The sequence below is a fragment of the Amblyomma mixtum genome, chromosome 2 (genome assembly GCF_055824585.1).
Source record: "Amblyomma mixtum isolate Tamu chromosome 2, ASM5582458v1, whole genome shotgun sequence".
Classification (NCBI taxonomy): domain Eukaryota; kingdom Metazoa; phylum Arthropoda; class Arachnida; order Ixodida; family Ixodidae; genus Amblyomma; species Amblyomma mixtum.
The window spans coordinates 51,228,962-51,301,050 of record NC_143013.1 but is presented as its reverse complement, the minus strand read 5'-3'; positions in this window follow the sequence as shown (position 1 = coordinate 51,301,050).

Sequence of the window (72,089 nt, the reverse complement as noted above, 5' to 3'; positions counted from 1 at the left end):
TACGTAGCCGAGCTAAAACGCGCCCTTGAAAGAGATCAGACAGGCTCGCTGCAGCGCCGCCTTGCGCGCTTTCTCTTCAAGCAGCACACGACGGTTCAGAGCACAACAGGCGAGACCCCCTCGAAAATGATGTTCGAGCGTGAAATGCGAACCCAGCTCACAGCCATCCTCCCCGAGCCAAAGGCAGAGACGTTCCGGGAAGAAAAAGCAATTCCGCGCTGCGGCACGCTTAATGAGGGGCAGCGCGTCCTCGCCCGACAGTTTCTGAAAAAGCCACGCTGGGAGGAAGCTACAATTGTCAGACGCATAGGCCAGCGCTCTTGGCTCGTCAACATACATGACACAGTAGCACGCCGACATCTTAACCAGCTGCGTAGATTTACGACGCCGTCTGAGAGCTGTCCGCCAGCGGAGAGAACACGTGCACCATTTTCCCACATAGCCTGGCACCTCTTCCCGGAAGAAGAGACTTCGCCCAGGACAGACCTAGGAGACACAGCGAACAACAGCCAGCCTACAAGTGTTTCTCCCCCGAGCGCACAAAGCCAGCGCGCCTCCACGCGTGAGCGCCGACCCCCTGCACGATACCAGGCAACTTTCTAAGGGGGAAGGAAGTGTTGTGTCCCCGTATTGCTTTTGTGTGTGTGCGCCCCCTCCTAACGACCACTCGCATTCCCCTCCTAACGACAGTTCGCATCCTCCTCCTAACGACCACTCAATCCTCCTCCTAACGACCGCTTGCCCTTCGTCGCACGCTGTCGCCAGAGGCCCCCCCACGGTGCGCCCCCGCACCCTCCTCCTGTTCTGGGAAGCCACTCCCTTCCGTGAACGCTTCTCCACTCCCTCCTTTCTTCGGGCGGCCAGTTCGGCTCCTGCCTCGGTCGACGCTGGTCGCACCCTCATCGGCTTTAAATAAACGAAGTCTAAAAGTACCGTGTGCGTCTTTCGCTGCATTCAACACAGCGACCGGACACGACAGGATGGCACATAGCTGATTTCTTTGTCTGGGTCAATCAGACACTTGTTCCTTAGACTGTAGGGACACTTATTTTCAATAAGTTGTAAATGTGCCGCCCATTGTCACACTGCCGTCGGGACAGCACACTCAGCCATGGTTGCTCAGAATCGATGATCAGCCCAACCTGAAAGCAATAGAAACTAGATGTAGCATGCCATCATTAGGTTTGTACTGAAATTACTTCGTGAATTGTTGTCCCATGTGCCAGCTCCAACTCCTGTCCAGTTATTTTTTCCATCTTCGTTCCTGCATCATCATGTGGAAGTTTGAACAGAACTGCATCGCATCTTGCAAAGACACTACTACTGCAAATGTTATGAACCACTTGGGGAAATTTGTAAGCCAAGCTTCTCTATAAGGTTTGTTTTTCCGTGAAAGCTCTCTTTCCCGGATGACACTCTCGCAGTCTTGGCGGAAACGAAAAGCGCCGGCCAGGCGTCTTTTTACGGCGCATTCACATTTGCGAGTCGCTCTTCAAGGCTGAAGCCTGAAGAATAGCCCAAAACCAGTCATGAGGCACTGGAATATACCCTTCACCCTCTATTTTGCTGATAAATGGGTGGTGGTCAACCCATGTACCCTTTGGACACCACTCCCTGAGTCATCTTGCAGTCTACTGGAAGCATTCCTGAGTTAACATAGGAGGAACTTGCCTTTTTTCGTTTCCTCGAATAATACGAGAGTGTTTTCGGGGAACGAGACATTTCGGTTGGGAAAGAAGACTTGTAAAGAAGCTGACAGGAATTGCAACAAGTGGTCAGTTTAAACTGCTGTACAGCACATTTTCAGTGGCCAAATACATTAAGCAGGCGACGAAGCTTACCGTAAAAAGTTGCAGCACTACAGAACATCCTTGGTGACGAAGGACATGGCTATATACTGGAAGTCGGCAGTTCTTGTTTTTATGTGGTGTGCTGTCCAACTGCTCATGAACCACCTTCATGAACGATTCATAACTTCTGCTCAGGAACGTAAATGAAAGCGATCCAAACGAAAACAAACCGTTGAACTGCTGCCAGTCTTTTTGTAGTGAGGGCAATTTCGATTATCTCATCAAGATCTTTTTGTACAAGAACATCTCTCTTTTGTCCAATGTATGCTCCATTTCCCGCCCTCACGTCTTCAGCGGGGAAAGGTCTGCAATTTCGAACACTGCACAAATCCGCTTAAAAGCAGGTCTCCCGCCGAGGTGCCATTCTCGCAACGATCTCACTGCGCGTCTGCTGTGCGGACGGGTTGACGGAAACGCACTGGGCATCCAGTTAACGCGGGGAATGCCGCGGGGAAATGCTAAAATATTCGCTGTACTGTGATTTCAGAACATATTAAAGAAATTATAAAGCCCTCCACTGCTGTTCTCCTCAAAGCCCCAAATGTAGCGTTGCCCACTAATCTATTTAGCCCGCACAGACTCACTGGAAAGCAAAAGATGAGAGGTTTGCACTAATAGCAGAAAAACAATAAAGCGTCGTATTCACTCAGCGAAACATTTATTAGTATGAGAATGTACAGAATTTTGATGCTTCAGCCTGAGAGTCAGTTCTTAGCCTTGATGTCACACATGCTTCACCGAGAAGCTCTTCGTGGTGTCGGGCCTTGAAGCGCGGGTCCTGCTTACAGGGCAGCGTTGTTTCCAAAGGCATGAAGCGGTCGATGCCACTTCGCCGTCAGAATTTCAGAAGAGCTTGGAAAACAACTCCACTACTGCATGAGCTGCACTCTCAGCAAGAGCAGCAATTGGTGCGGCAATGTGGATAGCATCTCCGCCAACAGTAACAGTGCTGACATAGTCTGAAATGTCAGAATCATCCCGACGGCAGGTCTGGAAACTTGGTACTCCTCCACCGATGTCGCAGATAGCCATTTCGTCCTTAGGAATTCTGCAGCTCAAGTCATTAACGGACTCTGTTCTCGATGGCTCTCGAGGCTGCGGCGGCGCATGCGGTGGTGGAACTGCCGGCGCGATGGCTCTCCGCTGTCGAGGTCTGGACATCAGGAGGGCAGCTACGTTGCTTGACTCGTTGCTCTACGCGACTCCAAACTTCTGGCCGACGTCGTCGAGCTTCCATCCCATAGACCGCAGTTGAATCACCTCGTGGATCTTCATTCGCGTGGCGTTGCTAAGCCTATCTTCGCGGCGTGCAGGATTTCGATGAGCAAGTCCACCTGTTCTTTGAAGTTCTTTTCTATGCTGGCTACCTTTTCCTTCAACAGGTCACAGATGTCGTCGATCTCGGCCGGAATGCAGGCACCACGTTCATTGACAGAGCAGCTGGACTCCTCAGGTACAGTTGGAGGCCTGTCCGACAGCACGCCTGCGTTAGCTAGAATCGCAACACGTGACGGCCGAGAGTCTGAAATGCAGCTTGCACGCAGAGGTCGCGGATGCTCGAGCGTACTCATGGCTTGTGCGTTCCTTGCTGTCGTCCTCGGATACAGCGTAATCTTCGATTATCGAGGTTAACGGGCTCGGAACACTGTCGCACAATCTCCACGACTGCTGCACGAAATGGCACGAACACGCAAAACCTGCGACGGTGCGACCCGTACGCACGCTTTATATACCTTCTGCCATGAGGGCCGCAACGCAATGACGCACCCCATTGGCTAAGGCTGCTGCCCTTTCCCTTTCGACTAGTTGTCATGGCTCTCTTCGCTCATGCCCTCCCTCCTCCCCCCCTCAAGCGACGACCCATTGTCACCCCCAACTTCGGGTGACTCGTTCAGTGGGATTCTCGCGATCTCACTGTGAGGTATTGTTAACCACACAGAGGGGAACCCAGGCAGGTCACTTTACCTCGGGGGCAGTGGCTAGAAAAAGCCAGCGGGGTCTCTTGCTTCCACCTAGTATTGTCCTAATGGGTTATATGTAGTTAAGTTCGGCTGCTTGAAATTTTTCCTCGCTGCATTTTAGGCGGCATGCCGTTGTGGTGCTTTTTTACTTTTCTGGAGGGGCGAGGTACCTACAGGCTCACTGAACATCTGTATGAAAAAAAAAAAACATGTTTCAAGAATTGCGGCATTGTGCGGTTGACTGCTGATGCAGCTTTTTTCTTTTCCTTGCTTTACTTGTTTCCGCACAGCACATGACATGAATATTTCATTTCCGAACCAAAAACCTTCATTCCCAGAATGCGTTTTCACTGCCTGCTCTGCCCACAAAAGGTATTGGTAGGAGGGGGTATTAGTCAGACCCTTACCATTGTACCCTTTTCCGGGAAGCAGAGGGGAAGGAGAAGGCGTCCTTAATTTTCCTGAACCTGCTGAACCCGGCAGTTAGCACAAGTTTTCCAGGAAGGGGACAATGGTGTCTTCCCCCCAGCAGCACCTTGCTTGACTTGCTCCTCGCGTTCGCACCCCTGCTCTGCGCACAAAAGGGGAGAGCGTGAGGCGGAAGCGAAGAATGAACGTTCACTCTCTTCTTCATTGTGGATAAGCTAGAGTGCTGGTGAGAAGACCATACCATTGTGCCCTAGTATCAGCGGAAATTTCGGATTCACTGGAAATCCTTTGGAAAACTTTCCTAACATATTCCTTTTCGAAGAATGCGAGAACGCTGTCTCAGGCTGTGTGCGAGAGCTTTGGGTGGCAAAACATCTGAAGTGTCATTCCATGTCAAACGCACCCATGTTTTCGCTCGACCCTCTTCGATATTTCTGGCTCTTTACTGAACCGTCGATATCCCTGATATCTGATATCTAGCGGGAAAAAAATTTCCTGCCATGTGACAGCCTTTTAAATTCTAGAGACTCTTCGTAAAAATTCAATATAAAATTTTCATTTCCTTTTTGCCGTCGAAATTTTTTGTGGACAACGTATATGAGTAATATACTTGTATCCTGTGTCAAGACATTGCCTGCACAAGGTAATGTTTTTTGTAGTTCGTTTTTCTAGCCCAAAGCGCTCCATTTTGGAAATGTTTTAGATAAGTCCACGCGACATTCCTGAGCAGTATAAAACTTTTAAGAGGCTGGCCATAACATGTACTACATGGCGCAAATTAAGCTTTAGACGAAAATTAATGAGTTGCTTCGGGACGTTCAGCCCTAATAAACTAACTAAAAAAACAATACCAAAGTTGCAGTCAAGTGCAGTGTGCTGCATATTCGGATGAAAATTTACTGACGTGCTCACTGCAAAAATGCAAAATACCATTCCTCTAATAGCTCGTTTTGTTGTTATTTTTTTCAGCACTTTTTATCGAGGTATTTTTTTTTGTTTTAGTTTAGGAAAAGAATTTGTGGTTGAGCTCCGCAGCGCCGGCCAGTGTTGTCCTGTATTGTCACTTCACTGCAGAACACAACCTCGGCGCTGTCAGACTGCTCGCTTTCCGTGCACTTGTGCACGTGCTCAGGCGTTGCAAATCCGCTTTGAGTAAAGCCGGCAGCACGCTTCTCACGTGCTGTGTTTACGAATCAAGTGACTCAAGGGGGCATCCATAAAAGCAAATACGGTCGCCTCCTAGAAAGAAACGTCCCCGAAGAAAGGTCCCCGTGGAAGCACCGTCTAGGAAAAAATGTCCCCAAGTGAAGAAAAGAATTTTTTCCGGGAACCCACTTGACAGAAAATCGCCCTCTTTATTAGACTCTTCTTCGGATTTGAGAACAGACGAAGGCGTGAAGTATGATGTAATACCAGACCGCGTTGGCAAGCAGTACAGTTCATGCAAAGGAAAACACTTCTAAAGGTGAATTCGCAGAAGCGCCGAACGATCCAGAGACGCACTTGCTCTGGACCAGCTCCCTTTCACCACCATCACTGTTCTTCATGGACGCCCCGTATCTGTCCGTTGTTTAGTCGCTTCCGTGCCGACTTCGGTAATCGTTGTATACATAGCTTGCATTGTTACAGCTTGCTAAGAAGAAACGCAGTCCAAGCCTTGTTATCACGGTGAAGAAATGCAGCTGGAAGCAAAGAAATACACCAAAGACAAAGACGACTTGGCACTGCTCTATCTTCATGGCCACGGTGGCTTCTTGTGAACGCAAGGCGTCAACCTTTTTCCACGCGGTTGGGTGGCTGTGGCCCAGCATGCTTTCCAGCCTTCTATTTTGAGCTTCTGCATGGTTGTTCGTTCTGTGTCCTCCATCAAGAGTTGCTGCGTGGGCACTCCACATTGAAGGGGGATAGGTGGGAGATGTTCGCCGCAAGGTTACGATGTTGGTAGCTCAATTTATCCTCTTGTAACCGGGAACATATGTGGTATCAGAGTAGTCTACTATTTCTTGGGCAGATTCTGGCATTTAGCCTTTTAGTACTGGCATTCCGTCTTCTACGTCGTTAAGCAGCAAAAAAGCAAGAACGTCCAGCGTTCCCATGAATGCACGGAATTCTTTGTCTTGCCTAGAAAGGTTCGCCAAACAGAGCTCTTGAATTTTTCGCCAGGTGCTTTGGCACAAGTGGAAAAAGCACGCCTTTACGGTAACGCCTTCTCAAAACACTGCCTTGACAGCATTCATGGTCGCCCTTTCAAAGTCGCACATAACAAGTTCCGGGTACAGAACCAATCCAAGGAGTTCGCACCGGTCACGACGGAACCTGCAAAGCTCTTCGTAGGCTTCCTGATTTTTCCTTGTCATGAAGGCGTAAGCAACTGCTGCAACGCCCTCGCTGTGTGGTACAAGAATAAAAAATAGCTGCAGGAATCCCTTGCATGCGAGATCGAAGTTCCCATGTATGAACCATGTGCTGCTCTCGGCTAGCAACTTCAAGCAAATTGTACTGGCAAATACAAGTAGTCGGTTTTCACAATCTGTAGCAATGTCGTAGCATAGGAAGGGTTCTGGCTTGTACCGGAAGTCATAGTCGACGGTGGCTGAAGAAATTTGGCCCCTGAGGCTGCTAGGATTCGCAGGGTAGATTTTGCTCCACTGTTTGGGGACATTTTTTCCTACTTCGCAAATCTACTGTGTACTGTGTGCGAGCTGTTTTTTCAAGCAAAGCTGTTCATGGTAGTGTACAGCTACTCTTGTTTGTAACCTCGCACTAGCTAAATTTGCATGTCAACGCGTACAGGACAACAAGCTTTTCGGTGCTCATAGCCCATCTTCTGTACGTGGCACAAACTGGGAAGAATTGGTGTGTGGCTATGTGTGATCCATCTGATATGTCAACTGTGATCTGTCAGATTTACATGTAGTCGAGTCAGCTCTTTGTATGACACTTTTTTTTTGCCACGTCGATCTTTTGTTGCAACTTGACCACGTGTCCTAGTAGCTGAAGATTAATGCAGAGCTGACAGGGCATAGTTTTGCAGGTCACCAGAGTCAGTATGCGAGCGTCCACTAAAACGTGCCGTACATGGTTTTCCATTAGCAAGAAGAAGGAGATTAGAGGTAGCACCTTTTTTAGCTGCTGTTGTATGTATAATACTAGCTGCTTTGGTTAAGGCACCTGTTCCACGTGTCAAGTTTAGTTTCAGTGAGTTGTTTGCATTTTAACCATACGACTATATTTGTTGAGGCTATGATAAAATGGAAGCTAGACTGCCTCCCTGTTGTGAATATAATGGCTTCTAAAGAAAGGTTCCCACCTTCTTTCAAACTGCTGTTTAGAGGTACTAAGTTTTTTGTCAAAGTTCTGTCCTTCGAAAACAAAGCTGTGTGCATGCTTTCGAGTGATTTTTCAACAGTTGCCTAGGAGAAGGAAGGTTTTTTTTTGTTTGTTTGAAGCGATGTTCGTTGCCTCAGGCCATCAAAGTTTATGTAATCATGGATGACGAGCATGTTTAAATAAATGAAAATGGTTCGCTGATTTAATGAAGTCGAGGAGTGAAGATGATGTCGTCCCTTCTTCCAAGCCGTGTACGAGTCAGGTTTTAACATGCGCCGGATTTACTTTTGGTTTGGAGGCATTTTTTTCCAGCCATTTCGAATCATCAAGATGTGATTTTTAATGGCCAAAGTTATTGGGAGCTCCTTTTGTCAGTTTATTCATTTTGCTTTCTCTCGCATTTTTCGTTAGTCATAATTGCTGTATTTTTTTTTATGTTTGCGTTGCCCTTTTGCCCGCAGTTTTTGTTGCTGTTATTACTTGAATTGAACTGTTCTTGCTTCAACACAATTGTTCTTTTTTTTATGCACTCTTCTTTCGTGTCGGCATGTTGCTCTAAATGCAGTACTTCAGCCACTTCGTTATCATTGTTGGTTTTTTTCTTCGCATTTGGTTGAGTATCTGCTTGTTAGTTACTCTGTTGTCACTAAGCACTGGAAACCTAATGCTGCTATTTACTGTTATTTCTTCATGCCAGTCTGTCTTTCCATTGCATGCATCTACAAATTCCCTTGAATGATGTCCGTTTTGTTGAGTTCTGCGATGAAATCCAGTTGATCTGTCGAAAATTGGCTTGATGGCAACTATAATAGTTATGTCATCAGAAAAAGGTGACCTTTATTCAGAAAGCAGCAGTTGACTTCATGTACCCCAAACTTTATGGTCACCATTGTTGCAGGCATTTGTGTCGCTGTTTTCTATAAAAAGGGCTGAATAATTACTGGGTGTTGGAAGACATTGGATCGCTTTTGCAACCAAGCCGCACGTATGGTAGATGGTTTCTGCTGTACTACCTGTTCATGTTACTTACAACGGGCATGTTTGGTAGCGTCGCACAAGACTGTAGAACACATTGGCACTGCATTGTGTATGTGGACTCATCGATACACATTTATGTGTAGTAAATTGTTTTGGATACACTGAACATTCTTTTCATGTGGCTGGAAAAGGGTTTTATTACTTTGCTCTTCGGTGCCTTCCTTAACAACTTTAAACTTGGATTGGTGATCCCTGGTTCTGAATACATTCTCCCAAAGAATGCTCATGCAGAAAGCAAGGTGCCCACCAAAGGCAAGCTTGAGCAAAAAAGCGAGATGTGCACATGCTTCCTTGTCCGCTGCTGTGATTGTGTGGCGGCTGGCGCTGTGTGTTCAGAGGGGGTCGCTCTAGTCTTCATTCCTGTGAATTTAGCTGTGCGTGCTCGTGAACTGAACAGTCCGTTAAGTCTTGTATGTTACAGTAGTTATCAGTAATAAACCAACTTGTGTTATCCTGTTCTTCAGTTTCTCATTGATGTTTGTACTAGATCTGTCCTCCAGTGCTATTACTTGCTTAAGTGAATATTGAAATCTGTAATCTTTTTTATTCAAATGGCACAACGCTTGAATGTTTCTTGGTTGAGTGTCGTGCTCACAGAATCATTTAATGATTGTGAAAGCATTTGAAGATATGTTCATTTGCCATTTTTTGGATGTTGCTGCAACAAAGTGCGCGCGATTTGAAGCCAACATGTTCAGAAATTGTGTTTATGGAAGAAAAAGTTTAAAGAAAGAAAAATACATTTCTGGGCCTTGTAGTGCCCCCCACTGCCCCGTTTCAAAAAGGACTCTTACCATTCATCCATCTCACTTGGTCGATTAGATGGCGGGGCGATTCGTTCCCTGGCGAACTGCATTCGCATAGAGAGTTTGTTAGATAATTCTACCCATATTCTTTTATAAGCTTGGCGAACACAATGGTCACGACATAATAAGCTAACTTCAGTACAAAAGCTTTTCACCCGCTCACTAAGGTAGAAAAGAACGCTTCATAACCATGCACGCAAGCAGTTGTTTCTGTCACTGCTTTGGCAGGCAAATTCTTACGATATTGTCTTTGCAAGCTTGTTTCATCTTTAAAATGACACAGTTAAATATGTGTTCCATCTAGGACAGCGCTAGCGTAAAGGCAGTTGGTCGTGTGATGGCGACACACGGCAAAAAATTGGTGTGGTTTAGCTCTGGTTAAACCTGGTTGGTTGCGAAAGGAATAGAAGCAGTACAGCAACTAGATTCAGATATGCACTCTTCGTCGGTGACTTCCATGGCGAGTCTCCTCGAGGAGCGCGGCACGACCAGCTCCTCCTGGCTTCCGTGCGGAATGCAAGCTGATGTCACGCGTCGCCATAGCAACGGAGAGGCGGACGTCACTCCATCTGATAGGCGCGGCGGCGGCTCCTAGAGGAGCAGGGGGGTCCACGGACCACGCGACGAGCGGTTAGACCTGGCGTAGTATTGCTTTCGCAATAAAAGAAGCTAATGAAAATATTGTTCTAGAGAACGCTGGAAGGCTTGCGCAAGAGGGAGGAAGGTGGGATTGAAAGAGATGCCGTTGTGGAGGTCTCCGGAATAATTTCGACCACCTGAGGATCTTTAACGTGCGCTGACATCGCACAGCACACGGGCGCCTTTTGCGTTTCGCCTCCATCGAAACGCGGCCGCCGCGATCGGATTCGAACCAGGGTACTCCGGATCAGTAGACGAGCGTGAGCCACTTCGGCGGGTAAACTGCGGCGCCTACACCCTTTCTCGGCGCCGTCACCCTCTGCCAGGAATTTCGCTCTCGCGTCGACGGCTTGGTTAATGCGCTACCGCCATTGGCGTCGATCGCCTCTCCCCAATTCCTCCCAACCTGTCTGACTGTACTTATTATCGAAATTATGATGCCCACATCCCCGCTCCGCCGCTTGAAGGTCATTCTCCGGAGCGACATGACCTTGTGGTAGAGCTTCCGCTCTGAAAATATTTTGCTGTGTTTTACAATGAACTCAAGCCATTCCATTCAACACTGCTCTTAGGTGAAGATGCTCTTGTTGACGTCACGTGTTTTTAAATTTTTAAACGGAACAGAAGTTTTAAACAAACTCAAGGGCGTCCGCAAAACTTTTTGCAGAGGGGTGCATCCGATGGGCGGGCATGGGGGAGGCGGTAGGTTAGCACGAAAAAGGAACTATTTGTGGTCTAAACTGAGCGCACGAAACAAAAATTAGAGGCAGCAAAGTGCTAGGCTTGGAGAACAAACATTAGATTTAACTAATGAACAACCAACTCAATAAGCGAAATCTGACAACTTAATATCACCTTAGCGTGCTAATCAAGCTGGGTAGTTGTTTTCTCCTAGTGCATAATAATATCCATAATTCCAGGGTTGGGGGCGACCGCCCCCCTTGCCCCCCACCCCCCCCCCCCCCTTTCGGACGCCCATGCACAAACTGTAGATTATATAAAATGTAGTCAATTTATTATAACAAACAGAACCTCAGCCCCTTTCTCCTTCCTGGGAAGGAGGTTTATTGCTTGAGATCCAAGGATGGCCGCTGAGGTTATCCAACGTTCTTTACGCTTGTGTCATTTATAAAATGCTTGCCCTTTAGTGATCAAGATATTACGAAATGACTTTTAATTAAAGAGGCTCTGAAACACCTTCCGAGGAGACCACATCAACTCTCAATCACTACATTTTGTTGTCCTGAGCACCTGATTCAAATACTACCTTTCTACATGCAGCAGAGAACACACAATCACGCGCGAAAGTTGGCGAGCCCTTACCGGTGACTTTTTAAATGCTCGCTTCCACCGTGAGATGACTATTGGTTAGATTCTTTCAGACATCAGGCAGCTACCACGGCCGCGGCCAATGCACCGCGTAGCCTCGGCGGAGTCGGTAAGCTCCGCCCCCGGAGGTGGGGCCGGCTGAGGAGCGCCGACCTTCCAGCGTGCGAAAAGTGATGAGAAAAGAGGGAAAGGCATGAAGATGCAAACTTTATTAGAGCCTCTTTAAGCCCTTTATACCATCGTTGAGCTACACTTTTTTACAATATTTCCGAGAAAAAAACATTCTACTATTACCTTGAGCTTGTCGCATGATAGTCTTAAACTTGTGCGGCACTGAACCCAGCACAACACAACACACAATTTTAGGGCTTGCATGCGCTTGTCAACAGTGTCCCAATAGATCGTACCAGTTACTGAGTAGTTAATGCGCTGCATTCATTGTAGGGTGGCAGGCACATTCCTCCAAGAACGTGCATGATATTTCGTACGCTTCACAAAAGCCATTTCGAAGCTTGAACTCACCCAGATGGGGAGTGTTTAACAGCGCCTCGATCCTGCGAAAGCCCACCATGGGCTTGACATAGCACATTTTTCATGACCGATAGAGAGCACATCATCATCATCAGCCTGACTACACCCACTGCAGGACAAAGGCCTCAACTATATATCTCTCCAGTTAACCCTGTCATGTGCCAGATGAGGCTACCCTATCCCCGCAAACTTATTCACACATAAATTCGCTCCACAAATATTGTGTTCCCGTTAAAATGACCCTGAAATGATTTCGATGGGCATATTCTAGTGCAACATATCTGTATAGGTGGCCTTTGCGGGTATTCGAGTCAAGTTTGAAAGCTCTGCGTGGACTCTATAATTTAGAAATAATTTTTAAAAATTGCTGTCCGCAATAGCTCGCACCCCATTAGGGCGAGAACTCGCCGCGCCACGTCCCTGTGGAGGAAAAGAATACTAAGGAGAGAGCGCGACGCCAAGCGGCCAGCCTTCGCTCGCCAAGTGCACGTGAAGCCGCTCCCTCCCTAATTAGGCACTCTACCCTGATGTTTCGGCGTTGGTATGTTTTAGTGTGAGCGTCTGCACAGCCCGTGGTGCGGACGTCTACAGCAAAGAGGTTGATAGTTTGTTTGCCGCGCTGCTCTGCGCAGCGGGCATACATATCACCGTACGCTACCACGTGGCGTGATCCAACGCCACCTAGAATTTCCACTAGGTGGGGTTGCGTGATCCGGATGGACACTCTCCCCTTTTTACTTTTTATGAATAGGCTTCAAGGCTATCGCCGGACGATGTCTCGTGTTTTTTTTCCTCCGTGCGTGTCCCCCACTCCGATGACGTCAGTGGGCAGTCTGGGCGAGCCTTCAAACTGGCCGGATGCCTACTGACGTCATTGGGTTTTGGGACGCGGCTTGCTGAGGTGTCTCCCTAATCGGTTGTGAGCTATTGCGAGCAGAGATTTAAAAAAAAATTATAGGGTCGACGCAGAGCTTTCAAACTTGGCAAAGGCCACCTCTACAGATCTGTTGCACTAGAATGCCCCCATCGGAATAATTTCAGTGTCCCTTCAAAAATCCAAAGTATGCAGGTTTTTGCTGAATATTGCAATTTTTACCCGAAACTTAGCTCAAAATATCTCCCAATGGTCCCCCTCTCCATTTACAAAAAGAGTAAAACCCGAAAACAAAGGGCGATATGTATGAATCTGCACATAAGCTGCAGTTTGGGGAGAGCGCGCGGCGCCATCTGGTTAACAGAAGGGGCGAAAGGTGGATGCAACCACGGCCACCTGGATCGAGCGCGGCCGTGATGCAACTCTCGTTCAGTTTGCAGACAGCGATAGCGATAACATGAAAGGACAGGGGGAGCTTTGTACATTATTTACAAAATGCCGTTGGGCATTCATTTAATCAGCGCTTTCAGGAAATAGCTGAAATAAGAGTCCTCTAACTTTTGTATATACTCGGCAAGAAATGCTTCGTCCTGTTTGATTGTTAGAGCTATGCATCTCTGAGGACAATAAACATAAAGTAAAGCCGTGTCGATTCCCAGGGCATACAGCATTATCATGTTACCTGCGTGTAGTATGAATGGGTTTTACGCAACTGTAAGTGTCCATTCACATAATGGATGGCACATAGCTGATTTCTTTGTCTGGGTCAATCAGACACTTGTTCCTTAGACAGTAAGGACCCTTAATTTCAACAATTGAGATGTGCCGCCCGATGTCACACTGCCGTCGGGACTGCAACACAGCCATGGTTGCTCAGAATCGGTGATCAGCCCAACCTGAAACCAATAGAAACTAGATGTAGCATGCCATATCATTAGGTTTGTACTGAAGTTACTTTGTGAATTGTTGTCCCACGTGCCAGCTCCAACTCCTGTCCAGTTATTTTGTCCATCTTCGTTCCTGCATCATCATGTGGAAGTTTGAACAGAACTGCATCGCATCTTGCAAAGACACTACTACTGCAAATTTTATGAACCACTTGGGGAAATTTGTAAGCCACTTTCTTTGCAAGGTTTGTTTTCCCGTGAAAGATCTCCTTCCCGGATGACACTCTCGCAGTCTTGGCGGAAACGAAAAGCGCCAGGCGTCTCTTTACGGCGCATTCACATTTGCGAGTAGCTCTTCAAGGCTGAAGCCTGAAGAATGGCCCGAAACCAGTCATTCTGGAAAAGCAAGGCGCTGGACTATACCCTTCACCCTGTATTTTGCTGATAAATGGGTGGAGTCAACCCATGTACCCTTTGGACACCACTCCCTGAGTCATCTTGCAGTCTACTGGAAACATTCCTGAGTTAACATAGAAGGAGGAACTTGCCTTTTTTCGGTTCTTCGAATAATACGAGTGCTTTCGGGGAACGAGACCTTTTGGTTGGGAAAAAAGACTTGTAAAGAAGCTGACAGGGTTTAGTGATCAGTTTAAACCGCTGTACAGCACATTTTCAGTGGCCAAATACATTAAGCAGGCCACGAAGCTTACCGTAAAAAGTTGCAGCACTACAGAACATCCTTGGTGACGAAGGACATGCCTAAATACTAAGCAAACAAGGGAAGGGGATGAGGGGCTCGTTATAAATATGACAGAAGCCAACAGCCACAGAAACCAAGGGGCACAGGGGATTTTTTTTTTAAGTTATTTATTTTGTGGTGTTGATCAATTTAGAATATTACTGAATATGTTATCGTTTAAAGATAACTGATTAGAAAAGCAGAAGAAAAAACAACCACCTGCCGCCGGTGGGATCCGAACCCACGACCTCCGAATTACGCGTCCGGTGCTCTACCTCTGAGCTACGGCGACGGCTGTCAATTGTTCTGCTTTCGGGGGTGTTTATGTTTACAAGTAACCTAACCTTGAAAGTGTTCATCAGCGCCACCCACGTTCACAAGCGGCGGACGTAGAACGTCCTGAGTTACCGCAGGTGTGACGTAGAACGTCATCGAACGGAGAGGGTGGAAGCTGCGTGAGAACCCTCTTATGCTTCCTAAGGCGTCAAGGCTGCCAGAATCGAGGCCCTCGCTAAGCAATTAAGCAAACAAGGGAAGGGGCAGGGGCTCGTTATAAATATGACAGAAGCCAACAGCCACAGAAACCAAGGGGCACAGGGGATTTTTTTTTTTTTAAGTTAAAAAAAAAAAAACGTCCTGAGTTACCTGCGGTAACTCAGGACGTTCTACGTCCGCCGCTTGTGAACGTGGGTGGCGCTGATGAACACTTTCAAGGTTAGGTTACTTGTAAACATAAACACCCCCGAAAGCAGAAGAATTGACAGCCGTCGCCGTAGCTCAGAGGTAGAGCACCGGACGCGTAATTCGGAGGTCGTGGGTTCGGATCCCACCGGCGGCAGGTGGTTGTTTTTTCTTCTGCTTTTCTAATCAGTTATCTTTAAACGATAACATATTCAGTAATATTCTAAATTGATCAACACCACAAAATAAATAACTTAAAAAAAAATCCCCTGTGCCCCTTGGTTTCTGTGGCTGTTGGCTTCTGTCATGCCTAAATACTGGAAGATGGCAGTTCTTGTTTTTATGTGGTGGGCTGTCCAACTGCTCATGAACCACCTTCATGAACGATTCATAACTTCTGCTCAGGAACATAAATAAAAGCAATCCAAACGAAAACAAACCGTTGAACTGCTGCCAGTCTTTTTGTAGTGAGGGCAATTTCGATTATCTCATCAAGATCTTTTTGTACAAGAACATCTCTCTTGTGTCCAATGTATGCTCCATTTCCCGCCTTCACGTTTTCAGCGGGGAAAGGTCTGTAATTTCGAGCATTGCACACATCCGCTTAAAAGCAGGTCTCCCGCCGAGGTGCCATTCTCGCAATGATCTCACTGCGCGTCTGCTTTGCGGACCGGTTGACGGAAACGCACTGGCCTTCCAGTTAACGCGGGTTGTGCCGTGCGGGGGCGCTGGCGATGCGGTCGCTGCTGGCTCCACCATACCAGCGCACGTCTGCTAGAATTTCAGCCTTTGTACGAGCACATGGGCATTTTTGCATTTCGCTTCCATCGAAGCGCAGCCACCACGACTGGCTGATTAGTGCAGTTGCGTACCACCCGATAGCCATAGCCGTAAGCTTTGCTAGCCAGACTTCAAATGCTAGCTAATGAGTTGGATTGCCTTCGCAATTGTCCATTCTGTGCTCCAGCTAGCAATACAGGATTAGTAAACCTTTTCTTATTCACCTGCCATGATGGCTATGTGTCTGCAGCGTTTGGCTGCTGAGAACGAGTTTACAGGTTCAATAATGCCAGACACAGCAACCACTTTCTAACCAGTTTTTAGCCGTACTGTGAAGGCAAAATACAAAAATATTCGCAGTACTATGATCTCCGAACTCATGAAAAAAATTATAAAGCCCTTCACTGCGGTTCTCCTCAAAGCCCCAAATGTATAGCGTTGCCCACTAATCTATTTAGCCCGCACAGACTCACTGGAAAGCAAAAGATGAGAGGTTTGCACTAATAGCAGAAAAACAACAAAGCCTCGTATTCACACAGCGAAACATTTATTAGTATAAGAATGTACAGTACTTTCATGCTTCAGCTTGAGAGCCAGTTCTTAGCTTTGATGTCACACATGTTGCACCGACAAGCTCTTCGTGGTGTCGGGCCTTGAAGCGCGGGTCCTACTTACAGGGCAGCGTTGTTTCCAAAGGCATGGGGCGGTGGATGCCACTTCGCCGTCAGAATTTCAGAAGAGCTTGGAAAACAACTCCACTACTGCTTGAGCTGCACTCTCAGCAAGAGCAACAGTTGGTGCGGCAATGCGGATAGCATCTCCGCCAACAGTAACTTGACTGACATATTCTGAAATGTGAGAATCATTCCGACGGCAGGTCTGGAAACTTGGGACTCCTCCATCGAGGTCGCAGATAGCCATTTCGTCCTTAGGAATTCTGCAACTCACGTCATTAACGGACTCGGTTCTCGATGGCTCTCGAGGCTGAGGCGGCGCATGCGGTGGTGGAACTGCCGGCGCGATGGCTCTCCGCTGTCGAGGTCTGGACATCAGGAGGGCAGCTACGTTCCTTGACTCGTTTCTCTCCGGGCCTCCAAACTTCTGGCCGAAGTCTTCTGTGGCGTCTTCGTCAAGCTTCCACCCCATAGCCCGCAGTTCGATCACCTCGAGGATCTTCATTCGCGTGACGCTGCTAAGCCCATCGTCGCGGCATGCGTCGCGCAGGAGGCCGATGCACATGTCCACCTGTTCCTTGAAGTCCCTTTCCATGCTGGCTAATTTCTCCTTCAGCAGGTCACAGATGTCGTCGACCTCGGTCGGAATGCAGGCGCCACGCTCATCGACAGAGCAGCTGGACCCCTCAGGTAGAGTTTGAGGCCTGTCCGACAGCACGCCTGTGTCAGCTAGAATCGCAACAGGTGACGGCAGGCAGTCTGAACTGCAGCTTGCACGCAGAGGTCGCGGATGCTCGAGCGTACTCATGGCTTGTGCGTTCCTTGCAGTCGTCCTCGGATACAGCGTAATCTTCGATTATCGGGGTTAACGGGCTCGGAACGCTGTCGCACAATCTCCACGACTGCTGCACGAAATGGCACGAACACGCAAAACCTGCGACGGTGCGACCCGTACGCACGCTTTATATACCTTCTGCCATGAGGGCCGCAACGCAATGACGCACCCCATTGGCTAAGGCTGCTGCCCTTTCCCTTTCGACTGGTTGTCATGGCTCTCTTTGCCTATGCCCTGCTTCCTTCCGCCCTTGAGTGACGACGACCCATTGTCACCCCCAACTTCCGGTGACTCGTTCAGTGGGATTCCCGCGATCTCACTGTGACCTATTGTTAACCACACAGCGGGGAACCCAGGCAGGTCACTTTACCTCGGGGGCAGTGGCTAGAAAAAGCCAGCGGGTCTCTTGCTTCCACCTAGTATTGTCCGAATGGGTTATATGTAGTTAAGTTGGGCTGCTTGAAATTTTTCCTGGCTGCATTTTAGGCGGCATGCCGTTGTGGTGCTTTTTTATTTTTCTGGAGGGGCGAGGTACCTACAGGCTCACTGAACATCTGTATGAAAAAAAAAAACATGTTTCAAGAATGAAAAAAAAAACATGTTTCAAGAATTGCGGCATTGTGCGGTTGACTGCTGATGCAGCTTTTTTCTTTTCCTTGCTTTACTTGTTTCCACACAGCACATGACATGAATATTTCATTTCCGAACCAAAAATCTTCATTCCCAGAATGCGTTTTCACTTCCTGCTCTGTCCACAAAAGGTATTGGTCAGACCCTTACCATTGTACCCTTTTCCGGGAAGCAGAGGGGAAGGAGTAGGCACCCTTAACTTTCCTGAACCTGAACCGGGACCGTAAGCACTAGTTTTCCAGGAAAGCGTACAATGGTGTCTTCCGCCCAGCAGCACCTTGCCTGATTTGCTCCTCGCGTTCGCACCCCTGCTCTGCGCACAAAAGGGGAGAGCGTGAGGCGGAAGCGAAGAATGAATGTTCACTCTCTTCTTCATTGTGGATAAGCTAGAGTGCTGGTGAGAAGACGGTACCATTCTGCCCTAGCGTCAGCGGAAATTTCGGATTCACTGGAAATCCTTTGGAAAACTTTCCTCCCCTATTCCTTTTCGAAGTGCGAGAACGCTGTCTCAGGCTGTGTGCGAGAGCTTTTGGTGGCAAAACATCTTTGAACGGGTAAGTACTTGCGCGAAGAAGACGGGACAGAACAAAGGAACACACACGACAAATGCAGAGCGCAGAGTGTTCCTTTGTTCTGTGCCGTCTTCTTCGCGCCGTTCAAAGATGAACCAACTTGCCCAAACAAGAGTTTTACTTAAAACATCTTTGAAGGGTCATTCCATGTCAAACGCACCAATGTTTGCGCTCGATCCTCTCAGATATTCATAAAAAAAATTCAAGAAATTTGTGGTTCAATTTTCCCTGATATCTAGCGGAAAAAAATTTCCTGTCATGTGACACCCCTTCCAATTTTACAGACTTGTGCAAAACTATACGTCTTCGTAAAAAATTCAACATCAAATTTTTATTTCCCTTTTGCTGTCCAGATTTTTCGTGGATAACGTATATGAGTAGCATTTTTGAATCATGTGTCAAGACGTTGCCTGCGCAAGGTAATGTTTTTGTGGTTCATTTTTCTAGCCCAAACCGCTGCATTTTGGAAATGTTTTAAAGAAGTCCACGCAACAATCGGTAGTAATATAAAACTTAAGAGGCTGGATATAACATATACTACATGGCGCAAATCTTGACTAAAATTAAACAGCATAATGTCCAGAAAAAAAACAATACCAAAGTTGCAATAAAGTGTAGTGTGCTGCATATTCGGATGAAAATTTACTGACGTGCTCACTGCAAAAATGCAAAATACTATTTCTCTAATAGCTCGTTTTGTTGTTATTTTTTTCAGCACTTTTTATCGAGGTATTTTTTTGTTTTAGTTTAGGAAAAGAATTTGAGGTTGAGCTCCGCAGCGCCGGCCAGTGTTGTCCTGTATTGTCACTTCACTGCAGAACACAACCTCGGCGCTGTCAGACTGCTCGCTTTCCGTGCACTTGTGCACGTGCTCAGGCGTTGCAAATCCGCTTTGAGTAAAGCCGGCAGCACGCTTCTCACGTGCTGTGTTTACGAATCAAGTGACTGAAGGGGGCATCCATAAAAGCAAATATGGTCGCCTCCTAGAAAGAAACGTCCCCGAAAAAAGGTCCCCGAGGAAGCACCGTCTAGGAAAAAATGTCCCCAAGTGAAGAAAAGAATTTTTTCCGGGAACCCACTTGACAGAAAATCGCCCTCTTTATTAGACTCTTCTTCGGATTTGAGAACACACGAAGGCGTGAAGTATGATGTAATACCGGACCGCGTTGGCAAGCAGTGCAGTTCATGCAAAGGAAAACACTTCTAAAGGTGAATTCGCAGAAGCGTCGAACGATCAAGAGACGCACTTGCTCTGGACCACCTCCCTTTCACCACCATCGTTGTTCTTCATGGACGCCCCGTATCTGTCCGTTGTTTAGTCGCTTCCGTGCCGACTTCGGTAATCGTTGTATACATAGCTTGCATTGTTACAGCTTGCTAAGAAGAAACGCAGTCCAAGCCTTGTTATCACGGTGAAGAAATGCAGCTGGAAGCAAAGAAATACACCAAAGACAAAGACGACTTGGCACTGCTCTATCTTCATGGCCACGGTGGCTTCTTGTGAACGCAAGGCGTCAACCTTTTTCCACGCGGTTGGGTGGCTGTGGCCCAGCATGCTTTCCAGCCTTCTATTTTGAGCTTCTGCATGGTTGTTCGTTCTGTGTCCTCCATCAAGAGTTGCTGCGTGGGCACTCCACATTGAAGGTTGATAGGTGGGAGATGTTCGCCGCAAGGTTACGATGTTGGTAGCTCAATTTATCCTCTTGTAACCGGAAACATATGTGGTATCAGAGTAGTCTACTATTTCTTGGGCAGATTCTGGCATTTAGCCTTTTAGTACTGGCATTCCGTCTTCTATGTCGTTAAGCAGCAAGAAAGCAAGAACGTCCAGCGTTCCCATGAATGCACGGAATTCTTTGTCTTGCCTAGAAAGGTTCGCCAAACAGAGCTCTTGAATTTTTCGCCAGGTGCTTTGGCACAAGTGGAAAAAGAACGCCTTTATGGTAACGCCTTCTCAAAACACTGCCTTGACAGCATTCATGGTCGCCCTTTCAAAGTCGCACATAACAAGTTCCGGGTACAGAACCAATCCAAGGAGTTCGCACCGGTCACGACGGAACCTGCACAGCTCTTCGTAGGCTTCCTGATTTTTCCTTGTCAAGAGGCGTAAGCAACTGATGCAACGCCCTCGCTGTGTGGTACAAGAATAAAAAATAGCTGCAGGAATCCCTTGCATGCGAGATCGAAGTTCCCATTCATGAACCATGTGCTGCTCTCGGCTAGCAACCTCAAGCAAATTGTACTGGCAAATACAAGTAGTCCATTTTCACAATCTGTACCATTATATGAGCATAGGAATGGTTCTGGCTTGTACCGGAAGTCATAGTCGACGGTGGCTGAACAAAGGCCGCTGAGGCTGCTAGGATTCGCAGGGTAGATTTTGCTCCGCTGTTTGGGGACATTTTTTCCTACTTCGCAAATCTACTGTGTACTGTGTGCGAGCTGTTTTTTCAAGGAAAGCTGTTCATGGTAGTGTACAGCTACTCTTGTTTGTAACCTCGCATTAGCTAAATTTGCATGTCAACGCGTACCGGACAACAATTAAACTTTTCGTTGCTCATAGCCCATCTTCTGTGGCACAAACTGGGAAGAATTGGTGTGTGGCTATGTGTGATCCATCTGATATGTCAACTGTGATCTGTCAGATTTACATGTAGTCGAGTCAGCTCTTTGTATGACACTTTTTTTTTGCCACGTCGATCTTTTGTTGCAACTTGACCACGTGTCCTAGTAGCTGAAGATTAATGCAGAGCTGACAGGGCATAGTTTTGCAGGTCACCAGAGTCAGTATGCGAGCGTCCACTAAAATGTGCCGTACATGGTTTTCCATTAGCAAGAAGAAGGAGATTAGAGGTAGCACCTTTTTTAGCTGCTGTTGTATGTATAATACTAGCTGCTTTGGTTAAGGCACCTGTTCCACGTGTCAAGTTTAGTTTCAGTGAGTTGTTTGCATTTTAACCTTACGACTATCTTTGTTGAAGTTATGATAAAATGGAAGCTAGACTGCCTGCCTGTTGTGAATATAATGGCTTCTAAAGAAAGGTTCCCACCTTCTTTCAAAGTGCTGTTTAGAGGTACTAAGCTTTTTTTCAAAGTTCTGCCCTTCGAAAACAAAGCTGTGTGCATGCTTTCGAGTGATTTTTCAACAGTTGCCTAGGAGAAGGAAGGTTTTTTTTTGTTTGTTTGAAGCTATGTTCGTTGCCTCAGGCCATCAAAGTTTATATAATGATGGATGACGAGCATGCTTAAATAAATGAAAAAGGTTCGCTGATTTAATGAAGTCGAGGGGTGAAGATGATGTCGTCCCTTCTTCCAAGCGGTATACGGGTCAGGTTTTAACATGCGCCGGATTTACTTTTGGTTTGGAGGCATTTTTTCCCAGCCATTTCGAATCATACATCAAGATGTGATTTTTAATGGCCAATGTTATTGGGAGCTCCTTTTGTCAGTTTATTCATTTTGCTTTCTCTCGCATTTTTCGTTAGTCATAATTGCTGTATTTTTTTTTATGTCTGCGTTGCCCTTTTGCCCGCAGTTTTTGTTGCTGTTATTACTTGAATTGAACTGTTCTTGCTTCAACACAATTGTTCTCTTTTTTATGTACTCTTCTTTCGTGTCGGCATGTTGCTCTAAATGCAATACTTCAGCCACTTCGTTGTCATTGTTAGTTTTTTTTTCTTCCCATTTGGTTGAGTATCTGCTTCGTAGTGACTCTGTTGTTACTAAGCTCTGGAAATGCAATATTGCTGTTTACTGTTGTTTCTTCATGCCAGTCTGTCTTTCCATTCCATGTATCTACAAATGCCCTTGAATGATGTCCGTTTTGTTTAGTTCTGCGATGAAATCCAATTGATGTGTTGAAAATCGGCTTGATGGCAGCTATCATACTTATGTCATCAGAAAAAGGTGGCCTTGATTCAGAAAGCAGCAGTTCACTTAATGCACGTTGAACTTTATGGTCCCCATTGTTGCATGATAGCTTTGCAACCAGCCATAGGTATGTATAGATGGTATCTGCTGTACATGTTACTTACCATGAACATGTTTGGTAGCACCGCATAAGACTGCACAAGGCGTTGGCACTACGTTGTATACGTAGACTCATCTAATACACATTTATGCGAAGTAATTTCTTTTGGATACACTGAAAATTCTTTTCGTGTGGCTGGAAAAGGTTTTTGCTCTCCGGTGCTCTCAACAACTTTAAACTTGGATTGGTGACCCCTGGTTCTGAATACATTCTCCCAAAGAATGCTCGTGCAGAAAGCAAGGTGCCCACCAGAAGCAAGCGTGGCGGCTTACGCTGCGTGTTCAGAGGGGCCGCTCTAGTCTTCATTCCTGTGAATTTAGCTGTGCGTGCTCGTGAACTGAACAGTCCTTTAAGTCTTGTACGTTGCAGTAGTCGTCAATAATAAACTAACTTGTGTTATCCTGTTCTTCAGTTTCTCGTTTTTGTTTGTATAAGATCTGTCCTCCAGTGCTATTACTTGCTTAAGTGAATATTTAAATATTTATTTTTTTTTTTTCAAATTTCACAACGCTTGGATGTTTCTTGGTTGAATGTCATGCTCACAGAATCATTTAATAATTGTGAAAGCACTTGAAGATATGTTCATTTCTGTAGGTGTTGCTGCAACAAAGTGCACGTGATTTTAAGCGAACATGTTCGGAAACGGTGTTTATTGAAGAAAAAGTTTGAGGAAAGAAAAATAAATTTCTGGGACAACCTTGAAGCCTAGCCTTTACAAGTAAAGATATAGAAAAAAAAGAGAGTGTGTCCCCCCGTGATCGCACCACGTGATAGCGTGCGGTAAAGTCTAGCCCCGCTGCGCGCGCGCATGCGCCGATTAGCGCGGCAGACTATCTGTAGATCAACTTCCTTGCTGTAGACGCCCGCGCCGCGGGTCGCGCATACGCGCGCACTAAAACATACCAGAACCAAAACAGAGAGGACAGACTCGGAGAGCGAAAAACTGAGGGAGAAAACGACTTCAAAACACTCGGCTTGCGAACGCTGGCCGCGTGACGTCACGCTCCCTCCTTAGTTTTTTTTCCTCCATGGCCGCTCCCTCCCTAATTAGGCACTCTAATTTTTCGGGGTTGGTATGTTTTAGTGTGAGCGTCTGCGCAGCCCATGGTGCGGACGTCTACAGCAAGGAGGTTGATAGTTTATTTGCCGCGCTGCTCCGCGCAGCGGGCATACATATTACCGTACGCTACCACGTGGCGTGATCCAAGGCCACATAGACTTTCCTCTAGGTGGGGTTTTGTGATACGGATGGACACTCTCTCCTTTTTACTTTTTATGAATAGGCTTCAAGGCTATCGCCGGGCGATGTCTCTTGTGTTTTTTTTTTCCTCCGTGGGTGTCCCTCACCCCGATGACGTCAGTGGGCAGGCTGGGCATGGAGGAAGGAAAGAACTCAGGAGAGGCCCTGACGTCACTTTTTGTGAAGCCGTCCCGCAACCGGAAGTTGGCTCGGCTTTCCTCACTCCCACCCAGCGACCCAGCTATGGGGCAGGGATCGCGCGCGGCTCGCAAGCGCTTCGTAAAAGAAAGGTATAAAAAAAACCGCGCCGCTCGCCGCTACACTCCTACACCTCCCTCCCCGTAAACACGCACCTGGACACAGACCGGCGCACAGGTGCGGTGAACCTTTTCCGACGCCAGGCGAAGAAAGACGACATGGAGCGCCGCTTGACATTGCGCGCAGCTTATAGCTCACTCACCATCCTCCTCGGGCTACACCCGCCGTGTGGCCTTCGAAACGCAGCTCAGCATCGCCGAGAGCGGCTTCATGTTTCTGTGCTGCTTGGTGAGGTTCGAAAGTTCGCTGATCAAAACAATCAACGCTTTTTCGCGTGTCGAAGCGCGGTTCCGGAGTGCCGCCTTTTCGCGAGATTCATTTCAATGCATCGATCGCTCCGCGTAACGACACCAAGTTTGGCGAACAAAATATCAAATGAGCGGTTATTTGCTGCATTTAAAAGCAATCTTAGATGCGTGCGTAACGTCACGACGCCAGGCATATAGACTTTAACACGCAAGGCCGAACACACCGTGCCGAAAGCCCGTCCACCGCCACCGACAAACACTCGGGCCCCTAGCAACAACGACGCTAACGACGCCGTAAGCCGTTGCTAGTGGCCCGAGTTTTCTTAGCAACAACGACAACGTTGCTAGTGGCCCGACTTTTTAAGCCTAAATTTTGACGTCACTTCCGCCACATTCTTCTCAATGCGTTGGGAATACGAAGGGCCTCTCCTTAGTTTTCCTTCCTCCATGAGGCTGGGCGAGCCGCCATGTTGAGAACCATAGAGTTTCTTACTATTACCTAGAGGGAAAGCTGGCAGCCCGTCTATGGGAGTTTGCATGGCGACCCCTCGAGACCACTTCGACAACCATGGGCGCGCAAAGCATCATGGGGCGGTGAGCTACTTGTTGCGGAACTGCAACTTTTGGCCAAAAAATAATAGAAAAATAAAGCTCTTTGATAACTACAAACGCCCTAACATTCAATATCTTGTCTAACGATTGCAACAAACGAGCAGAAAAGCATTTAAGTGCAAAATTTGCCCAAAATAAGAGACGATTCGCTCGCCTATTGGCCAAGTATTGAACATTATAAAAACTAATATTTTGTGCTCAACAGGCGCACTTTTAAAAGGAAATATGATTTCAAAAAAAAATTAGTTGCCTAAATACTTCAAAAGGGTTTTTAATGGCATGTTAGAAAAGTGAAACCGTTTATTGGCGTTGCGGTTTCACTACTATGGTTTTTGCACACTGCGTTCGCGCGAAAGTCGTCTGCGCACACACAAACAGCGTTTTCGGAATGAAACGTCCAAGTAGTGTCACTATGTATTCCCGAAAAACTACGATTGTCCCGCAACAAGTAGCTCACCGCCCCATGATGCTTTGGGCGTCCATGGTGGCTGAAGTGCAGCGCCGCCAGCTTTTCCTCTAGGTAATAGTAAGAAACTCTATGTTGAGAACGCTATTTTTCCTGGCGTACGCAAGAGCACGCACGCCATGGAGGAAGGAAAACTAAGGAGAGGCCCTTCGTATTCCCAATGCGTTGCCGAGAATGTGGCGGAAGTGACGTCAAAATTTAGGCTTAAAAAGTCGGGCCACTAGCAACGGCGTACGGCGTCGTTAGCGTCGTTGTTGCTAGGGGCCCGAGTGTGTCTCGGTGGCGGTGGACGGGCTTTCGGCACGGTGTGTTCGGCCTTGCGTGTTAAAGTCTACATGCCTGGCGTCGCGACGTTACGCACGCATCTAAGATTGCTTTTAAATGCAGCAAATAACCGCTCATTTGATATTTTGTTCGTCAGACTTGGTGTCACGCGGAGCGATCGATGCATTGAAATGAATCTCGCGAAAAGGTGGCACTCCGGAACCGCGCTTCGACAAGCGAAAAAGCGTTGATTGTTTTGATCAGTGAACTTTCGCACCTCACCAAACAGCACAGAGACATGAAGCCGCTGTCGGCGATGCTGAGCTGCGTTTCGAAGGCCACACGGCGGGTGTACGGTAGCCCGAGGAGGATGGTGAGCTGAGCGTGTTTATCGTGAAGACTTTCAAAAATTTTCCCGCCTCAACCGCTAGCTCGTTTGCGGTGAAACTGCGCACAGAGCTTGCGCAATATGGTAACTTTTGTATCGTAGCAAGTTTTACAACGGTGCTTACTTAGTTGAGCCGTGCATGATGCGAAATCGTACTTGACTGCGTAGAGATCGTCGAACCAAAACCCGCAGACGCCGTTTTTTCGCTGAAGGGCGGCAGTGGCGCCATCTGTTTTCAGCAGTGAAAAGCGTCACGACAAGCCGCCCAGGTAGCCGAGGTGAGCGTTGAATGAAGCGCGTGCCTACACTGTACGCGTGCCCTTTGAATATGCCGCTTTTTCGGCTAACTGAGCGAAAAAAAAAATATCAGAACAACTGATTTAACGAGGCTTTACCTTTCAGGTGATATTTGCAAAATCGTCGCGGCACTTTGTCGTGACGCTTTTCACTGCTGAAAACAGATGGCGCCACTGCCGCCCTTCAGCGAAAAAACGGCGTCTGCGAGTTTTGGTTCGACGATCTCAACGCAGACAACTACGCTTTCGCATCATGCAGGGCTCAACTAAGTAAGTACCGTTGTAAAACTTGCTACGATACAAAAGTTACCGTATTGCGCAATCTCTGTGTGCAGTTTCACCGCAAACGATCGAGCGGTTGAGGCGGGAAAATTTTTGAAAATCTTTACGATAAAAACGCACAATACGGTATAAGCGGCCGACAATGTCGTCTTTCTTCGCCTGCGTCGGAAAAGGTTCACCGCACCTGTGCGCCGGTCTGTGTCTAGGTGCGTGTTTACGGGAAGGAGGTGTAGGAGTGTAGCGGCGAGCGGCGCGGTTTTTTTTTTATACCTTTCTTTTACGAAGCGCTTGCGAGCCGCGCGCGAGCCCCGCCCCGTAGCTAGATGGAGAAGGAAGATAGTGAGGAGAGCCGAGCCAACTTCCAGTTGCGGGTAGGCTTCACAAAAAGTGATGTCAGGGCCTCCCCAACGTTGGCCTGCCCTTAGTTCTTTCCTTCGTCCATGGGGCGAGCCTTCAAACTGGCCGGATGACCACTGACGTCATCGCGTTTTCGGCTTGGTGAGGTGTCGCCCTAATCGGTTGTGAGCTATTGCGAGCAGAGATTTTTAAAAAATTATAGGGTCCACGCAGAGCTTTCAGACTTGGCTTCAAAACCTGCAAAGGACAGATCTGTTGCACTAGAATACGCCCATCGAAATCATTTCAGGGTCACTTTAAAAACCCAAAGTATGGAACTTTTTGCTGAATATTGCCATTTTTACCCGAACTAAACTCAAAATATCTCCCAATGGTCCCCCTCTCCAGTTACAAAAAGAGTAAAACCCGAAAACGAAGGGCGATATGTATTAATCTGCACATAAGCTGCAGTTTGGGGAGAGCGCGTGGCGCCACCTGGTTAACAGAGGGGGCGAAAGGTGGATGCAACCATGACCACCTGAATCGAGCGCGGACGCCGCGCGCGTGATCGAGGCGGCCGTGATGCAACTATCGTTCAGTTTGCAGACAGCGATAGTCAGCGGTAGCGATAGCATGAAAGGACAGGGGGAGCTTTGTACATTATTTACAAAAATGCCGTTGGGCATTCATTTAATCAGTGCTCTCACAAAATAGCTGAAATAAGAGTCCTCTAACTTTGGCATATACTCGGCAAGAAATGCGTCGTCCTGTTTGATTGTTAGAGCTATGCTTCTCTGAGGAGGTAAAGCAGTGTCGATACTCAGGACATACAGCATTATCATTACCTGCGTGTAGCATGAATGGGTTTTACGCAACTGTAAGTGTTCGTTCACATAATGGATGACACATAGCTAATTTCTTTGTCTGGGTCACGGTGTAAGAATATATTTAGGTGTTGACACTGGCCGCCCGCCGCGGCGGAGAGCGCGCACAGATTGTGTTCGCCCTCTAGTACATGCGCCGACCGCAGCGGCGCGGGGGCGCTGCGGAGCAGAGGCCCTTCGCTTTCGGTGCGGCAAGCGGCGTGCCCAGAGCCGTATATTCCCTTCTCCGGCGTGCCCTGCTTTAGGTGCCCTTTTAGGCTGCGTTGGTCGATGTTTTGGGCTGAGAGAGTGCATCACAAGCTGTGAACACCACGATCTCAGCTTCCACGTCGTCAGCTTCCATCGTGGACGAGCAAATTTTGCTAGAACTAGCTTTTTGTGTCGCGGTTTGGCACAAGCCGGATTGACAGTTGTGGAAACGCACGTGGTGGCGCGGGCCGACGCCATGGACGGTCGTCGCGGCCTATGTGCATTGTTTCTGTGATCTGTTGTTTGTTGCTGTGACACACCTGTCAACTTCAGCCGGGTCCAGAAGTCTGCTAGACGCACTCTCACATATACCCGAGTAACTGTGAGAAGATGCGTGTGAATTAAGTTAGCCACCCAAGTCTTTAGCCGCTCCATGGCGGCGGGTATTCAGTTTTATCGGGAACAAGGTATCCGCAAACTCATAGGCAGCGAGAAAACTCAAGAATTCACGTTGTTTTTAAACAATTTGTTTGATGCACTGAACAGGAGATTTCCAGCAGAAGGGATCACAAGGAACAGCCGAGACCTCGCAATTCTCAAGCATGGAATTGACTGGCTGGACAGCTGGGAAAGAGAACTGGAAAGTGGCAACATTATAAAAGACATGTTCTTGACAAAGAGCACTTGCGAGGGACTTCGAGTCACATTGAAGTCCACTTTGGATCTTTGTGAGGTGCTGCTTGATTGCCACAACTTCAAATATGTCCTAACCAACAAAATGAACCAAGATCCTATCGAGCGGTTCTTTGGCAAAATACGGTTGGCGGGGAGCCAGAATGATCACCCTTCGATGCCCACCTTTATGCAGCTTTACCAGACGCTGTCGATCTACAGTATCCTTAAACCTCCGAAGTATGGCAATTGCAAAGTCGTCGAGGGTGAGGAACCATTGCTGGATGCGTCATATTTCAGGGCCCTCATTAGAACAGACGACAAAGTGGCATCATGCCCTGGATTCATCAATCAAATAAAAGAAAAGCGAGACGATCTAGTTTCAGTAGAAGACTGGGAATGTGAAGATATCGTTCGGAAACACAAATCAGACGGAGGGCAAATTACAGACTGCATACTTTATTATGTCACCGGTTTTTTGTGCAGAAAGATGCGAAGAGTTACCAGCTGCACTGCTTGCTTGTTGTCAGCCTTCAGCGTAAAAAATAATTCTTTTGCTGAAGCAGCTCTAACAAATGTGAAGACCAGAGGGGGTCTTACCCACCCTAACGTCAACATATTTGACCTTCTAAAGCATACGGAGCGGTTTTTGTTGACTATATGCAGACTGCCACACGGTGTACTGGGACACCATAGACGCAGTGATAGATACATACACGATGACATTCCCATGTGCTGATCACAAGGAAGAAGTACTCGCACAGCTCCTCCACTATTACGTCAGCATGCGTATGAGGCAGCATTGTAAGCACACCAATGCAGTCATGACAAAGCAGTGTCAAGAAAAAAAGAAACAGGCCAAGCTGTGCTCATCATAGATGATAGAGGATGATTCGCTCAGTGTATCGTCCAAATAAACGAATGCAGTGATCATCACAATTGCAGTCACGGTCTTGGCTCTTGATTACACGAAAGTAGCCCAGTAGGTTGTGATTCACTGTGTTTTGTGCGTAACCTAGTGACTACAGGAAATCACATCTCTCAGAGAGGCTACTTGTAGTAATAAATTTGTTTGTTCAACAGAATGGCTATTCAGGCCGCATTTGAGCAAAAAAAAAAAAGCAAATTGTGCTGTTAATGTCCCGCAGGGGCATATGGGCAATAATAGATGCCGCAATGGAGGGCTCCAAACTTAGACCACATGGGATTCTTCACATCACACAGCACACGGGCACCTTTTGCGTTGTTTCGCGGCCACCGCAGCCGGCATTACACCTACGTTCTCGGGCCTAGTGCTAGAGACAACCACTCAGCATCGTCGGTGCCGACCTGAGGGATAAGATTGGCAGAAACAACGCCAGTGGCATTTCCAGTAACTATTTGCGTTTCGCGTACCTAATTGTGGACTGCACTTGCTATTAAAAAGCCGCAAATGCACACTTGGATTTTTGTTTTGGTCCCGGCGTTCGCGTGTATAGCGGCAGTGGCGTTCTGCAATACAGCACAAGAGCGCGGGTTCTATTCGTGGCTGCGGAGTAAGTATTTCTGATGCAGGCGAAATGCGGAAACGTCCTTGAGGTTTCTGTGCAAATTAAAGAACTCCAGGTGGCCGAAGTTAACCATGCATGTTCTCAACACGGCGGTCATCTCGCAGCATTGGCGCAATACACTGCTCAAGCAATGTTTGAATGTACGCGTAGGCTCTTCAGGCCAAATGTGGGCGCGTTGAGTCCGACCTTTTATATTTAAGAGGCAGTGTAGTTAACTATGCTCACAGCAGTCGTGCGGATGAACGAAAAAAAAATTTGCTATGAACGCATTTCGATAACGAGCTCGGAAGCAGCACAGGGCTGCGTCCTCGCTGCTGTTCCGCCCATTCATGCAGTCTCAGCAAGAAAAACACGAAGTAGCCCAAAATTATTTGGTGTCGACAGCAGTTTCAATCCTTCGTTGTCTTGCCGCACTTCACAAAGCACGCGTACACGCAGCGGCACCGAAAGATCCCGTGGCATCTGCATTACGGCTGCCGAAGCTCGGCGACTAGGGGCCCCGGGTGCGTAGCGCCATCTGTCAGCGTTCGAGAGAAGCGCAGGGAGCGGCGAACAAGTCCTGGTCGCGCCGCCGAGCGCAGTGTCAACACCTAAATATATTCTTACACCGTGGTCTGGGTCAATCAGACACTTGTTCCTTAGACTGTAGGGACACTTATTTTCATTAAGTTGTAAATATGCCGCCCATTGTCACACTGCCGTCGGGACTGCGCAACTCGGCCATGGTTGCTCAGAATCGATGATCAGCCCAACCTGAAAGCAATAGAAACTAGATGTAGCATGCCATCATTAGGTTTGTACTGAAATTACTTCGTGAATTGTTGTCCCATGTGCCAGCTCCAACTCCTGTCCAGTTATTTTGTCCATCTTCGTTCCTGCATCATCATGTGGAAGTTTGAACAGAACTGCATCGCATCTTGCAAAGACACTACTACTGCAAATTTTATGAACCACTTGGGGAAATTTGTAAGCCACTTTCTTTGCAAGGTTTGTTTTCCCGTGAAAGATCTCCTTCCCGGATGACACTCTCGCAGTCTTGGCGGAAACGAAAAGCGCCAGGCGTCTCTTTACGGCGCATTCACATTTGCGAGTAGCTCTTCAAGGCTGAAGCCTGAAGAATGGCCCGAAACCAGTCATTCTGGAAAAGCAAGGCGCTGGACTATACCCTTCACCCTGTATTTTGCTGATAAATGGGTGGAGTCAACCCATGTACCCTTTGGACACCACTCCCTGAGTCATCTTGCAGTCTACTGGAAACATTCCTGAGTTAACATAGAAGGAGGAACTTGCCTTTTTTCGGTTCTTCGAATAATACGAGTGCTTTCGGGGAACGAGACCTTTTGGTTGGGAAAAAAGACTTGTAAAGAAGCTGACAGGGTTTAGTGATCAGTTTAAACCGCTGTACAGCACATTTTCAGTGGCCAAATACATTAAGCAGGCCACGAAGCTTACCGTAAAAAGTTGCAGCACTACAGAACATCCTTGGTGACGAAGGACATGCCTAAATACTAAGCAAACAAGGGAAGGGGATGAGGGGCTCGTTATAAATATGACAGAAGCCAACAGCCACAGAAACCAAGGGGCACAGGGGATTTTTTTTTAAGTTATTTATTTTGTGGTGTTGATCAATTTAGAATATTACTGAATATGTTATCGTTTAAAGATAACTGATTAGAAAAGCAGAAGAAAAAACAACCACCTGCCGCCGGTGGGATCCGAACCCACGACCTCCGAATTACGCGTCCGGTGCTCTACCTCTGAGCTACGGCGACGGCTGTCAATTCTTCTGCTTTCGGGGGTGTTTATGTTTACAAGTAACCTAACCTTGAAAGTGTTCATCAGCGCCACCCACGTTCACAAGCGGCGGACGTAGAACGTCCTGAGTTACCGCAGGTGTGACGTAGAACGTCATCGAACGGAGAGGGTGGAAGCTGCGTGAGAACCCTCTTATGCTTCCTATGGCGTCAAGGCTGCCAGAATCGAGGCTCTCGCTAAGCAATTAAGCAAACAAGGGAAGGGGATGAGGGGCTCGTTATAAATATGACAGAAGCCAACAGCCACAGAAACCAAGGGGCACAGGGGATTTTTTTTTTAAGTTATTTATTTTGTGGTGTTGATCAATTTAGAATATTACTGAATATGTTATCGTTTAAAGATAACTGATTAGAAAAGCAGAAGAAAAAACAACCACCTGCCGCCGGTGGGATCCGAACCCACGACCTCCGAATTACGCGTCCGGTGCTCTACCTCTGAGCTACGGCGACGGCTGTCAATTGTTCTGCTTTCGGGGGTGTTTATGTTTACAAGTAACCTAACCTTGAAAGTGTTCATCAGCGCCACCCACGTTCACAAGCGGCGGACGTAGAACGTCCTGAGTTACCGCAGGTGTGACGTAGAACGTCATCGAACGGAGAGGGTGGAAGCTGCGTGAGAACCCTCTTATGCTTCCTAAGGCGTCAAGGCTGCCAGAATCGAGGCCCTCGCTAAGCAATTAAGCAAACAAGGGAAGGGGCAGGGGCTCGTTATAAATATGACAGAAGCCAACAGCCACAGAAACCAAGGGGCACAGGGGATTTTTTTTTTTTTAAGTTAAAAAAAAAAAAAACGTCCTGAGTTACCTGCGGTAACTCAGGACGTTCTACGTCCGCCGCTTGTGAACGTGGGTGGCGCTGATGAACACTTTCAAGGTTAGGTTACTTGTAAACATAAACACCCCCGAAAGCAGAAGAATTGACAGCCGTCGCCGTAGCTCAGAGGTAGAGCACCGGACGCGTAATTCGGAGGTCGTGGGTTCGGATCCCACCGGCGGCAGGTGGTTGTTTTTTCTTCTGCTTTTCTAATCAGTTATCTTTAAACGATAACATATTCAGTAATATTCTAAATTGATCAACACCACAAAATAAAAAACTTAAAAAAAAATCCCCTGTGCCCCTTGGTTTCTGTGGCTGTTGGCTTCTGTCATGCCTAAATACTGGAAGATGGCAGTTCTTGTTTTTATGTGGTGGGCTGTCCAACTGCTCATGAACCACCTTCATGAACGATTCATAACTTCTGCTCAGGAACATAAATAAAAGCAATCCAAACGAAAACAAACCGTTGAACTGCTGCCAGTCTTTTTGTAGTGAGGGCAATTTCGATTATCTCATCAAGATCTTTTTGTACAAGAACATCTCTCTTGTGTCCAATGTATGCTCCATTTCCCGCCTTCACGTTTTCAGCGGGGAAAGGTCTGTAATTTCGAGCATTGCACACATCCGCTTAAAAGCAGGTCTCCCGCCGAGGTGCCATTCTCGCAATGATCTCACTGCGCGTCTGCTTTGCGGACCGGTTGACGGAAACGCACTGGCCTTCCAGTTAACGCGGGTTGTGCCGTGCGGGGGCGCTGGCGATGCGGTCGCTGCTGGCTCCACCATACCAGCGCACGTCTGCTAGAATTTCAGCCTTTGTACGAGCACATGGGCATTTTTGCATTTCGCTTCCATCGAAGCGCAGCCACCACGACTGGCTGATTAGTGCAGTTGCGTACCACCCGATAGCCATAGCCGTAAGCTTTGCTAGCCAGACTTCAAATGCTAGCTAATGAGTTGGATTGCCTTCGCAATTGTCCATTCTGTGCTCCAGCTAGCAATACAGGATTAGTAAACCTTTTCTTATTCACCTGCCATGATGGCTATGTGTCTGCAGCGTTTGGCTGCTGAGAACGAGTTTACAGGTTCAATAATGCCAGACACAGCAACCACTTTCTAACCAGTTTTTAGCCGTACTGTGAAGGCAAAATACAAAAATATTCGCAGTACTATGATCTCCGAACTCATGAAAAAAATTATAAAGCCCTTCACTGCGGTTCTCCTCAAAGCCCCAAATGTATAGCGTTGCCCACTAATCTATTTAGCCCGCACAGACTCACTGGAAAGCAAAAGATGAGAGGTTTGCACTAATAGCAGAAAAACAACAAAGCCTCGTATTCACACAGCGAAACATTTATTAGTATAAGAATGTACAGTACTTTCATGCTTCAGCTTGAGAGCCAGTTCTTAGCTTTGATGTCACACATGTTGCACCGACAAGCTCTTCGTGGTGTCGGGCCTTGAAGCGCGGGTCCTACTTACAGGGCAGCGTTGTTTCCAAAGGCATGGGGCGGTGGATGCCACTTCGCCGTCAGAATTTCAGAAGAGCTTGGAAAACAACTCCACTACTGCTTGAGCTGCACTCTCAGCAAGAGCAACAGTTGGTGCGGCAATGCGGATAGCATCTCCGCCAACAGTAACTTGACTGACATATTCTGAAATGTGAGAATCATTCCGACGGCAGGTCTGGAAACTTGGGACTCCTCCATCGAGGTCGCAGATAGCCATTTCGTCCTTAGGAATTCTGCAACTCACGTCATTAACGGACTCGGTTCTCGATGGCTCTCGAGGCTGAGGCGGCGCATGCGGTGGTGGAACTGCCGGCGCGATGGCTCTCCGCTGTCGAGGTCTGGACATCAGGAGGGCAGCTACGTTCCTTGACTCGTTTCTCTCCGGGCCTCCAAACTTCTGGCCGAAGTCTTCTGTGGCGTCTTCGTCAAGCTTCCACCCCATAGCCCGTAGTTCGATCACCTCGAGGATCTTCATTCGCGTGACGCTGCTAAGCCCATCGTCGCGGCATGCGTCGCGCAGGAGGCCGATGCACATGTCCACCTGTTCCTTGAAGTCCCTTTCCATGCTGGCTCCTTTCTCCTTCAGCAGGTCACAGATGTCGTCGACCTCGGCCGGAATGCAGGCGCCACGCTCATCGACAGAGCAGCTGGACCCCTCAGGTAGAGTTGGAGGCCTGTCCGACAGCACGCCTGCGTCAGCTAGAATCGCAACAGGTGACGGCAGGCAGTCTGAACTGCAGCTTGCACGCAGAGGTCGCGGATGCTCGAGCGTACTCATGGCTTGTGCGTTCCTTGCAGTCGTCCTCGGATACAGCGTAATCTTCGATTATCGGGGTTAACGAGCTCGGAACGCTGTCGCACAATCTCCACGACTGCTGCACGAAATGGCACGAACACGCAAAACCTGCGACGGTGCGACCCGTACGCACGCTTTATATACCTTCTGCCATGAGGGCCGCAACGCAATGACGCACCCCATTGGCTAAGGCTGCTGCCCTTTCCCTTTCGACTGGTTGTCATGGCTCTCTTTGCCTATGCCCTGCTTCCTTCCGCCCTTGAGTGACGACGACCCATTGTCACCCCCAACTTCCGGTGACTCGTTCAGTGGGATTCCCGCGATCTCACTGTGACCTATTGTTAACCACACAGCGGGGAACCCAGGCAGGTCACTTTACCTCGGGGGCAGTGGCTAGAAGAAGCCAGCGGGTCTCTTGCTTCCACCTAGTATTGTCCGAATGGGTTATATGTAGTTAAGTTGGGCTGCTTGAAATTTTTCCTGGCTGCATTTTAGGCGGCATGCCGTTGTGGTGCTTTTTTATTTTTCTGGAGGGGCGAGGTACCTACAGGCTCACTGAACATCTGTATGAAAAAAAAAACATGTTTCAAGAATGAAAAAAAAACATGTTTCAAGAATTGCGGCGTTGTGCGGTTGACTTCTGATGCAGCTTTTTTCTTTTCCTTGCTTTACTTGTTTCCACACAGCACATGACATGAATATTTCATTTCCGAACCAAAAATCTTCATTCCCAGAATGCGTTTTCACTTCCTGCTCTGTCCACAAAAGGTATTGGTCAGACCCTTACCATTGTACCCTTTTCCGGGAAGCAGAGGGGAAGGAGTAGGCACCCTTAACTTTCCTGAACCTGAACCGGGACCGTAAGCACTAGTTTTCCAGGAAAGCATACAATGGTGTCTTCTGCCCAGCAGCACCTTGCCTGACTTGCTCCTCGCGTTCGCACCCCTGCTCTGCGCACAAAAGGGGAGAGCGTGAGGCGGAAGCGAAGAATGAACGTTCACTCTCTTCTTCATTGTGGATAAGCTAGAGTGCTGGTGAGAAGACGGTACCATTCTGCCCTAGCGTCAGCGGAAATTTCGGATTAACTGGAAATCCTTTGGAAAACTTTCCTCCCCTATTCCTTTTCGAAGTGCGAGAACGCTGTCTCAGGCTGTGTGCGAGAGCTTTGGGTGGCAAAACATCTTTGAACGGGTAAGTACTTGCGCGAAGAAGACGGGACAGAACAAAGGAACACACACGACAAATGCAGAGCGCAGAGTGTTCCTTTGTTCTGTGCCGTCTTCTTCGCGCCGTTCAAAGATGAACCAACTCGCCCAAACAAGAGTTTTACTTAAAACATCTTTGAAGGGTCATTCCATGTCAAACGCACCAATGTTTGCGCTCGATCCTCTCAGATATTCATAAAAAAAATTCAGATTCAACAGTTCAAGAAATTTGTGGTTCAATTTTCCCTGATATCTAGCGGAAAAAAATTTCCTGTCATGTGACACCCCTTCCAATTTTACAGACTTGTGCAAAACTATACGTCTTCGTAAAAAATTCAACATCAAATTTTTATTTCCCTTTTGCTGTCCAGATTTTTCGTGGATAACGTATATGAGTAGCATTTTTGAATCATGTGTCAAGACGTTGCCAGCGCAAGGTAATGTTTTTGTGGTTCATTTTTCTAGCCCAAACCGCTGCATTTTGGAAATGTTTTAAAGAAGTCCACGCAACAATCGGTAGTAATATAAAACTTAAGAGGCTGGATATAACATACACTACATGGCGCAAATCTTTACACTAAAATTAATCAGCATAATGTCCAGAAAAAAAAAAACAATACCAAAGTTGCAATAAAGTGTAGTGTGCTGCATATTCGGATGAAAATTTACTGACGTGCTCACTGCAAAAATGCAAAATACTATTCCTCTAATAGCTCGTTTTGTTGTTATTTTTTTCAGCACTTTTTATCGAGGTATTTTTTTTTGTTTTAGTTTAGGAAAAGAATTTGAGGTTGAGCTCCGCAGCGCCGGCCAGTGTTGTCCTGTGTTGTCACTTCACTGCAGAACACAACCTCGGCGCTGTCAGACTGCTCGCTTTCCGTGCACTTGTGCACGTGCTCAGGCGTTGCAAATCCGCTTTGAGTAAAGCCGGCAGCACGCTTCTCACGTGCTGTGTTTACGAATCAAGTGACTCAAGGGGGCATCCATAAAAGCAAATATGGTCGCCTCCTAGAAAGAAACGTCCCCGAAAAAAGGTCCCCGAGGAAGCACCGTCTAGGAAAAAATGTCCCCAAGTGAAGAAAAAATTTTTTCCGGGAACCCACTTGACAGAAAATCGCCCTCTTTATTAGACTCTTCTTCGGATTTGAGAACAGACGAAGGCGTGAAGTATGATGTAATACCGGACCGCGTTGGCAAGCAGTACAGTTCATGCAAAGGGAAACACTTCTAAAGGTGAATTCGCAGAAGCGCCGAACGATCGAGAGACGCACTTGCTCTGGACCACCTCCCTTTCACCACCATCATTGTTCTTCATGGACGCCCCGTATCTGTCCGTTGTTTAGTTGCTCAGTGCCGACTTCGGTAATCGTTGTATATTTAGCTTGCATTGTTACAGCCTGCTAAGAAGAAATGCAGTCCAAGCCTTGTTATCACGGTGAAGAAATGCAGCTGGAAGCAAAGAAATACACCAAAGACAAAGACGACTTGGCACTGCTCTATCTTCATGGCCACGGTGGCTTCTTGTGAACGCAAGGCGTCAACCTTTTTCCACGCGGTTGGGTGGCTGTGGCCCAGCATGCTTTCCAGCCTTCTATTTTGAGCTTCTGCATGGTTGTTCGTTCTGTGTCCTCCATCAAGAGTTGCTGCGTGGGCACTCCACATTGAAGGGGTATAGGTGGGAGATGTTCGCCTCAAGGTTACGATGTTGGTAGCTCAATTTATCCTCTTGTAACCGGGAACATATGTGGTATCAGAGTAGTCTACTATTTCTTGGGCAGATTCTGGCATTTAGCCTTTTAGTACTGGCATTCCGTCTTCTATGTCGTTAAGCAGCAAGAAAGCAAGAACGTCCAGCGTTCCCATGAATGCACGGAATTCTTTGTCTTGCCTAGAAAGGTTCGCCAAACAGAGCTCTTGAATTTTTCGCCAGGTGCTTTGGCACAAGTGGAGAAAGCACGCCTTTATGGTAACGCCTTCTCAAAACACTGCCTTGACAGCATTCATGGTCGCCCTTTCAAAGTCGCACATAACAAGTTCCGGGTACAGAACCAATCCAAGGAGTTCGCACCGGTCACGACGGAACCTGCACAGCTCTTCGTAGGCTTCCTGATTTTTCCTTGTCATGAAGGCGTAAGCAACTGATGCAACGCCCTCGCTGTGTGGTACAAGAATAAAAAATAGCTGCAGGAATCCCTTGCATGCGAGATCGAAGTTCCCATGCATGAACCATGTGCTGCTCTCGGCTAGCAACTTCAAGCAAGTTGTACTGGCAAATACAAGTAGTCGGTTTTCACAATCTGTACCATTAACGTAGCATAGGAAGGGTTCTGGCTTGTACCGGAAGTCATAGTCGACGGTGGCTGAACAAAGGCCCCTGAGGCTGCTAGGATTCGCAGGGTAGATTTTGCTCCGCTGTTTGGGGACATTTTTTCCTACTTCGCAAATCTTCTGTGTACTGTGTGCCAGCTGTTTTTTCAAGGAAAGCTGTTCATGGTAGTGTACAGCTACTCTTGTTTGTAACCTCGCATTAGCTAAATTTGCATGTCAACGCGTACAGGACAACAAGCTTTTCGGTGCTCATAGCCCATCTTCTGTGGCGCAAACTGGGAAGAATTGGTGTGTGGCTATGTGTGATCCATCTGATATGTCAACTGTGATCTGTCAGATTTACATGTAGTCGAGTCAGCTCTTTGTATGACACTTTTTTTTTGCCACGTCGATCTTTTGTTGCAACTTGACCACGTGTCCTAGTAGCTGAAGATTAATGCAGAGCTGACAGGGCATAGTTTTGCAGGTCACCAGAGTCAGTATGCGAGCGTCCACTAAAATGTGCCGTTCATGGTTTTCCATTAGCAAGAAGGAGATTAGAGGTAGCACCTTTTTTAGCTGCTGTTGTATGTATTATACTAGCTGCTTTGGTTAAGGCACCTGTTCCACGTGTCAAGTTTAGTTTCAGTGAGTTGTTTGCATTTTAACCTTACGACTATCTTTGTTGAGGTTATGATAAAATGGAAGCTAGACTGCCTCCCTGTTGTGAATATAATGGCTTCTAAAGAAAGGTTCCCATCTTCTTTCAAACTGCTGTTTAGAGGTACTAAGCTTTTTGTCAAAGTTCTGCCCTTCGAAAACAAAGCTGTGTGCATGCTTTCGAGTGATTTTTCAACAGTTGCCTAGGAGAAGGAAAGTTTTTTTTTTGTTTGTTTGAAGCGATGTTCGTTGCCTCAGGCCATCAAAGCTTATGTAATGATGGATGACGAGCATGCTTAAATAAATGAAAAAGGTTCGCTGATTTAATGAAGTCGAGGAGTGAAGATGATGTCGTCCCTTCTTCCAAGCGGTATACGAGTCAGGTTTTAACATGCGCCGGATTTACTTTTGGTTTGGAGGCATTTTTTTCCAGCCATTTCGAATCATCAAGATGTGATTTTTAATGGCCAATGTTATTGGGAGCTCCTTTTGTCAGTTTATTCATTTTGCTTTCTCTCGCATTTTTCGTTAGTCATAATTGCTGTTGTAGTGTGCCAACTGTGACAGGTTCCGCTACCGCCATGCGCCGACACTGCGCTGCGCCTGACGACGACGAAGTTATGCGCCGACACTACGCTGCGCCTGACGACGACGAAGTTCCCCCGCTCTCTTGGTGCTGGCTACGCCCGTCTACGCTGCCAGACCCTGCACAGCGGTTCGGTCTCTTGAGGACCCCTAATAAACGCACCCCTACCCGTAGAGGCCTATGCTAACGCGGTCAAACGGGCGGGCAGGGCAGAGTAACGGCTGCAGTGGAGCAGGCGAGGTGTGAGGCGGACATTTACGCCGTTGACAGGATGGGCAAGATCGCACAAAGTGGCGAACAAAGCGGTACATGCCACGCCAGTAGAATCGAAGACGCAGACGCGTGTAGGTTTTCAACACGCCGCCGTGGGCACACTGTGGGTCCGCATGAAAAGCGGCGCAAATGTCGGTGCGTAGATGGCGGGGGATCACTAGGAGCCATTTGCGTCCGTCGAACAGGTAATTGCGACGATATAGGAGACCGTCCCAAATAGAAAAGTGACGGGCTTGACGTAAGAGAGAACGGGACGAATTATCAGTCGAAGGACTCGAAAGGAAGTTAATAAGAGTGGCGATCCAAGGGCCTTTCTGCTGCTCGGTTGACATGTGGGCAGTGGCAAGCGAGGACAAGTCGTAAGCAGACACAGGAGTAGGTGATGAAGCACTAGGTAGCAGCGAGCGGGAAAGAGCGTCCGCGTCATTATGCTTGAGGCCGGAGCGGTAAATGACATGAATGTCGTACTCCTGCAATCGCAGAGCCCAGCGAGCTAGGCGGCCTGACGGGTCTTTGAGAGAGGCCAGCCAGCACAGGGCATGGTGGTCGGTTACTATACAGAACGGGCGACCGTAGACATATGGACGAAATTTTCCAATGGCCCAAATGATGGCCAAACATTCTCGTTCGGTAACAGAATAGTTGGCCTCCGCTTTGCTCAAGGTCCGACTGGCGTAGGCGACCACATATTCACGGAAGCCAGGTTTGCGTTGGGTGAGAACGGCACCCAGTCCAATACCGCTGGCGTCAGTGTGGATCTCAGTAGGCGCAGTCGGGTCAAAGTGGCGCAGGATAGGAGGCGAAACCAAAAGGCGGCGCAAGGTGTCGAAGGCGTCATCGCAAGCAGGCGTCCAAGCGGAGAGGTTGGAGCTGCCTGCTAGTAGCTGGGTCAGAGGAGCGATGATCGAGGCGAAATTTAAGATGAAGCGACGGAAGTACGAGCAAAGGCCAACGAAGCTACGGAGCTGCTTCAGTGAGGTGGGCTTCGGAAATTCGACAACTGCACGAAGTTTGGCGGGGTCCGGAAGAATGCCGTCTTCAGAGACTACTTGTCCTAAAATGGTGAGTTGTCGGGCAGCAAAGCGACACTTTTTCAAATTCATCTGGAGCCCAGCGTCAGTAAGACAAGTCAGAACGCGCTCCAGGCGGATGAGATGAGAAGAAAAGTCCGCAGAAAAGACGACGATGTCATCGAGATAGCAAAGACAACTCTCCCACTTGAGTCCACTAAGGATGGTGTCCATCAGGCGTTCGAAAGTTGCCGGGGCGTTGCAAAGGCCAAACGGCATGACGTTGAACTCATATAAGCCGTCAGGTGTTATGAAGGCAGTTTTTGAGCGATCAGTGTCAGCCATGGGCACCTGCCAGTAACCTGACCTCAAATCCAGCGAGGAGAAATACTCAGCTCCCTGCAAGCAGTCCAGGGCGTCATCGATTCGTGGCAGGGGATAGACGTCCTTGCGTGTGATGTTGTTGAGCCGGCGGTAATCAACACAGAACCTGATGGAACCATCTTTCTTTTTTACCAACACAACAGGAGACGCCCAGGGACTGTGAGAAGGCTGTATGACACCCCGACGGAGCATGTCCACGTGATCAGAAATGACGCGGCGCTCAGAAGCCGAGACACGATAGGGGCGCTGGCGAAGAGGGGCGTGTGTACCGGTGTCGATGGTGTGCGCAACGACAGACGTACGGCCCAAGGCAGTCTGAGGAAGATCAAAAGACGACCTGAAGCGCTGGAGGAGGGCGACGAGTTGATCACGTAGCGCGGGTGGAAGGTCAGCGTCAATGGCACGGTGGAAGACGTCGGAGGGCGGTGGATCATTCTTAACATCACAGGAGCTGAGCACATCGACATCGAAGGAAGCGGTGGTATCAAGAATAGGGTAGGGAAGGCAGGAATCAAGTTCTTCAATACGCCCGAGGCATTCACCTCGGAGCACTGCTGACGGGCACGAAGATGGGTTCGAGACGTAAATTGCACTTTGTCCATGGTCGATCGTCAGAACAGCAAAGGGAAGCAGGAGGCAGGGATGGCGGGAAGCGGTTTCGGAAGGCGTGAAGAAAACAGTTGAATGAGTGACGCCGGCACAGGAGAGGGGTACGAGGACAGCAGAAAACGGAGGAATGTCGGTATCAGTCGCGACCACAAGTTTGGCAGACTGCGTAGGTACGTCGCAAAAGGGAGCGTCACACAGCGGAGAAAAGGCGATTTCACCTCGAGCGCAGTCAATAACGGCACGATGGGTCGAAAGGAAGTCACATCCCAGGATAATGTCGTGTGAGCAGTGAGACAGCACAATAAACTCGATGGTGTACAAAACATCTTGAATGAGGACACGGGCCGTACATGCGGCTGAGGGATGAATGCGCTGTGATGAGGCGGGGCGAAGCGAAAAGTCAGAAAGTGGGGTAGTCACTTTGCGGAGTCGGCGGCAGAGAGCTTCACTTATAACAGATACTGCAGCGCCCGTGTCGACGAGGGCGAGAACCTTGGCACCTTCCACGAACACTACGATTACATTAGCGGGACGACACGGAGGACTTGAGGAGTTCGAAACAAGCGCAGTTCTTGCCCCCGGAACTGCGGCTGTTAGTTTCCCTCAAGTGCGGAGCTAGAACGTCGCAGCATCGGAGAAGGGGAACGGCGTCGAGGGGAAGGCGATCGGCGAGTGGTGTAAATTTGGCGATCAGGGGAAACAAAGGGGGGACCAGGTGGACTTCTCGGCGAGGATAGTTCGGCATCGTACGGGTAGGAGCGCAGATCAGGTCGAGAAGGCGGAAGGCGCTGGCGGCAAAGCCGCGCGACATGGCCGGACCGACCACAGGCGTAACAGATGGGTCGGTTGTCCGCAGTACGCCAGGGATTCGTAGGATGTGGGCGAACTCTTGAGAACGGAGCTTGAGACGGGGGCTCAGACGGCGGCGGCGGACGGAAAGAAGGGGCGGCCTGGTAGGAATCGGGTGCCGGCGTATGTCGTGGCCTGGCCACTGCTTGGGCGTACGTCAGGGGTGCTGTCACAGGCGGGAGCACAGGGCTTGACGGTAGCAGGTCAGCGACTTGGTCTTGCACGACACGGCGAATGGTAGGAGCCAAAGACGGAGTCGAGTCAGGAACTTGGCGGGCGGGGTCTTGAAAATGTGATATGAGGGACAGCTGGCGAGCGACCTCTTCGCGAACGAAGGCTTTGATTTGGTTGAGAAGAGGGGAGTCCTCAAGAGAAGTACCCCCCAGGGCCAGTGTAGAGAGGGCCTCGTCGCAGACACCGGCACGCCGTGTGGAAGCGCGCTGCTTGCGGAGCTCGTCGTAGCTCTGGCAAAGCTTAATAACCTCACTGACGGTGGTAGGATTTTTCGCGAGGAGCATCTGAAATGCGTCGTCAGCGATGCCTTTGAGGATGTGGTGGATCTTGTCCGCTTCTGGCATGGCGGCGTTGACACGTTTACAGAGGTCAACGATGTCCTCAATGTAACTTGTGAAGGTCTCGTCGGTGTGTTGAGCACGGTCCCGTAAGCGCTGTTCGGCACGGAGCTTGCGCACCGCAGGGCGGCCGAATACTTCCGCAAAACTCTTCTTAAATACGGGCCAAGTGGGTAGGTCCGCCTCATGGTTTCGAAACCAGAGGTTCGCCACGTCCGTGAGATAAAAGATGACGTTACTCAGCTTGATAGTGTCATCCCATTTGTTGTAGCTGCTCACTCGCTCATACGATGACAACCAGTCGTCAACATCTTGGTCGGCAGTGCCACTAAAGAGGGCAGGATCACGCTGCCGGATGGCGCCAGAACAAATGACGGTGGTTGAACTGGCCGCTGGTGTTGGGGCAGTCTCATTTGGCATGGTTGACACAGGCGGCAGCGTACGGCTCCGGAGTTCCAGGTTGGTAGGGGACGAACCCAGCACCTGCACCAATTGTAGGGGTGCGTTTATTAGGCGTCCTCAAGAGACCGAACCGCTGTGCAGGGTCTGGCAGCGTAGACGGGCGTAGCCAGCACCAAGAGAGAGGGGGAACTTCGTCGTCGTCAGGCGCAGCGTAGTGTCGGCGCATAACTTCGTCGTCGTCAGGCGCAGCGCAGTGTCGGCGCATGGCGGTAGCGGAACCTGTCACAGTTGGCACACTACACTGTATTTTTTTTTATGTTTGCGTTGCCCTTTTGCCCGCAGTTTTTGTTGCTGTTATTACTTGAATTGAACTGTTCTTGCTTCAACACAATTGTTCTTTTTTTTATGTACTCTTCTTTCGTGTCGGCATGTTGCTCTAAATGCAGTACTTCAGCCACTTCATTGTCATTGTTAGTTTTTTTTTCTTCCCATTTGGTTGAGTATCTGCTTCGTAGTGACTCTGTTGTCACTAAGCTCTGGAAACGCAATATTGCTGTTTACTGTTGTTTCTTCATGCCAGTCTGTCTTTCCATTCCATCTATCTACAAATGCCCTTGAATGATGTCCGTTTTGTTTAGTTCTGCGATGAAATCCAATTGATGTGCTGAAAATCGGCTTGATGGCAGCTATCATACTTATGTCATATGAAAAAGGTGGCCTTGATTCAGAAAGCAGCAGTTCACTTAATGCACGTTGAACTTTATGGTCCCCATTGTTGCATGATAGCTTTGCAACCAGCCACAGGTATGTATAGATGGTATCTGCTGTACATGTTACTTACCATGAACATGTTTGGTAGCACCGCATAAGACTGCACAAGGCGTTGGCACTACGTTGTATACGTAGACTCATCGAATACACATTTATGCGAAGTAATTTCTTTTGGATACACTGAAAATTCTTTTCGTGTGGCTGGAAAAGGTTTTTGCTCTCCGGTGCCCTCGGTAACAACTTTAAACTTGGATATTTGATCCCTGGTTCTGAATACATTCTCGCAAAGAATGCTCGTGCAGAAAGCAAGGTGCCCACCAGAAGCAAGCGTGGCGGCTTACGCTGCGTGTTCAGAGGGGCCGCTCAAGTCTTCATTCCTGTGAATTTAGCTGTGCGTGCTCGTGAACTGAACAGTCCTTTAAGTCTTGTACGTTGCAGTAGTCGTCAATAATAAACTAACTTGTGTTATCCTGTTCTTCAGTTTCTCGTTTTTGTTTGTATAAGATCTGTCCTCCAGTGCTATTACTTGCTTAAGTGAATATTTAAATATTTTTTTTTTCAAATTTCACAACGCTTGGATGTTTCTTGGTTGAATGTCATGCTCACAGAATCATTTAATAATTGTGAAAGCACTTGAAGATATGTTCATTTTTTTAGGTGTTGCTGCAACAAGGTGCACGTGATTTTAAGCCAACATGTTCGGAAACGGTGTTTATTGAAGAAAAAGTTTGAGGAAAGAAAAATAAATTTCTGGGCCTTGTAGCGCCCCCCCCCCCCTCCGCCCTCAAACGTGACTCTTACCATTCATCGATCTTTCTTGGAGGATTGGATGGCGGGATGATTCGTTCACAGGTGAACTGCATTCGCATAGAGAGTTTGTTAGAGCGATCTACCCATATTCTTTTGAGCTTGGCAAACACAGTGGTCGTGGCATAATAAGCTAACTTTAGTACAAAAGCTTTTCGCCCATTCACTAAACAATGCTTCATAACCATGTACAGGGTCGTCCACTCTTAGTTACAATGCGCTAGCGCATGGTCGCCCTCTTTGGAGGGTCACTGCGTCCGAAACGGCTGCGCGTCGAAGCGAAGTGGCAGATGACGCGAAGCATGTCCAGTCAATTTATTAAACAAACAGAACCTCAGCGACTTTCTCCTTCCTGGGAAGAAGGTTAATTGCCTAAGATCCTTGGCCAGCCAAGGATGGCCGCTGAGGTTACCCAACGTCCTTTAAGCTTGTGCCATTTATAAAATGTTTGTCCTTTGTGATCACTAGGTAGTACGAAATAACTTTTAATTAAAGAGGCTCCGAAACACCTTCCGAGGAGAGCACATCAACTCTCAATCACTACATTTTGTTGTCCTGAGCACCTGATTCAAATACTACCTTTCTACACGTAGCAGAGAATCCACAATCACGCAAGAAAGTTGGCGAGCCCTTACCGGTGACTTTTTAAATGCTCGCTCCCTCCACCGTAGCTCGCACCTGCGTATACAAGTTGAGAGATGAGTATTGGTTAGATTCTTTCAGACGTCAGACAGCTACCACGGCCACGGCCAATACACCGCGTAGCCCCGGCGGAGTCGGTAAGCTCCGCCCCCGGAGGTGGGGCCGGCTGAGGAGCGCCGACCTTCCAGCGTGCGAAAAGTGACGAGAGAAGAGGGAAAGGCGCGAAGATGCTGAAATTCAGTTTGACTGCAGATAACTCAGCCTCTACAAAGGGCATTACAAAAATCTTGCGGGACAATATTCGTGAAGCGACGTTCTTTAACATACTGAAACTTTATTAGAGCCTCTTTAAGCCCTTTATACCATCGTTGAGCTACACTCTTTTTTACAAAATTTCCGAGAAAAAAACATTCTATTACCTTGAGCTTGTCGCATGATAGTCTTAAACTTGTGCGGCACTGAACCTAGCACAACACAACACACCATTTGAGGGCTTGCATGCGCTTGTCAACAGTGCCCCAATAGATCGTACCAGTTACTGAGTAGTTAATGCGCTGCATTCATTTTAAGGTGGCAGGCACATTCCTCCAACAACGTGCATGACATTTCGTACGCTTCACAAAAGCCATTTCGAAGCTTGAACTCACCCAGATGGGGAGTGTTTAACAGCGCCTCGATCCTGCGAAAGCCCACCATGGGCTTGACATAGCATATTTTTGATGACCGACATAGAACACATCCTCATCATCAGCCTGACTACACCCACTGCAGGACAAAGGCCTCAACTATGTATCTCTCCAGTTAACCCTGTCATGTGCCAGACGAGGCTACCCTATCCCCGCAAACTTATTCACACACAAATTCGGTGCACAAATATTCCGTTCCCGTTTAAAGAACCCTGAAATAATTTCGATGGGCATATTCTAGTGCAACATATCTGTAGAGGTGGCCTTTGCGGGTATTCGAGTGAAGTTTGGAAGGTCTGCGTGGACCCTACAATTTAGAAATAATTTTAAAAAATTGCTGCTCGCACTAGCTCGCAACCGATTAGGGCGACAAATCGCCGCGACGCGTTTCTATGGAGGAAAAAAAAAACCATGGAGGAAGGAAAGAAGTTTTCCTTCCTCCATGAAAAAAAAAACTAAGGGGAGAGCGCGACGCCAAGCGGCCAGCCTTCGCTCGCCAAGTGCACGTGAAGCCGCTCCGCCGCTCCCTCCCTAATTAGACACTGTACCCTAATTTTTCGGGGTTGGTATGTTTTAGTGTGAGCGTCTGCGCAGCCCAAGTTGCGGACGTCTACAGCAAGGAGGTTGATAGTTTATTTGCCGCGCTGCTCCGCGCAGCGGGCATACATATTACCGTACGCTACCACGTGGCGTGATCCAAGGCCACATAGACTTTCCTCTAGGTGGGGTTTCGTGATATGGATGGACACTCTCTCCTTTTTACTTTTTATGAATAGGCTTCAAGGCTATCGCCGGACGATGTCTCTTGTGTTTTTTTTCCTCCGTGGGTGTCCCTCACCCCGATGACGTCAGTGGGCAGGCTGGGCGAGCCGCCATGTTGAGAACCATAGAGTTTCTTACTATTACCTAGAGGGAAAGCTGGCAGCCCGTCTATGGGAGTTTGCATGGCGACCCCTCGAGACCACTTCGGCCACCATGGGCGCTCAAAGCATCATGGGGCGGTGAGCTACTTGTTGCGGAACTGCAACTTTTGGCCAAAAAATAATAGAAAAAATAAAGCTCTTTGATAACTACAAACGCCCTAACATTCAATATCTTGTCTAACGATTGCAACAAACGAGCAGAAAAGCATTTAAGTGCAAAATTTGCCCAAAATAAGAGACGATTCGCTCGCCTATTGGCCAAGTATTGAACATTATAAAAACTAATATTTTGTGCTCAACAGGCTCACTTTTAAAAGGAAATATGTTTTCAAAAAAAATTAGTTGCCTAAATACTTCAAAATGTTTTTTAATGGCATTTTAGAAAAGTGAAACCGTTTATTGGCGTTGTGTGTCGTTGCGGTTTCACTACTATGGTTTTTGCACACTGCGTTCGCGCGAAAGTCGTCTGCGCACACACAAACAGCGTTTTCGGAATGAAACGTCTAAGTAGTGTCACTATGTATTCCCGAAAAACTACGATTGTCCCGCAACAAGTAGCTCACCGCCCCATGATGCTTTGGGCGTCCATGGTGGCTGAAGTGCAGCGCCGCCAGCTTTTCCTCTAGGTAATAGTAAGAAACTCTATGTTGAGAACGCTATTTTTCCTGGCGTAGGCAAGAGCACGCACGCCATGGAGGAAGGAAAACTAAGGAGAGGCCCTTCGTATTCCCAATACGTTGCCGAGAATGTGGCTGAAGTGACGTCAAAATTTAGGCTTAAAAAGTCGGGCCACTAGCAACGGCGTACGGCGTCGTTTGCGTCGTTTTGCTAGGGGCCCGAGTGTGTCTCGGTGGCGGTGGACGGGCTTTCGGCACGGTGTGTTCGGACTTGCGTGTTAAAGTCTACATGCCTGGCGTCGCGACGTTACGCACGCATCTAAGATTGCTTTTAAATGCAGCAAAAAACCGCTCATTTAATATTGTGTTCGTCAGACTTGGTGTCGTTACGCGGAGCGATCGATGCATTGAAATGAATCTCGCGAAAAGGTGGCACTCCGGAACCGCGCTTCGACAAGCGAAAAAGCGTTGATTGTTTTGATCAGTGAACTTTCGCACCTCACCAAACAGCACAGAGACATGAAGCCGCTCTCGGCGATGCTGAGCTGCGTTTCGAAGGCCACACGGCGGGTGTACGGTAGCCCGAGGAGGATGGTGAGCTGAGCTATATAAGCGGCCGGCAATGTCGTCTTTCTTCGCCTGGCGTCGGAAAAGGTTCACCGCACCTGTGCGCCGGTCTGTGTCTAGGTGCGTGTTTACGGGAAGGAGGTGTGGGAGTGTAGCGGCGAGCGGCGCGGTTTTTTTTTATACCTTTCTTTTACGAAGCGCTTGCGAGCCGCGCGCGAGCCCCGCCCCATAGCTCGGTGGAGAAGGAAGATAGTGAGGAGAGCCGAGCCAACTTCCGGTTGCGGGGCGGCTTCACAAAAAGTGATGTCAGGGCCTCCCCAACGTTGGCCTCCCCTTAGTTCTTTCCTTCCTCCATGGGGCGAGCCTTCAAACTGGCCGGATGACCACTGACGTCATCGGGTTTTCGGCTTGGTGAGATGTCGCCCTAATCGGTTGTGAGCTATTGCGAGCAGAGATTTTTAAAAAATTATAGGGTCCACGCAGAGCTTTCAGACTTGACTTCAATACCTGCAAAGGACAGATCTGTTGCACTAGAATACGCCCATCGAAATCATTTCAGGGTCACTTTAAAAACCCAAAGTATGGAACTTTTTGCTGAATATCGCCATTTTTACCCGAACTAAACTCAAAATATCTCCCAATGGTTCCCCCTCTCCAGTTACAAAAAGAGTAAAACCCGAAAACGAAGGGCGATATGTATTAATCTGCACATAAGCTGTAGTTTGGGGAGAGCGCGTGGCGCCATCTGGTTAACAGAGGGGGCGAAAGGTAGATGCAACCACGGCCACCTGAATCGAGCGCGGACGCCGCGCGCGTGATCGAGGCGGCCGTGATGCAACTATCGTTCAGTTTGCAGACAGCGATAGTCAGCGGTAGCGATAGCATGAAAAGACAGGGGGAGCTTTGTACATTATTTACAAAAATGCCGTTGGGCATTCATTTAATCAGTGCTCTCACAAAATAGCTGAAATAAGAGTCCTCTAACTTTGGCATATACTCGGCAAGAAATGCGTCGTCCTGTTTGATTGTTAGAGCTATGCTTCTCTGAGGAGGTAAAGCAGTGTCGATACTCAGGACATACTGCATTATCATTACCTGCGTGTAGCATGAATGGGTTTTACGCAACTGTAAGTGTCCGTTCACATAATGGATGGCACATAGCCGATTTCTTTGTCTGGGTCAATCAGACACTTGTTCCTTAGACTGTAGGGATACTTATTTTCAATAAGTTGTAAATGTGCCGCCCATTGTCACACTGCCGTCGGGACTGCGCAACTCAGCCATGGTTGCTCAGAATCGATGATCAGCCCAACCTGAAAGCAATAGAAACTAGATGTAGCATGACATCATTAGGTTTGTACTGAAATTACTTCGTGAATTGTTGTCCCATGTGCCAGCTCCAACTCCTGTCCAGTTATTTTTTCCATCTTCGTTCCTGCATCATCATGTGGAAGTTTGAACAGAACTGCATCGCATCTTGCAACTACTGCAAATGTTATGAACCACTTGGGGCAATTTGTAAGCCAAGCTTCTCTGCAAGGTTTGTTTTTCCGTGAAAGCTCTCTTTCCCGGATGACACTCTCGCAGTCTTGGCGGAAACGAAAAGCGCCGGGCAGGCGTCTTTTTACGGCGCATTCACATTTGCGAGTCGCTCTTCAAGGCTGAAGCCTGAAGAATAGCCCAAAACCAGTCATGAGGCGCTGGAATATACCCTTCACCCTCTATTTTGCTGACAAATGGGTGGTGGTCAACCCATGTACCCTTTGGACACCACTCCCTGAGTCATCTTGCAGTCTACTGGAAGCATTCCTGAGTTAACATAGGAGTAACTTGCCTTTTTTCGTTTCCTCGAATAATACGAGAGTGTTTTCGGGAAACGAGACATTTCGGTTGGGAAAGAATTCTTGTAAAGAAGCTGACAGGAATTGCAACAAGTGGTCAGTTTAAACCGCTGTACAGCACATTTTCAGTGGCCAAATACATTAAGCAGGCGACGAAGCTTACCGTAAAAAGTTGCAGCACTACAGAACATCCTTGGTGACGAAGGACATGGCTATATACTGGAAGTCGGCAGTTCTTGTTTTTATGTGGTGTGCTGTCCAACTGCTCATGAACCACCTTCATGAACGATTCATAACTTCTGCTCAGGAACATAAATAAAAGCGATCCAAACGAAAACAAACCGTTGAACTGCTGCCAGTCTTTTTGTAGTGAGGGCAATTTCGGTTATCTCATCAAGATCTTTTTGTACAAGAACACTTCTCTTTTGTCCAATGTATGCTCCATTTCCCGCCCTCACGTCTTCAGCGGGGAAAGGTCTGTAATTTCGAACATTGCACAAATCCGCTTAAAAGCAGGTCTCCCGCCGAGGTGCCATTCTCGCAACGATCTCACTGCGCGTCTGCTATGCGGACGGGTTGACGGAAACGCACTGGGCATCCAGTTAACGCAGGGAATGCCGCGGGGAAATGCTAAAATATTCGCTGTAATGTGATTTCAGAACATATTAAAGAAATTATAAAGCCCTCCACTGCTGTTCTCCTCAAACCCCAAATGTAGCGTTGCCCACTTATCTATTTAGCCCGCACAGACTCACTGGAAAGCAAAAGATGAGAGGTTTGCACTAATAGCAGAAAAACAACAAAGCGTCGCATTCACACAGCGAAACATTTATTAGTATGAGAATGTACAGAATTTTGATGCTTCAGCCTGAGAGGCAGTTCTTAGCATTGATGTCACACATGTTGCACCGACAAGCTCTTCGAGGTGTCGGGCCTTGAAGCGCGGGTCCTGCTTACAGGGCAGCGTTGTTTCCAAAGGCATGGGGCGGTCGATGCCACTTCGCCGTCAGAATTTCACAAGAGCTTGGAAAACAACTCCACTACTGCTTGAGCTGCACTATCAGCAAGAGCAGCAGTTGCTGCGGCAATGCGGCTAGCATCTCCGCCAACAGTAACAGTGCTGACATATTCTGAAATGTCAGAATCATCCCGACAGCAGGTCTGGAAACTTGGTACTCATCCACCGATGTCGCAGATAGCCATTTCGTCCTTAGGAATTCTGCAGCTCAAGTCATTAACGGACTCTGTTCTCCATGGCTCTCGAGGCTGCGGCGGCGCATGCGGTGGTGGAACTGCCGGCGCGATGGCTCTCCGCTGTCGAGGTCTGGACATCAGGAGGGCAGCTACGTTCCTTGACTCGTTGCTCTCCGGGCCTCCAAACTTCTGGCCGACGTCGTCGAGCTTCCATCCCATAGACCGCAGTTGAATCACCTCGTGCGTCTTCATTCGCGTGGCGTTGCTAAGCCTATCTTCGCGGCGTGCAGGATTCCGATGAGCAAGTCCACCTGTTCTTTGAAGTTCTTTTCTATGCTGGCTACCTTTTCCTTCAACAGGTCACAGATGTCGTCGATCTCGGCCGGAATGCAGGCACCACGTTCATTGACAGAGCAGCTGGACTCGTCAGGTACAGTTGGAGGCCTGTCCGACAGCACGCCTGCGTTAGCTAGAATCGCAACACGTGACGGCCGAGAGTCTGAAATGCAGCTTCCACGCAGATATCGCGGATGCTTAACCCTATGCATGTCTTGCGCGTTTCTTGCAGTCGTCCTCAAAAACAGCGTAATCTTCGAATATCGGAGTTAACGGGCTCGGAACACTGTCGTCCAATCTCCACGACTGCTGCACGAAATGGCACGAACCCGCAAAACCTGCGGCGGTGGGACCCAGACGCACGCTTTATATACTTTCCGCCATGAGGGCCGCAACGCAATGACGCACCCCATTGGCTAAGGCTGCTGCCGTTTCTCTTTCGACTAGTTGTCATGGCTCCCTTCGCCCATGCCCTCCCTCCTCCCCCCCTCGAGCGACGACCCATTGTCAGCCCCAACTCCTGGCGGTATTGTGGGGTTAACTGCTGGTGCAACTTTTTTTATTTTGCTTGCCTTACTTGTTTCCACACAGCACATGACATGAAAATTTGATTTCCGAACCAAAAACCTTCACTCCGAGAGTGCGTTTTCACTTCCTGCTCTGCCCAAGAAAGGGTGGGGAGGGAGATAGGTCACTGGTTCACCATTGTACTCTTTTTCCGGGAAGCAGAGACGGGAAGGAGGGGGCCCTTAATTTACCTGAACCGGGGCCATAAGCACTAGTTTTCCAGGAAAGCGAACAATGGTGTCTTCTGCCCAGCAGCACCTTGCTTGACTTGCTCCTCGCGTTCGCACCCCTGCTCTGCGCACAAAAGGGGAAAGCGTGAGGCGGAAGCCAAGAATAAACGTTCACTCTCTTCTTCATTGTGGATAAGCTAGAGTGCTGGTGAGGAGACGGCACCAGTGTGCCCTAGAGTCAGCGGAAATTTCAGATTCACTGGAAATCCTTTGGGCAACTTTCTTCCCCTATTCCTTATGGGGTCACTCGCGTGCAGCCGGCCGGGAAGGCGCGCTTCCGTGCCAGCTATGCGCGGGCGTTCTCGTGTCCCCAACCCGTGGCGCAAAGTCACAGCCACGGCGGGTTCGGACGAAGTAGGAAACGAACAGAGTACGCTAGGAAACCTTTTATTTACCTAACGCAAAGCAAAGCACACTGCGGAAGAATGTTCTATCCGATAATAGATGGTTCAGCAGCTTACCAAGTCGTCGTCGACCGGCGATGGATAGTCCGGAGAGGCGCGGGCAGGAGACGGGGTCGGCGGGGCTGTGGGGCAGTCACGCCGCGGCGAGAGAGAGACTTCCAGAGCCTTTGTTCCCGCGCGAGCTTCCTTAAAACCCTACGACATTGCCCCCCCTTGAGCAACCGGTTGCAATCAAGAGTCGTTCACCCCGTCCCTAAGGCGCCAGCGGCGCCAGGGCGTAGGCGTGATGTCACGTCCGAGCTGGGGTGAGGAGAGTGGCCGCGTGCCCCCCCTCTCCCCACGACCGGCGGCGGGCGCTTCGTCGCGTGACTCGGCGCGGGGCGGCGAGGGATATCTGTATATCCCACATCCTTTTCGAAGAATACGAGAACGCCGTCTCAGGCTGTGTGCGAGAGCTTTTGGTGGCAAAACATCTGAAATGTCATTCCATGTCAAACGCACCCATGTTTTCGCTCGACCCTCTTCGATTTTTCTGGCTCTTTATTGAACCGTCGATATCCCTGATATCTGATATCTAGCGGGAAAAAAATTTCCTGCCATGTGACAGCCTTTTAAATTCTAGAGACTCTTCGTAAAATTTCAAAATAAAATTTTCATTTCCTTTTTGCCGTCGAAATTTTTCGTGGACAACGTATATGAGTAGTATACTTGTATCATGTGTCAAGGCATTGCCTGCACAAGGTAATATTTTTTGTAGTTCGTTTTTCTAGCCCAAAGCGCTCCATTTTGGAAATGTTTTAGATAAGTCCACGCGACATTCGTGAGCAGTATAAAACTTTTAAGAGGCTGGCCATAACATGTACTACATGGCGCAAATTAAGCTTTAGACGAAAATTAATGAGTTGCTTCGGGACGTTCGGCCCTAATAAACTAACTAAAAAACAATAATAAGTTGCAGTCAAGTGCAGTGTGCTGCATATTCGGATGAAAATTTACTGACGTGCTCACTGCAAAAATGCAAAATACTTTTCCTCTAATAGCTCGTTTTGTTGTTATTTTTTCAGCACTTTTTATCGAGGTATTTTCTTTGTTTTAGTTTAGGAAAAGAATTTGAGGTTGAGCTCCGCAGCGCCGGCCAGTGTTGTCCTGTATTGTCACTTCACTGCAGAACACAACCTCGGCGCTGTCAGACTGCTCGCTTTCCATGCACTTGTGCACGTGCTCAGGCGTTGCAAATCCGCTTTGAGTAAAGCCGGCAGCACGCTTCTCACGTGCTGTGTTTACGAATCAACTGACTCAAGGGGGCATCCATAAAAGCAAATATGGTCGCCTCCTAGAAAGAAACGTCCCCGAAAAAAGGTCCCCGAGGAAGCACCGTCTAGGAAAAAATGTCCCCAAGTGAAGAAAAGAATTTTTTCCGGGAACCCACTTGACAGAAAATCGCCCTCTTTATTACTCTTCTTCGGATTTGAGAACAGACGAAGGCGTCAAGTATGATGTAATACCGGACCGCGTTGGCAAGCAGTACAGTTCATGCAAAGGAAAACACTTCTAAAGGTGAATTCCCAGAAGCGCCAAACGATCCAGAGACGCATTTGCTCTGGACCACCTCCCTTTCACCACCATCATTGTTCTTCATGGACGCCCCGTATCTGTCCGTTGTTTAGTCGCTTCCGTGCCGACTTCGGTAATCGGTCTATATATAGCTTGCATTGTTACAGCTTGCTAAGAAGAAACGCAGTCCAAGCCTTGTTATCACGGTGAAGAAATGCAGCTGGAAGCAAAGAAATGCACCAAAGACAATGACGACTTGGCACTGCTCTATCTTCATGGCCACGGTGGATTCTTGTGAACGCAAGGCGTCTACCTTTTTCCACGCGGTTGGGTGGCTGTGGCCCAGCATGCTTTCCAGCCTTCTATTTTGAGCTTCTGCATGGTTGTTCGTTCTGTGTCCTCCATCAAGAGTTGCTGCGTGGGCACTCCACATTAAAGGGGGATAGGTGGGAGATGTTCGCCTCAAGGTTACGATGTTGGTAGCTCAATTTATCCTCTTGTAACCGGGAACATATGTGGTATCAGAGTAGTCTACTATTTCTTGGGCAGATTCTGGCATTTAGCCTTTTAGTACTGGCATTCCGTCTTCTATGTCGTTAAGCAGCAAGAAAGCAAGAACGTCCAGCGTTCCCATGAATGCACGGAATTCTTTGTCTTGCCTAGAAAGGTTCGCCAAACAGAGCTCTTGAATTTTTCGCCAGGTGCTTTGGCACAAGTGGAAAAAGCACGCCTTTATGGTAACGCCTTCTCAAAACACTGCCTTGACAGCATTCATGGTCGCCCTTTCAATGTCGCACATAACAAGTTCCGGGTACAGAACCAATCCAAGGAGTTCGCACCGGTCACGACGGAACCTGCACAGCTCTTCGTAGGCTTCCTGATTTTTCCTTGTCATGAAGGCGTAAGCAACTGATGCAACGCCCTCGCTGTGCGGTACAAGAATAAAAAATAGCTGCAGGAATCCCTTGCATGCGAGATCGAAGTTCCCATGCATGAACCATGTGCTGCTCTCGGCTAGCAACTTCAAGCAAGTTGTACTGGCAAATACAAGTAGTCGGTTTTCACAATCTGTACCATTATCGTAGCATAGGAAGGGTTCTGGCTTGTACCGGAAGTCATAGTCGACGGTGGCTGAACAAAGGCCCCTGAGGCTGGTAGGATTCGCAGGGTAGATTTTGCTCCGCTTTTTGGGGACATTTTTTCCTACTTCGCAAATCTACTGTGTACTGTGTGCGAGCTGTTTTTTCAAGGAAAGCTGTTCATGGTAGTGTACAGCTACTCTTGTTTGTAACCTCGCATTAGCTAAATTTGCATGTCAACGCGTACAGGACAACAAGCTTTTCGGTGCTCATAGCCCATCTTCTGTGGCACAAACTGGGAAGAATTGGTGTGTGGCTATGTGTGATCCATCTGATATGTCAACTGTGATCTGTCAGATTTACATGTAGTCGAGTCAGCTCTTTGTATGACACTTTTTTTTTTGCCACGTCGATCTTTTGTTGCAACTTGACCACGTGTCCTAGTAGCTGAATATTAATGCAGAGCTGACAGGGCATAGTTTTGCAGGTCACCAGAGTCAGTATGCGAGCGTCCACTAAAATGTGCCGTACATGGTTTTCCATTAGCAAGAAGAAGGAGATTAGAGGTAGCACCTTTTTTAGCTGCTGTTGTATGTATAATACTAGCTGCTTTGGTTAAGGCACCTGTTCCACGTGTCAAGTTTAGTTTCAGTGAGTTGTTTGCATTTTAACCTTACGACTATCTTTGTGTAGGTTATGATAAAATGGAAGCTAGACTGCCTCCCTGTTGTGAATATAACGGCTTCTAAAGAAAGGTTCTCACCTTCTTTCAAACTGCTGCTTAGAGGTACTAAGCTTTTTGTCAAAGTTCTGCCCTTCGAAAACAAAGCTGTGTGCATGCTTTCGAGTGATTTTTCAACAGTTGCCTAGGACAAGGAAGGTTTTTTCTTTGTTTGTTTGAAGCGATCTTCGTTGCCTCAGGCCATCAAAGTTGATGCAATGATGGATGACGAGCATGCTTAAATAAATGAAAAAGGTTCGCTGATTTAATGAAGTCGAGGAGTGAAGATGATGTCGTCCCTTCTTCCAAGCGGTATACGAGTCAGGTTTTAACATGCGCCGGATTTACTTTTGGTTTGGAGGCATTTTTTTCCAGCCATTTCGAATCATCAAGATTGTGATTTTTAATGGCAAAAGTTATTGGGAGCTCTTTTTGTCAGTTTATTCATTTTGCTTTCTCTCGCATTTTTCGTTAGTCATAATTGCTGTATTTTTTTGATGTTTGCGTTGCCCTTTTGCCCGCAGTTTTTGTTGCTGTTATTACTTGAATTGGACTGTTCTTGCTTCAACACAATTGTTCTTTTTTTATGTACTCTTCTTTCGTGTCGGCATGTTGCTCTAAATGCAGTACTTCAGCCACTTCGCTGTCATTGTTAGTTTTTTTTTCTTCCCATTTGGTTGAGTATCTGCTTCGTAGTGACTCTGTTGTCATTAAGCTCTGGAAACGCAATATTGCTGTTTACTGTCGTATCTTCATGCCAGTCTGTCTTTCCATTGCATGCATCTACAAATGCCCTTGAATGATGTTCGTTTTGTTTAGTTCTGCGATGAAATCCATTTGATGTGTTGAAAATCGGCTTGATGGCAGCTATCATACTTATGTCATCAGAAAAAAGTGGCCTTGATTCAGAAAGCAGCAGTTCACTTAATGCACGTTGAACTTTATGGTTCCCATTGTTGCATGATAGCTTTGCAACCAGCCACAGGTATGTATAGATGGTATCTGCTGTACATGTTACTTACCATGAACATGTTTGGTAGCACCGCATAAGACTGCACAAGGCGTTGACACTATGTTGTATACGTAAACTCATCGAATACACATTTATGCGAAGTAATTTCTTTTGGATACACTGAAAATTCTTTTCGTGTGGCTGGAAAAGGTTTTTGCTCTCCGGTGCCCTCGGTAACAACTTTAAACTTGGATATTTGATCCCTGGTTCTGAATACATTCTCGCAAAGAATGCTCGTGCAGAAAGCAAGGTGCCCACCAGAAGCAAGCGTGGCGGCTTACGCTGCGTGTTCAGAGGGGCCGCTCTAGTCTTCATTCCCGTGAATTTAGCTGTGCGTGCTCGTGAACTGAACAGTCCTTTAAGTCTTGTACGTTGCAGTAGTCGTCAATAATAAACTAACTTGTGTTATCCTCTTCTTCAGTTTCTCGTTTTTGTTTGTACAAGATCTGTCCTCCAGTGCTATTACTTGCTTAAGTGAATATTGAAATATTTTTTTTTTTCAAATTTCACAACGCTTGGATGTTTCTTGGTTGAATGTCATGCTCACAGAATCATTTAATAATTGTGAAAGCACTTGAAGATATGTTCACTTTTTTAGGTGTTGATGCAACAAAGTGCACGTGATTTTAAGCCATGTTCGGAAACGGTGTTTATTGAAGAAAAAGTTTAAATAAAGAAAAATAAATTTCTGGGCCTTGTAGAATCTTTAACGTGCGCTGACATCGCACAGCACACGGGCGCCTTTTGCGTTTCGCCTCCATCGAAACGCGGCCGCCGCGATCGGATTCAAACCAGGGTACTCCGGATGAGTAGACGAGCGTGAGCCACTGCGGCGGAACTGCGGCGCCTACACCCTTTCTCGGCGCCGCCACCCACTGCCAGGAATTTCGCTCTCGCGTCGAAGGCTTGATTAATGCGCTACCGCCATTGGCGTGCGGCAGCTAGTCAGTAGCCTCTACCCTCTTCCTCCCAACCTGTCTGACTGCACTTATTATCGAAATTATAAAGCTGAAGGGATGTGCTTCGCCACACCCCCGCTCCGCCGCTTGAAGGTCATTCTTCGGAGCGACATGACCTTGTGGTAGAACTTCCGCTCTAAAAATATTTTGCTGTGTTTTACAGTGAACTCGAGCCATTCCATTCAACACTGCTCTTAGGTGAAGATGCTCTTCTTGAAGTCACGTGTTTTTAAATTTTTAAACTGAACAGAAGTTTTAAACAAACTGTGCGTAGACAAAATGTAGTCAATTTATTAAAACGAACAGAACCTCAGCGACTTTCTCCTTCCTGGGAAAAAGGTTGATTGCCTAAGATCCTTGCCCAGCCAAGGATCTCAAGATTTTTGTATATGAGATGAAATGTAGTCAATTTATTAAACAAACAGAACCTCAGCGACTTTCTCCTTCCTGAAAAGAAGGTTGATTGCGTAAGATCTTTGGCCAGCCAAGGATCTCAGGATTTTTGTATATGAGATAAAATGTAGTCAATTTATTAAAACGAACTTAACCTCAGCGACTTTCTCCTTCCTGGAAAGAAGGTTGATTGCCTAAGATCCTTGGCCAGCCAAGGATCTCAGGATTTTTGTATATGAGATGAAATGTAGTCAATTTATTAAACAAACAGAACCTCAGCGACTTTCTCCTTCCTGAAAAGAAGGTTGACTGCGTAAGATCTTTGGCCAGCCAAGGATCTCAGGATTTTTGTATATGAGATAAAATGTAGTCAATTTATTAAAACGAACTTAACCTCAGCGACTTTCTCCTTCCTGGGAAGAAGGTTGATTGCCTAAGATCCTTGGCCAGCCAAGGATCTCAGGATTTTTCTATATGAGATAAAATGTAGTCAATTTATTAAACAAACAGAACCTCAGAGACTTTCTCCTTCCTGGGAAGAAGGTTGATTGCCTAAGATCCTTGGCCAGCCAAGGATATCAGGATTTTTCTATATGAGATAAAATGTAGTCAATTTATTAAACAAACAGAACCTCAGAGACTTTATCCTTCCTGGGATTGCCTAAGATCCTTGGCCAGCCAAGGATCTCAGGATTTTTGTATATGAGATAAAGTGTAGTCAATTTATTAAACAAACAGAACCTCAGAGACTTTCTCCTTCCTGGGAAGAAGGTTGATTGCCTAAGATCCTTGGCCAGCCAAGGATCTCAGGATTTTTGTATATGAGATAAAATGTAGTCAATTTATTAAACAAACAGAACCTCAGCGACTTTCTCCTTCCTGAAAAGAAGGTTGATTGCGTAATATCTTTGGCCAGCCAAGGATCTCAGGATTTTTGTATATGAGATAAAATGTAGTCAATTTATTAAAACGAACTTAACCTCAGCGACTTTCTCCTTCCTGGGATTGCCTAAGATCCTTGGCCAGCCAAGGATCTCAGGATTTTTGTATATGAGATGAAATGTAGTCAATTTATTAAACAAACAGAACCTCAGCGACTTTCTCCTTCCTGTAAAGAAGGTTGATTGCGTAAGATCTTTGGCCAGCCAAGGATCTCAGGATTTTTGTATATGAGATAAAATGTAGTCAATTTATTAAAACGAACTTAACCTCAGCGACTTTCTCCTACCTGGGAAGAAGGTTGATTGCCTAAGATCCTTGGCCAGCCAAGGATCTCAGGATTTTTCTATATGAGATAAAATGTAGTCAATTTATTAAACAAACAGAAGCTCAGAGACTTTCTCCTTCCTGAAAAGAAGGTTGATTGCGTAAGATCTTTGGCCAGCCAAGGATCTCAGGATTTTTGTATATGAGATGAAATGTAGTCAATTTATTAAACAAACAGAACCTCAGCGACTTTCTCCTTCCTGAAAAGAAGGTTGATTGCGTAATGTCTTTGGCCAGCCAAGGATCTCAGGATTTTTGTATATGAGATAAAATGTAGTCAATTTATTAAAACGAACTTAACCTCAGCGACTTTCTCCTTCCTGGGAAGAAGGTTGATTGCCTAAGATCCTTGGCCAGCCAAGGATCTCAGGATGTTTGTATATGAGATGAAATGTAGTCAATTTATTAAACAAACAGAACCTCAGCGACTTTCTCCTTCCTGAAAAGAAGGTTGATTGCGTAAGATCTTTGGCCAGCCAAGGATCTCAGGATTTTTGTATATGAGATAAAATGTAGTCAATTTATTAAAACGAACTTAACCTCAGCGACTTTCTCCTTCCTGGGAAGAAGGTTGATTGCCTAAGATCCTTGGCCAGCCAACGATCTCAGGATTTTTCTATATGAGATAAAATGTAGTCAATTTATTAAACAAACAGAACCTCAGAGACTTTCTCCTTCCTGGGATTGCCTAAGATCCTTGGCCAGCCAAGGATCTCAGGATTTTTGTATATGAGATAAAATGTAGTCAATTTATTAAACAAACAGAACCTCAGAGACTTTCTCCTTCCTGGGAAGAAGGTTGATTGCCTAAGATCCTTGGCCAGCCAAGGATCTCAGGATTTTTGTATATGAGATAAAATGTAGTCAATTTATTAAACAACCAGAACCTCAGAGACTTTCTCCTTCCTGGGAAGAAGGTTGATTGCCTAAGATCCTTGGCCAGCCAAGGATCTCAGGATTTTTCTATATGAGATAAAATGTAGTCAATTTATTAAACAACCAGAACCTCAGAGACTTTCTCCTTCCTGGGAAGAAGGTTGATTGCCTAAGATCCTTGGCCAGCCAAGGATCTCAGGATTTCTCTATATGAGATAAAATGTAGTCAATTTATTAAACAAACAGAACCTCAGAGACTTTCTCCTTCCTGGGAAGAAGGTTGATTGCCTAAGATCCTTGGCCAGCCAAGGATCTCAGGATTTTTCTATATGAGATAAAATATAGTCAATTTATTAAACAAACAGAACCTCAGAGACTTTCTCCTTCCTGGGAAGAAGGTTGATTGCCTAAGATCCTTGGCCAGCCAAGGATCTCAGGATTTTTCTATATGAGATAAAATGTAGTCAATTTATTAAACAACCAGAACCTCAGAGACTTTCTCCTTCCTGGGAAGAAGGTTGATTGCCTAAGATCCTTGGCCAGCCAAGGATCTCAGGATTTTTCTATATGAGATAAAATGTAGTCAATTTATTAAACAACCAGAACCTCAGAGACTTTCTCCTTCCTGGGAAGAAGGTTGATTGCCTAAGATCCTTGGCCAGCCAAGGATCTCAGGATTTCTCTATATGAGATAAAATGTAGTCAATTTATTAAACAAACAGAACCTCAGAGACTTTCTCCTTCCTGGGAAGAAGGTTGATTGCGTAAGATCCTTGGCCAGCCAAGGATCTCAGGATTTTTGTATATGAGATAAAATGTAGTCAATTTATTAAACAAACAGAACCTCAGAGACTTTCTCCTTCCTGGGAAGAAGGTTGATTGCCTAAGATCCTTGGCCAGCCAAGGATCTCAGGATTTTTCTATATGAGATAAAATGTAGTCAATTTATTAAACAAACAGAACCTCAGAGACTTTCTCCTTCCTGGGAAAAAGGTTGATTGCCTAAGATCCTTGGCCAGCCAAGGATCTCAGGATTTTTGTATATGAGATAAAATGTAGTCAATTTATTAAACAAACAGAACCTCAGCGACTTTCTCCTTCTTGGGAAGAAGGTTGATTGCCTAAGATCCTTGGCCAGCCAAGGATCTCAGGATTTTTCTATATCAGATAAAATGTAGTCAATTTATTAAACAAACAGAACCTCAGAGACTTTCTCCTTCCTGGGAAGAAGGTTGATTGCCTAACATCCTTGGCCAGCCAAGGATCTCAGGATTTTTCTATATGAGATAAAATGTAGTCAATTTATTAAACAACCAGAACCTCAGAGACTTTCTCCTTCCTGGGAAGAAGGTTGATTGCCTAAGATCCTTGGCCAGCCAAGGATCTCAGGATTTTTGTATATGAGATAAAATGTAGTCAATTTATTAAACAAACAGAACCTCAGAGACTTTCTCCTTCCTGGGAAGAAGGTTGATTGCCTAAGATCCTTGGCCAGCCAAGGATCTCAGGATTTTTGTATATGAGATAAAATGTAGTCAATTTATTAAACAACCAGAACCTCAGAGACTTTCTCCTTCCTGGGAAGAAGGTTGATTGCCTAAGATCCTTGGCCAGCCAAGGATCTCAGGATTTTTCTATATGAGATAAAATGTAGTCAATTTATTAAACAACCAGAACCTCAGAGACTTTCTCCTTCCTGGGAAGAAGGTTGATTGCCTAAGATCCTTGGCCAGCCAAGGATCTCAGGATTTCTCTATATGAGATAAAATGTAGTCAATTTATTAAACAAACAGAACCTCAGAGACTTTCTCCTTCCTGGGAAGAAGGTTGATTGCCTAAGATCCTTGGCCAGCCAAGGATCTCAGGATTTTTCTATATGAGATAAAATGTAGTCAATTTATTAAACAAACAGAACCTCAGAGACTTTCTCCTTCCTGGGAAGAAGGTTGATTGCCTAAGATCCTTGGCCAGCCAAGGATCTCAGGATTTTTGTATATGAGATAAAATGTAGTCAATTTATTAAACAACCAGAACCTCAGAGACTTTCTCCTTCCTGGGAAGAAGGTTGATTGCCTAAGATCCTTGGCCAGCCAAGGATCTCAGGATTTTTCTATATGAGATAAAATGTAGTCAATTTATTAAACAACCAGAACCTCAGAGACTTTCTCCTTCCTGGGAAGAAGGTTGATTGCCTAAGATCCTTGGCCAGCCAAGGATATCAGGATTTCTCTATATGAGATAAAATGTAGTCAATTTATTAAACAAACAGAACCTCAGAGACTTTCTCCTTCCTGGGAAGAAGGTTGATTGCCTAAGATCCTTGGCCAGCCAAGGATCTCAGGATTTTTGTATATGAGATAAAATGTAGTCAATTTATTAAACAAACAGAACCTCAGAGACTTTCTCCTTCCTGGGAAGAAGGTTGATTGCCTAAGATCCTTGGCCAGCCAAGGATCTCAGTATTTTTCTATATGAGATAAAATGTAGTCAATTTATTAAACAAACAGAACCTCAGAGACTTTCTCCTTCCTGGGAAAAAGGTTGATTGCCTAAGATCCTTGGCCAGCCAAGGATCTCAGGATTTTTGTATATGAGATAAAATGTAGTCAATTTATTAAACAAACAGAACCTCAGCGACTTTCTCCTTCCTGGGAAGAAGGTTGATTGCCTAAGATCCTTGGCCAGCCAAGGATCTCAGGATTTTTCTATATGAGATAAAATGTAGTCAATTTATTAAACAACCAGAACCTCAGAGACTTTCTCCTTCCTGGGAAGAAGGTTGATTGCCTAAGATCCTTGGCCAGCCAAGGATCTCAGGATTTTTCTATATGAGATAAAATGTAGTCAATTTATTAAACAAACAGAACCTCAGAGACTTTCTCCTTCCTGGGAAGAAGGTTGATTGCCTAAGATCCTTGGCCAGCCAAGGATCTCAGGATTTTTCTATATGAGATAAAATGTAGTCAATTTATTAAACAAAGAGAACCTCAGAGACTTTCTCCTTCCTGGGAAGAAGGTTGATTGCCTAAGATCCTTGGCCAGCCAAGGATCTCAGGATTTTTGTATATGAGATAAAATGTAGTCAATTTATTAAACAAACAGAACCTCAGAGACTTTCTCCTTCCTGGGAAGAAAGTTGATTGCCTAAGATCCTTGGCCAGCCAAGGATCTCAGGATTTTTGTATATGAGATAAAATGTAGTCAATTTATTAAACAAACAGAACCTCAGAGACTTTCTCCTTCCTGGGAAGAAGGTTGATTGCCTAAGATCCTTAGCCAGACAAGGATGGCCGCTGAGGTTACCCAACGTCCTTTAAGCTTGTGCCATTTATAAAATGTTTGTCCTTTGTGATCAGTAGGTAGTACGAAATAACTTTTAATTAAAGAGGCTCCGAAACGCCTTCCAAGGAGAGCACATCAACTCTCAATCACTACATTTTGTTCTCCTCAGCACCTGATTCAAATACTACCTTTCTACACGTAGCAGAGAATCCACAATCACGCAAGAAAGTTGGCGAGCCCTTACCGGTGACTTTTTAAATGCTCGCTCCCTCCACCCTAGCTCGCACCTGCGTATACAAGTTGAGAGATGAGTATTGGTTAGATTCTTTCAGACGTCAGGCAGCTACCACGGCCACGGCCAATACACATCGTAGCCCCGGCGGAGTCGGTAAGCTCCGCCCCCGGAGGTGGGGCCGGCTGAGGAGCGCCGACCTTCCAGCGTGCGAAAAGTGACGAGAGAAGAGGGAAAGGCGCGAAGATGCTGAAATTCAGTTTGACTGCAGATAACTCAGCCTCTACAAAGGGCATTACAAAAAATCTTGCGGGACAATATTCGTGAAGCAACGTTCTTTAACATACTGAAACTTTATTAGAGCCTCTTAAGCCCTTTATGCCATCGTTGAGCTACACTCTTTTTTACAAAATTTCCGAGAAAAAAACATTCTATTACCTTGAGCTTGTCGCATGATAGTCTTAAACTTGTGCGGCACTGAACCTAGCACAACACAACACACCATTTGAGGGCTTGCTTGCGCTTGTCAACAGTGCCCCAATAGATCGTACCAGTTACTGAGTAGTTAATGCGCTGCATTCATTTTAAGGTGGCAGGCACATTCCTCCAACAACGTGCATGACATTTCGTACGCTTCACAAAAGCCATTTCGAAGCTTGAACTCAGCCAGATGGGAAGTGTTTGACAGCGCATCGTTCCTGCGGAAGTCCACCATGGGCTTGACATAGCACATTTTTGATGACCGACATAGAACACATCCTCATCATCAGCCTGACTACACCCACTGCAGGACAAAGGCCTCTCCTATATCTCTCCAGTTAACCCTGTCATGTGCCAGACGAGGCTACCCTATCCCCGCAAACTTATTCACACACAAATTCGGTGCACAAATATTCTGTTCCCGTTAAAAGAACCCTGAAATAATTTCGATGGGCATATTCTAGTGCAACATATCTGTAGAGGTGGCCTTTGCGGGTATTGGAGTGAAGTTTGGAAGGTCTGCGTGGACCCTATAATTTAGAAATAATTTTAAAAAATTGCTGCTCGCACTAGCTCGCAACCGATTAGGGCGACAAATCGCCGCGCCGCGTTTCTATGGAGGAAAAAAAAAACATGGAGGAAGGAAAGAAGTTTTCCTTCCTCCATGAAAAAAAAACTAAGGGGAGAGCGCGACGCCAAGCAGCCAGCCTTCGCTCGCCAAGTGCACGTGAAGCCGCTCCCTCCCTAATTAGGCACTCTACCCTAATTTTTCGGGGTTGGTATGTTTTAGTGTGCGCGTCTGCGCAGCCCATGGTGCGGACGTCTACAGCAAGGAGGTTGATAGTTTATTTGCCGCGCTGCTCCGCGCTGCGGGCATACATATTACCGTACGCTACCACGTGGCGTGATCCAAGGCCACATAGACTTTCCTCTAGGTGGGGTTTCGTGATACGGATGGACACTCTCTCCTTTTTACTTTTTAAGAATAGGCTTCAAGGCTATCGCCGGGCGATGTCTCTTGTGTTTTTTTTTTCCTCCGTGGGTGTCCCTCACCCCGATGACGTCAGTGGGCAGGCTGGGCGAGCCGCCATGTTGAGAACGCTATTTTTCCTGGCGTACGCAAGAGCACGCACTCCATGGAGGAAGGAAAACTAAGGAGAGGCCCTTCGTATTCCCAATGCGTTGCCGAGAATGTGGCGGAAGTGACGTCAAAATTTAGGCTTAAAAAGTCGGGCCACTAGCAACGGCGTACGGCGTCGTTAGCGTCGTTGTTGCTAGGGGCCCGAGTGTATCTCGGTGGCGGTGGTCGGGCTTTCGGCACGGTGTGTTCGGACTTGCGTGTTAAAGTCTACATGCCTGGCGTCGCGACGTTACGCACGCATCTAAGATTGCTTTTAAATGCAGCAAATAACCGCTCATTTAATATTTTGTTCGTCAGACTTGGTGTCGTTACGCGGAGCGATCGATGCATTGAAATGAATCTCGCGAGAAGGTGGCACTCCGGAACCGCGCTTTGACAAGCGAAAAAGCGTTGATTGTTTTGATCAGTGAACTTTCGCACCTCACCAAACAGCACAGAGACATGAAGCCGCTCTCGGCGATGCTCAGCTGCGTTTCGAAGGCCACACGGCGGGTGTACGGTAGCCCGAGGAGGATGGTGAGCTGAGCTATAAGCTGCCGGCAATGTCGTCTTTCCTCACCTGGCGTCGAAAAAGGTTCACCGCACCTGTGCGCCGGTCTGTGTCTAGGTGCGTGTTTGCGGGAAGGAGGTGTGGGAGTGTAGCGGCGAGCGGCGCGGTTTTTTTTTTATACCTTTCTTTTACGAAGCGCTTGCGAGCCGCGCGCGACCCCCGCCCCATATCTCGGTGGAGAAAGAAGATAGTGAGGAGAGCCGAGCCAACTTCCGGTTGCGGGGCGGCTTCACAAAAAGTGATGTCAGGGCCTCCCCAACGTTGGCCCCCCCTTAGTTCTTTCCTTCCTCCATGGGGCGAGCCTTCAAACTGGCCGGATGACCACTGACGTCATCGGGTTTTCGGCTTGGTGAGGTGTCGCCCTAATCGGTTGTGAGCTATTGCGAGCAGAGATTTTTAAAAAAATATAGGGTCCACGCAGAGCTTTCAGACTTGACTTCAATACCTGCAAAGGACAGATCTGTTGCACTAGAATACGCCCATCGGAATAATTTCAGTGTCCCTTCAAAAATCCAAAGTATGGAGGTTTTTGCTGAATATTGCAATTTTTACCCGAAACTTAACTCAAAATATCTCCCAATGGTCCCCCTCTCCATTTACAAAAAGAGTAAAACCCGAAAACGAAGGGCGATATGTATTAATCTGCACATAAGCTGCAGTTTGGGGAGAGCGCGTGGCGCCATCTGGTTAACAGAGGGGGCGAAAGGTGGATGCAACCACGGCCACCTGAATCGAGCGCGGACGCCGCGCGCGTGGTCGAGGCGGCCGTGATGCAACTGTCGTTCAGTTTCCAGACAGCGATAGTCAGCGGTAGCGATAGCATGAAAGGACAGGGGGAGCTTTGTACATTATTTACAAAAATGCCATTGGGCATTCATTTAATCAGTGCTCTCACAAAATAGCTGATAAGAGTCCTCTAACTTTGGAATATACTCGGCAAGAAATGCGTCGTCCTGTTTGATTGTTAGAGCTATGCTTCTCTGAGGTGGTAAAGCAGTGTGGATACTCAGGACATACAGCAATATCATTACCTGCGTGTAGTATAAATGGGTTTTACGCAACTGTAAGTGTCCATTCACATAATGGATGGCACATAGCTGATTTCTTTGTCTGGGTCCATCAGACACTTGTTCCTTAGACTGTAGGGACACTTATTTTCAATAAGTTGTAAATGTGCCGCCCATTGTCACACTGCCGTCGGGACTGCGCAACTCAGCCATGGTTGCTCAGAATCGATGATCAGCCCAACCTGAAAGCAATAGAAACTAGATGTAGCATGCCATCATTAGGTTTGTACTGAAATTACTTCGTGAATTGTTGTCCCATGTGCCAGCTCCAACTCCTGTCCAGTTATTTTGTCCATCTTCGTTCCTGCATCATCATGTGGAAGTTTGAACAGAACTGCATCGCATCTTGCAAAGACACTACTACTGCAAATGTTATGAACCACTTGGGGAAATTTGTAAGCCAAGCTTCTCTGCAAGGTTTGTTTTTCCGTGAAAGCTCTCTTTCCCGGATGACACTCTCGCAGTCTTGGCGGAAACGAAAAGCGCCGGCCAGGCATCTTTTTACGGCGCATTCACATTTGCGAGTCGCTCTTCAAGGCTGAAGCCTGAAGAATAGCCCAAAACCAGTCATGAGGCGCTGGAATATACCCTTCACCCTCTATTTTGCTGATAAATGGGTGGTGGTCAACCCATGTACCCTTTGGACACCACTCCCTGAGTCATCTTGCAGTCTACTGGAAGCATGCCTGAGTTAACATAGGAGTAACTTGCCTTTTTTCGTTTCCTCGAATAATACGAGAGTGTTTTCGGGGAACGAGACATTTCGGTTGGGAAAGAAGACTTGTAAAGAAGCTGACAGGAATTGCAAGAAGTGGTCAGTTTAAACCGCTGTACAGCACATTTTCAGTGGCCAAATACATTAAGCAGGCGACGTAGCTTACCGTAAAAAGTTGCAGCACTACAGAACATCCTTGGTGACGAAGGACATGGCTGTATACTGGAAGTCGGCAGTTCTTGTTTTTATGTGGTGTGCTGTCCAACTGCTCATGAACCACCTTCATGAACGATTCATAACTTCTGCTCAGGAACATAAATAAAAGCAATCCAAACGAAAACAAACCGTTGAACTGCTGCCAGTCTTTTTGTAGTGAGGGCAATTTCGATTATCTCATCAAGATCTTTTTGTACAAGAACATCTCTCTTGTGTCCAATGTATGCTCCATTTCCCGCCTTCACGTTTTCAGCGGGAAAAGGCACCGCCGAGGTGCCATTCTCGCAACGATCTCACTGCGCGTCTGCTTTGCGGACCGGTTGACGGAAACGCACTGGCCTTCCAGTTAACGCGGGTTGTGCCGTGCGGGGGCGCTGGCGATGCGGTCGCTGCTAAAGCCCCTCAATGGGTCGCTGCTGGCTCCACCATACCAGCGCACGTCTGCTAGAATTTCAGCCTTTGTACGAGCACATGGGCATTTTTGCATTTCGCTTCCATCGAAGCGCAGCCACCACGACTGGCTGATTAGTGCAGTTGCGAACCACCCGATAGCCATAGCCGTAAGCTTTGCTAGCCAGACTTAAAATGCTAGCTAATGAGTTGGATTGCCTTCGCAATTGTCCATTCTGTGCTCCAGCTAGCAATACAGGATTAGTAAACCTTTTCTTATTCACCTGCCATGATGGCTATGTGTCTGCAGCGTTTGAGTGCTGAGAACGAGTTTACAGGTTCAATAATGCCAGACACAGCAACCACTTTCTAACCAGTTTTTAGCCGTACTGTGAAGGCAAAATACAAAAATATTCGCAGTACTATGATCTCCGAACTCATGAAAAAAATTATAAAGCCCTTCACTGCGGTTCTCCTCAAAGCCCCAAATGTAGCGTTGCCCACTAATCTATTTAGCCCGCACAGACTCACTGGAAAGCAAAAGATGAGAGGTTTGCACTAATAGCAGAAAAACAACAAAGCCTCGTATTCACACAGCGAAACATTTATTAGTATAAGAATGTACAGTACTTTGATGCTTCAGCTTGAGAGCCAGTTCTTAGCCTTGATGTCACACATGTTGCACCGACAAGCTCTTCGTGGTGTCGGGCCTTGAAGCGCGGGTCCTGCTTACAGGGCAGCGTTGTTTCCAAAGGCATGGGGCGGTCGATGCCACTTCGCCGTCAGAATTTCAGAAGAGCTTGGAAAACAACTCCACTACTGCTTGAGCTGCACTCTCAGCAAGAGCAGCAGTTGGTGCGGCAATGTGGATAGCATCTCCGCCAACAGTAACTTGGCTGACATATTCTGAAATGTGAGAATCATCCCGACGGCAGGTCTGGAAAATTGGGACTCCTCCACCGAGGTCGCAGATAGCCATTTCGTCCTTAGGAATTCTGCAACTCACGTCATCAACGGACTCGGTTCTCGATGGCTCTCGAGGCTGCGGCGGCGCATGCGGTGGTGGAACTGCCGGCGCGATGGCTCTCCGCTGTCGAGGTCTGGACATCAGGAGGGCAGCTACGTTCCTTGACTCGTTGCTCCCCGGGCCTCCAAACTTCTGGCCGAAGTCTTCTGTGGCGTCTGCGTCAAGCTTCCACCCCATAGCCCGCAGTTCGATCACCTCGAGGATCTTCATTCGCGTGACGCTGCTAAGCCCATCGTCGCGGCATGCGTCGCGCAGGAGGCCGATGCACATGTCCACCTGTTCCTTGAAGTCCCTTTCCATGCTGGCTCCTTTCTCCTTCAGCAGGTCACAGATGTCGTCGACCTCGGTCGGAATGCAGGCGCCACGCTCATCGACAGAGCAGCTGGACCCCTCAGGTAGAGTTTGAGGACTGTCCGACAGCACGCCTGCGTCAGCTAGAATCGCAACAGGTGACGGCAGGTAGTCTGAACTGCAGCTTGCACGCAGAGGTCGCGGATGCTCGAGCGTACTCATGGCTTGTGCGTTCCTTGCAGTCGTCCTCGGATACAGCGTAATCTTCGATTATCGGGGTTAACGGGCTCGGAACACTGTCGCACAATCTCCGCGACTGCTGCACGAAATGGCACGAACACGCAAAACCTGCGACGGTGCGACCCGTACGCACGCTTTATATACCTTCTGCCATGAGGGCCGCAACGCAATGACGCACCCCATTGGCTAAGGCTGCTGCCCTTTCCCTTTCGACTAGTTGTCATGGACCTCTTCGCCTATGCCCTGCTTCCTCCCGCCCTTGAGCGACGACGACCCATTGTCACCCCCACATCACTTCCAGTCACTTCCGGTGACTCGTTCAGTGGGATTCCCGCGATCTCACTGAGACCTATTGTTAACCACAAAGCGGGGAACCCAGGCAGGTCACTTTACCTCGGGGGCAGTGGCTAGAAAAAGAGACCAGCGGGTTCTCTTGCTTCCACCTAGTATTGTCCTAATGGGTTGGGCTGCTTGAAATTTTTCCTGGCTGCATTTTAGGTGGCATGCCGTTGTGGTGCTTTTTTATTTTTCTGGAAGGGCGAGGTACCTACAGGCTCACTGAACATCTGTATGAAAAAAAAGAAACATGTTTCAAGAATGAAAAAAAAAAACATGTTTCAAGAATTGCGGCATTGTGCGGTTGACTGCTGATGCAGCTTTTTTCTTTTCCTTGCTTTACTTGTTTCCACACAGCACATGACATGAATATTTGATTTCCGAACCAAAAACCTTCATTCCCAGAATGCGTTTTCACTTCCTGCTCTGCCCACAAAAGGTATTGGTAGGAGGGGGTATTGGTCAGACCCTTACCATTGTACCCTTTTCCGGGAAGCAGAGGGGAAGGAGAAGGCGCCCTTAATTT